The sequence below is a fragment of the Fulmarus glacialis genome, unplaced genomic scaffold (assembly GCF_000690835.1).
Source record: "Fulmarus glacialis isolate BGI_N327 unplaced genomic scaffold, ASM69083v1 scaffold14529, whole genome shotgun sequence".
NCBI classification, from domain to species: domain Eukaryota; kingdom Metazoa; phylum Chordata; class Aves; order Procellariiformes; family Procellariidae; genus Fulmarus; species Fulmarus glacialis.
This window is the reverse complement of record NW_009235305.1, coordinates 1-52,383: the sequence shown is the minus strand read 5'-3', so window position 1 is coordinate 52,383 and position 52,383 is coordinate 1. Positions and strand designations below refer to the sequence as shown.

General features: G+C 42.0%; 1 protein-coding gene across 1 annotated transcript; it reads right to left on the bottom strand.

The window, feature by feature from the left end:
* Nucleotides 1-500: 500 nt before the first annotated feature.
* Nucleotides 501-51,867, bottom strand: MAP2 (microtubule-associated protein 2; the record flags this gene model as incomplete). The annotated part of the gene is made up of 11 exons (XM_009585980.1): nt 501-4,664; nt 5,355-5,467; nt 5,987-6,068; nt 20,422-20,765; nt 22,976-23,129; nt 28,759-28,820; nt 33,028-33,162; nt 33,559-33,765; nt 34,013-37,813; nt 49,272-49,349; nt 51,754-51,867. Coding segments are annotated over 11 exons (5,306 nt in total), but the record flags the coding sequence as incomplete, so codon positions are not given.
* Nucleotides 51,868-52,383: the final 516 nt, after the last annotated feature.

Sequence of the window (52,383 nt, the reverse complement as noted above, 5' to 3'; positions counted from 1 at the left end):
GAGGAAGCGGTGGAGCCGTGATCCAAAACTATGACGAGCCCCCGCCAGCGGCCCAGCTTGTGACAAAGGGATGGCTCCGGCCATTGGTGACACCTTCGCACACCTCTGTGCTGAAGGCAGCCGAAGGAAACACCGTGACAAGCGAGGGCAAGCTGGCTCGTTCGTGGGCCTCCTCTGCCTGGAGGCTCAATTGCGCAGTGCAGGGTGATGCTAAACCTCACCTCCAGGCTGGGACCCCAGGATGAAGGGCAGAATAACGTATTCACACAAAGCAGGGAAATGTTATCCCACAGAAGAGGACGCTAGCTGTAAAAACTGATTCTTTTGGCAAGAAGTAACAGGGACTAGCTGAGAAATACGACTTGATCTGCCCTGACTTCTCCTGGCAAGACTGACTATGCAATAGTCAGGTGTACGACACTTTTTTTCTCTATGCAGGGCAGCGATGTACAGTGGTTGAATGCAGCTCTATCACAAACAGTGGAAACCGACACAAGCAATTAGATGACAAGCGATTTTATTTTGCAAAACAATCACTATACAGCAACAAATACAATTGCAAATCGGATTGAAAAACATGAACTACCTACCACCAGCCATTCAAGAAATGCCTCTTTTATGGTAACAGGCTCTAGAATTATCAGAAAAAACACAGGTTTGTAACAGCAGATTGTATTCCTTGACATCCCAGCATACAGCATGTTTATTTATTGGCTTTTTCTCTTTGCTAAAGTTGAAGTGGCTTTTATATGCCTGACTTTTCCAAGTGTGAAACTAATTTACCTTCCTGCAGCGGGAATTGCTGGAGTTGCAGAGGGAGTTGCTTTAGCAATCTGACTAGTGAGTGAGCTCAGCATGCACCTGGGCTAGAAATCTACCTGCATCGATTTTCACAGCAGATGTGATCTACTCTTCAAGGCGTTTGCCTTCGAAGGGACATTTGTACTTGGGTTTTAAACAGTATTTGGTCCAGCATGGAAAAGACTTCTGCTCACATGTGGTAGTCCACACAGGCTGCCTTTCGACTCCCTTTGGGTCGTGTATATAGGCAAACTTAGATTTGTAAGCAGTCACGATGAGGTTACTACTGTACCTTAGCAGAGCACTGAATGGATAATACCATTTACTGCTGTACAGTGAAAATATACATAGCCCTTGTGGCCACACAATTTCCCTCATCGGTATTAGTTTCTCCTTTACTGTTGCTGGACAGATGTTTGCTCAACTTTGATTTCTTTCTGCTTGTGGTTACATAGAAACAGAACTCTGCAGATGGGGCAGAAGCACTTTTTCTTTTGTCTCTACAACCTGATGGATTATTAATTTGGGGCTCTCCCCTAGCTATCCAAACAAGGTTTCACCATTCCTTTTGTCTGGATTATCTCTGCTTTGTTACAGAGTTGGGTCTCAGGCACCCAACGTACCTGCTGGCTCAACATGCCTGTGGAAAAGAAACAGAACGGATGCAGTTTCCAGGAAACTGGCTCTATCTTCTTTAGTGGGCATTACATATTTACAAAACCGTTGTTTTTGAAACCAACACTCTTCTTGAGAAGTTAAGATTAGTATGAGCTTTTTCAGTGAACATCTAGAGTCATGTAACATAACTTTTTTTTTTTCTTTTTTTTATTTAACAGCACAAAACTCTTGATTTCTTTTCATCTAACTCCACAGCGTTCTAGGATTCTTTCTATGGAAGGATGATTACGATTACAAAGGTCTTTGCTTGAATCAAGACAAGAAAGCTCATTTTAATGCATGAAATAAATGACTCGGTGTGTTACACCACTCTAACTTTGGACTCATAGGTGGATTAACTAAGCTTCATTTTCTAGAGTATGTCAATTTTAAAAGCAGAATAAAAAAACTTGAGTCTCAGGCTAAGTCTGTTCTCCCTAGCTGGTGTTCAGCTACAGAGAAGCTGAGGTTCAGTAGTACCATAGACTCTCTCCCACATTGGCAAAAGGCATAAAAAAAAAAACCAACACTGCAAGGCTAATTTATACTAATTGACGGTATGATCAGAGCAACTTGATATAAACACCGTTTTGTTGGTTTTTCTTTCCGTCTGTCGTTTTTCTGGAAAAACGGGAAGAGGCTTTTAATGCACCTCCCTTGACACTGTTTCCGTGTGAATTCTTAGGATTACTCTAAGCAAAAGTACAACAAATACAAGGCAGAAATCAGAATCCTCCAGATACACTTAGCTTGGTTCTAAACTCACTGTCCTATGTATAAAACAACCGACTTACAAACAGTATTAGGTACTTTATAGTGTGAAAAAGCTTTTTGCAGGGCTGAAGTGTCATGTGTGGGGCTGTTAGGAGTTCATCTTCAGTAAAATTTTTAGAGATGTAACCATTTTCTTTTGTGTTTGTACTGCTGTGACAGCTTCGCCAAAATCCCCCTTTGGTCCACTGAATATTTACTGTCTAGTAACTGTGCATTTACTACCTGAATTTAATGATGGGGAATCCTGTGCTCTTACTAGAATCCTTCTCCACAGACATAAAAATCTTCTCTATGAGTCTTTTCAGATCAAACCCCAACACACGCACGCACACATACAAATTAAGAAGGAAAAAGAACAGATCAAAAGCTTCCAACACACAATGTTAACCTAATACATGTATCAAGTATAGCTCAACTGACAGTGCAAAGTTTAGTTAAGAGACTTCAAAAGGAAAAGATCAAAGAATCTGCAAGAATGTAAACTGGTCATTTCATAATGTCTACTGTACATATAGTATTAGCAGATTATTATCCGCTGATGAGTAATACTACCATATTACCTTCAGTGTTCTCTTAGTGTCCATAAGATAGTGCCGGAGTTCTCACAGGTAACTCCGTTAAGATTGGTTGTTTATGTATCTCTGCCCTTTATCTTTTATGCACACTTTTTCTTATACTTTTTATAGTCAATATAATCCCGCTTTGCTCAGATTTTAAGATGCCCTATTTATTGATGAATTGCTATAGCAACCCAGTCTAGGGAGCTCATTTTATTTATTCACGTACTATAACTTACAGGCATCTCTGTTACATTTAGCACTGTTATCTAAGTGCCTGAGTGTATATGCAAGACATCACTGAAGGAGTGGAAACAACATCTTAATACTTTTTTCTGTGTTTCAACTTTAGCAAAAGAAAAAAATAAATAAATCTAACGTTCACTGTTACTACAGGAGTTTAAAAAAAAAAAAAAAAGAAAAGAAAAAAAGCCAGAACCGAACTATTGCGGATTTTTAAAAAATCCAGAATCCAAACTCAGCCATCTTTGGAGACCCTTTTACAAACATCTGGACCCCACAAAAATCATACCTTTGTGAAGAAAGAGAGGGAAGGGAAGAGGGAAGGAATCCTTTTTCTAGCATCACAGAAGAGACTTGCATCTGGCACTAAAACAGGGTCACGGCTTTTAGTTGTTACAGAAAGCAACTTCATGCTAAAATTTTCATCGTTTTTAAATGTATTGTTATGAATAGGGAAAAAAAACCCTGCTAACATCTACTTTTACATACCTAAAATTGCAACACCAAAGGGTGCAAGAGACACAGATACTGTGAATAAAGAAGTAGAATATTCAAGTATATGAGGAGGGCGTATCACAAATGGCCACAGAGAAATATATATATCTATAATACTGTATCAAACAGATGGAAAGGATGTGAAACCGGTGGTGCGTACACAAATCTAGCCGCTTAACCAACTTTCTAATCAGACAAGTCCATTGGGGTGGAAGTGCTTGCTTTCAACAGCTTTTTTACGTCACTTCCCCAAGCATGGTTCCAATGTTTTCAACTACTATTTTTAGTTATTAGTTAAATAATTTATTGGCTTTTCAGCTATACACTGACATAATTAACCAGGTTCAAAAAAATGTTAATAACTTAATGCAACTTTTGTTCTACTCATTTATACAAAATAACACTTTTTTTTTTAATTAAACTTGAATTTCTGTATACGCCCTTTCTCCTGGTAAGCAGACTTTTAATTTAACCTGTAATAACTTACAATGGGCAACTTTTCTTTTTTTATTTCCCCATCTATCAACAGAACAGTGAAATGAGCAACTTGGGGTATTAACAAGGCTCTTCAGAAAGAGGTGGCTGGCCTTCAGGCACATGAAAGGTAAAAATGCATTTTATCATAGTACAGTACTCCATGCAAGACAGAGCAAGAGCAACAATAATTGTCCAATGTAACATACTGCAGTTGTATACCCATATAAAGCCAGTGTCTTCCTGTTGTAAATGGAAATCAGGCCAATTTCTGCATCTATTTATTTTTTTTTTTCTGCTTTTTTAACTGTATGGTAACTACAAGTCTTGGGACGTGACTTAGTTTTAGACATGGTAAAGAATGAATGTAACACCTGCTCTGAGCCCATTCCTGCCAAGAGCTCATGCCTAAATATTATTACTTCATACAACGCGAAATGAGCAAATTCATAAGCCCTGCTTAGCAAGGGCTGCTGTGACATCTTCAGCGAGGGTAGCAAGCTGGGGCGATTCAAGCAGGTTGATGCTTCCAGAGGATGAGACGTTGCTGAGTCTGCGTGGCGAAGCCACGCTGGACCTGCCTGGTGACTGCGTGATGATCTCAGCCCCGTGATCGACACGGGCTTTAGCGTGCTCTCTGAAGTTTAGCTTCTGGCTGTCAATCTGCTCCAGGAAAGCAAAGAATTTAACACATTATATATTCACCAAATTATCTCATTATAGATCATCATTTGGGTCTCATTTTGTTTACTTTTAAGAACTCTTACAAGGATTGAAGCTTCTGCACTCCTTAGAATAATAGAAACTGAAGATTTTTTCACTTTGTTTAATATACATTGGCTTACTATGCTACATTCTCTTACTATTTCTGTCTCTGATGGATGCCTTCATGAGCAGTACCATTGTTCCTAGTATGAATTTAATAGACATTTTATGGGCATTGCGATTTGTTTCTGAAATCTGTTTTTTCAAATGTTTGTGGAGTGATCTTACTTTCAAGATGTCTTCCTCCTGTTTCACAAAGCAGTCCTGATCCTCTGGGATACCCGTACTACAAACTTATTAGCTCATACCCATGCTGTACAATGGCCCCAAACAAGGTTTTTCTTCAGGGGGAAAGCCAGTGCACAAACCACGGGATGTTTCACTTTAAGATTCACTCTCAGCTTAGATGTGGATGTGAGATTGGTCATTCCAAATTCCAAAGGGAGCAAATGGCATGTGAGTGCGCTCAAAGGAGAACAAACAGATGTTTCCTACTCAATTCAGAGCCATCACTGAATGCACAGCTCTGATAACTTCACTGGGCCAGGGGCACAATGGTAGCCTTTTCTCTGACAGCTGTCCCCTTACCTTGACATTACCACCGCCAGGTACGTGGTGGGCATTTTCCAGTGAACCAACTTTAGCCTGAGCTTTTTCTTTGAAATCCAGTTTCACGCTCTCAATTTTCACACGCCCACCTCCTACACAGAAAAAGGAAATACAGATTAAGAGACTGGAATCGCTCAGGAGAAAGTCTGACCTGATGCACACGGGTGCACTCACGTTACTTCCCTTTTAGTTGAGATCTAATGGTTTTAGAGAACCACAGAATATCACGCTGCATGTTCAGTAAAATACAAAATCTTCAACGCATATTCAAACTGTAAGTATATGCTGCAGCCTTACTCATTTTCATGGGATTTAAGCATATGCTCAAGTATTTTGCTGACTTTAGTTTGCATTTCAGTATCTTATCAACTGACATTATGCCACAGCAGCATCCTTCTGCACTTTTTTTATCAACTCTCTAAACTAGGTGGTCCCATACCTTTATGTCTTTATGTATTTAGTTAAGTAGAGTTATGAATATTATTTTTATAACCAAAGTGTATTTACTTTCTCTTGGACTATAAAATAGAATGGTATCGTCCATGATTTCTCCTTCACGTAACAGGATTAGGACTTTGCTTTGTCCCACATCCCAGAAATTCCTACAATACCTGGCTTGTGGTGGATATTCTTGAGCGAGCCACACTTGGAAGTCACATGACTCAAGTCAATCTTCTTGGTTACGATTTGTACCTGTCAAAAGCACATATACACACACAATTACAGGAATGAAAAGAATAAAATAAATAAAAAGCCAAGCCTTGCAGAGGAAGAGCCCAAGCCTCTACAAACCACTGGAAAAGGAGAGACTGTTAGTAGAAAACAGACCATGCCACAACGGAGGAAACACCTGGATTAATGCAGCAAGCTTCCTTCCCACCTAGGGAAATGACAGAGCTGGGTTAAGCTTTACTATTAGCAAAACGAAGAGGAGGGCAAAGCAGATCAGCTTGTGGGTTCTTTCTAAAATGTTTCTGAGCCTCCTCTCAGGGTGGATGCTCCAAAGCCCTGCATGCAGCAGGACCCATCCCGTTTGCTGCTGCTCTTGAATGTGCATCCTGGCAACTAGGAATATTTCAGTGACTGCTTTTTTCCTCTACCATCTGTTTCTTTTTTTTTTGCATCTAAATATGGTATCCATTTCAGCTCAATACACTATGGAGAGTCTGATGAATCTACAAACATGACTCCTGCAGCTGTACCTGAGCTGGCTGGTGTTCAGCCAGCCGGCTCGGTGGTGCTCACCGGGTAGCAGTGGCACCGCTCTGCTCAGCCAGGCAGCAGCACAGGCACCCTCCCTCCTCCTGCTGCTGGCCGCGTTGCCATGACTGTGCTGAGCCCAGCTCGGGAACAGCCACAGAGCAACACTCCTGCCTTGCTGTGCTCCCAACTAGCTCCCAGATGCAGCCCACAATCACAGTGACTGTGTTTGCAGGTCTTAAGAAGTTGCAGCTCCACCAGGCCAGACAGGAGCTCCAGGATGGCTGCAATGCCACTGGTTTGCTCGCATCACCAGCAATGACTTAAGCCAGCACTGGTGGCTGTACTGAATCTGTTTGGATCAGACGTGCCCACATCGTCAGCTCTTTCATCTGATCATTTCCATTAGAGCCGCCTTAAGCTATTCCAGCGTGCCTGCTAGAACTAACGGGTGTCTGGTCAAGTCCTGAGCAACCTCAGTTTGTTATACTGGAATAATGCTGTGGCATTAGCATTAGCACTCAGCACGCTGGCTGATCACACCCTCTCTCTGAGCTTTCTTTGTCCTTATGTTTTATTTCTCTTCTTCTTCCTCTCAGGTTAGCTGAGGAAGGACTGATGCACTGGAAGATGCTCAACTGTGAGGCTGGAGTCTCACTGTGAGCTGGAGTCTCTTCCTGGAAGTGACTTTCTTGGGCCACTCCCATGAAAAGCACCGAACCATTTTGGCTCACACTGGACTTTTACTGTCAGCACCCTTGGGCGTTTAGAGATAACCCCTCTTTTCTCATTTCCTTTTCCCGTCCAAGTTCTGGAAACGTGCTGTGCTCTGTGGAAAAAGATCAGGAGGCCACCACTGCATACACAGGGCTCACACGACTACCAGACCAGACTCACATGTGAAACAGCAGCGAGAAGGAAAGTAGTGCTCAGAGGAAGGGAGACAGAGGGGTCTGGCTGTGCAAGGTGGGTCAGCACAGTGGAGATGCCTGGTCACAGGGTATCTGTACTACTTACATTTCCTCCCCCTGCAGAATGTTTGATGTTATCTCTGGAACCACACCGGGACTGAATATCGCTAAAATCGATCTTCTTGTTTAAAATCCTAACCTAAAAGGAATCGGAGGTAACTTACTATATACCATACACACACTCCACCGGGGTGCAGGACAAGGGAGCCAGGGTAATTTTTCCTCCTGGCGTGACTCCTTCTTCTGACACTTGTATTGAAATCTGAGAAAGTAAACCACGCCAATCTCTATGCTCAGTATGTTAACACAGCATATGTAAATGTACTATACTGCTCTTTTTTCTACCTCACGAAGTGGTGGTGAAATACAAAGGGGAAAGTTTTTATGCTGGGAGATAGAGAGGTGGCTTTTCCCTGAAAAGCTCGAAGAACTCCTTGCTTGCCTGGACTGGACATAGTCTTGGACAGCCTGTCCTAGGCTCTCTTGAGTGATGGACAGTGTTTCTGCTGAACTGTCCACAAGGAAAAGATGGAAACCCTCCTTCCCACAGTTCAGCACTCCAGCCTTTAACGCAGAAATCCCAGATCCAGCCAGCTCAGGCATGGGTTGAAATCCTGAGGTATTTTGCCCCTCCTTCTGCCATACAGCCATAACAGCAGCTACATTCATACAGCAGACCTCAGAGTGTCCTGTGAAAGGGGACTGACAAAATCAATTAAACTGAAGTCAGAGCTCTCTACTGCTCTCTTTACTGTCATTTACTAAAGGGCAATGCAGAAAACAACAGTATCTGGAAACCTATGGCTGCAATCACTGCTTCTTGACTTCTGGTGCTGGCCATAAAGTTAGTCACAACAACTTTCTGGTGCTAGCAGCACTATGCTTCTCCCCTGTGCTCCTTGTTTCTGGCAGAACAAGTACCCAACTTTCCCTTGATGGTGCCAGCCTCCCTTACAGATTCCGGGAGCCCACATTTTTCTGTGTTACCTTTGCCACAGATGCACAGCAGGCGTATGACAGTGCCTGGAGGTAAACTCTGCTGTCCCGTCCTTGACCCCCATCTTGACCCCCATGTCAAAGCAGTTCCTCCACCTGGCAGAACTCAGGTGCCACTAATGATTGTCCTCCCAGGGAATGATGTGCTGCTGGATGGCAGTTACCAGTAGGCAGGGACAACTGTGTGCAGGGCACACACCTGAGTGACACCGCTTCCAGACTTCTTTCTGAGCAAGGGCAGGGGATTGTGCTCATTAGTATTAGGCTTTCCAGGTGTGTGAGAAGGCATTTCTGGCCAAGGCTGCACCTGCCTTCTTTGCACCAGGACCTTTATTTACTCAAAGACTGCTACCCATGCAGCATATTCTTTCTCTGGGTTAAATATGAAGTCTTTATTCAAATGTTATGTTGGATTTTATTTATCTCTACATTATTAATATAAAATATGAATTTACAGAAAGCCACAGAATTTTGGGCACTATCTATTCGTTTTGCTAAATGGCACTTGTACAGCCTTTACTGGCATATTACTTAGCACAGTCCTGTTGGCTGCTGTTGTAGGTAAACCTACAGTGACTAACTGATACTGAGACAAGAGAGAGGGACAGATATACTGGGGTACCTTACTGCAGCTTCTTACCACTCCAGGAACACCAAGCAGCTGCAAACCAGCTGAAGTGGTCTGTGGGAGGAAGAACCACCCTGTGCAGTTTCTGCTTCCTGGCTTCAGGTCTTCAGACTGCTCCAGGCTCCCTGATAAATCTGAGACAAATCACTCCCTCTGTGCCTCACCTCTCCAAACTAGGAAAAGACTATTTGCCCCCTTACAGGGATATTAGATTTTGCAGCTCTTGGCTCCTGCAGTGGTGATAATGTCACATTTTAGATAACAAGTCAAATCCTCTGGCACTGAGCACCTGGACTGCACTCTTGACTTAAGCCCAGTAAACTCCAAGAAGAAATTTTCAGAGGGCCACACTTTGCAGCTGATATGAAGAATTTCTTCACAGCAAGCTGTTTCATGCATCCCCTTTATTACATATAACGTAACCACTACATCAGTCAAACCAGTAGGATGTTAAGTGTTTTCTTGCTTAATAGGTAAAGATCTGTGGTGATGCTCAGCAATAAGGCTGATGACAGCACCAGAAAACACCACAACCGGTAGGTCACCTTCAGAAGGGCATCTCTGATAGGCAAACTGACTTCTGTCTTCTTCTCTCCTATCGGCTTAATCTGTCCAAGTAAACCAATGTACACTGAAACATGAAAGAAAATGCCTTTAGAGTTTTATGCTTGTGCTTTCTCTCAATATACGATTTGTTTAAAAATGTACCCCAGTACTATACAAGACAGGTGTCAGATCAGTTACAGAAAGACACGTCAGATGTGCAGTCAGATCTGGCTCCCAGAGAGCTTCAGGCCAGACACAACTGGGCAAAACAGAAAGCCTTCCTAGCACTTTCTGAGCACATCTCTCTCAGCAATGGATCAGCAGCACCTCTTAGCAATGGCCACAGGGATGCATTTGTTCTGCAAATGCTAACTTAGGGGTCATGACAAGACCTCAGCGCTGTGGACTGAGGGCCTGTAGCTTAAAAATGGAGCCAAAGCAAGGTGGTAAGTTGAGAGGGTGCCTTTGGTCAAGTGCCTAAAGGTTGATTTGCACCCGGAAGTCTGACAGCTTATGAGTCTCATGGCCCATGGACCTGGCTAGCAGATATGTAAAGGACCAATCACCTCACGTATTCTCTCTGTCTCACTGGGTGAAATGGGCCCCTGTGTAGAGATTTGTGTCCTATGCTGAGGGCTGAAGTGAGCTGAGTGATGTGAATGTGTTCTGCTGGTCATCTGGCACAGGGAGGAACTGCACTGATCCACGTTTTCCCTGATGATCTGTTTCTCCCTTTCCTGGAATATATCAATACCCCTGCACATATTTAAATCATGACTGCCCTCTATAACTAAGTGTTTCACAAACTAATGGAGCCTTGTTTCCTATAGATTAAGGCTTTGAACTGCTTAATCCCTCCATCCTACATTCTTCAGCAAGCCCTATCACCTCTTGCCAGCAATATCTCCCAAGCTTTCTCCCAGGTCTGCTAGACTGGGCAAATAGAAGCCAATACATAACGGGCCAGCTGTTTGTTGTCTCTGATTGTGGAGAAGGGGCTGAGTTATCACTGCCTTTCCCCCAATGACAGTGTTTTGCCGAGTCTCTGTTTCATATCCAGTCAACAACTACCACCCAACTTGGAGGGACGGCCTGTGTTTCTAACCACTGCTCCCTTGCCAGCACTGGTTGAAATGGGCCAACAAGTTACAAATGAGTTAAGGAAGGCTGAGACTGCCAGCCAGACAGCATGACTGCACGACCTTTGTTTCCTTTGGGAAATCAAACTGTAAACATCAGAGGGAGAGTACCAAAGAGGGACAAGAACCATTTAGTCTAAAGAGAAGCTTTGGCTTGCAAACAAAGAACGTAAACTGACTGTGAATTATTTGAAGCTGGAATCTAGATGGAAATTTGTAACGATCAGAGCAGGAAGGCTCTGGAACTGCCTCCTAAGGGAACAGAGCTACAAGAAGAAAACGGTAAACTTTTACGATGGCACTTGATGAAAGGAATTAGATGATGCAGCTGCTTGTGATGGAGACAGCATGAACACCATGACTCACCAGGAAGGTCTCTGTGTTCCTGAATGTGTATGTACATCTTGTGTGGGGGTGGAGGTGTGGCAGGGATGTACATATATGCACTTCAGTTGTGCTGCACATTAAATGAAAGATCAATACTGCTCATGCTCTTATTCAGGAAAGGGAACTTTTTAGCCTGTGGCAGAAACAGGACTGCTTTCTGTTCACATTCACTAAACATCCCAACAAGATAATGTCCTGACAGGCTCCCTCATAACCCGTGCGCTGACCTGCCAGTCTGAAATGTGTACATTCTCTTCTGATTGGATGCTGGTTTGCCCAGGTATGCTGGACAGGGCCTGGAAATCAGTATTTTGATCAGGATCCACCTGAGGTTCCTCAGCATTTGTCATATTCACGTGAAGTTAAACCACAGTGGAAAAGTTAAGCCTTACAGACAATGCTGGGTTTATTCCACAAAACGACATTGCCCAAGGATAAAATGGCTTCTGTCTGAAGCCCTGGAAGTCTTACAGGCCTTTCCCCCACTCTGTCCTCTGATGACTCCTCAGCAGTAGTCCAGAAGTGAAGTCCAGGGCAGACTGTGTGCCGACGTACACACAGTACAGCCTCACTGACTCACACTACTTTTTTTTGAATAGGACACAATACCTTCTGTGCTGTTTGAATGCTGTCTGTCAAAGCATCAAGAAATGCAGGGCATTTACAGGTAGCCTGCTAGGAAACCAAGTGTTGAAGGTATTTTTCTCAGAGTTCATTTAGATGAGGCATATATTCATCTGCACTCAGCAGCGTAAACGCTAACTCCTTTCCTACATATAGTGGCCCGACTGGCAATCTAAACACGAAGGGGCTGTGGTCCGAGGGCAACACCTACACTAGATCAGAAGGGATGTTTTGGCTTACACTGGCTAACATGAGGAGATGTGGCAGGCTGGCAATACCTGTGAATCTCCCAGTTAGATATATGCCTCCCTATGGCTGTTCACAGAAAGTGAATTTGGATTTCAAAGTCTCCATGCACAACAGTCTCCAGTCCAGGGACCTGGAGCAGTCTCTCCTCTCTCAGTACTGCACCATTGTGTTCAAGATGAGCAAAAATTTGTAGAAACACTGAGTGGAAGGCAAAGAAATGCAAAAGAGAATTTTGTTCAGTTGTGCCCAACTGCTAAAGAAAACATCAGAGATTGAAAAGTGCTTATGAAAGAGAAAAAATTATGTTCCATTGCTGCCCAGAATCATTCAGTTCAGCTGCTTTCCACAACAAGAGGGAAAGCCCCTAACTTATCAGCATCTGGGCAGAGAATCCATAAACGGCTTCCTTCCTGTGGCTTACTACCCTGGTACACACCAAAACAAAGATACTCAAAGAACAAAAATTGTGATGCTGATAGAATTACAGGCTCTGAATATATTTTCCAAGAAGCTGATGATTTATGTTCTCCCTGCTTTGCAGTTATGTCTTCTGAGAAGCTCTACCATAAACACTGTGCCTAAAGCATTTAAAAATACTCTAGCTTGGCTCCACTTGCCATTTGAACATGCTGTGGGGCTGTGATATTGGGAAAAGCTCCCAGACTCCTAACAACTTATCAAAGAGGGCAGGTTCTTTGTACTTACCACACCATCACAGTGACTTGACACAGCTACATCCCAGGAACTAGACATTATTTCAGTGTTTGGTCTCCTGGTTAACACAGGGATTGAGTGAGACAAGAATTGGTCTTGCATAGGAAGCAAGGTTAAGGTTAAAACCTGATTAGAGTCAAGAGGCAGTTCTAAGTGCTTCCAAATCTATATGCTGCCAAGGACAGATGATACTACAGTTTTCATGCTCCTCGCAGAGGCTACAGGTAAAGGAAAGGGAGGCGGAAGGGTATTTATTTGCCCTAGCAAAGCCCTTGAAGAGAAAGACTGTGCCTCAGACTTTCCAAATCTACAAACAGAGATTGTGATCATGTTCAGCCTTTGCACTCCTGAAATTACTGGATGCACACACTAGTGAAGCTGCCAGCCTACAAGCTAGTGAGATTCAAAATAAAAGGCTGTGCTGGACATAGCATAGGCAAAATAATGTACCATCCTCGTCTTGCTCTTAGCAAAGGGTGAACAAGATAGGTTCATTTCTGACTTTTAAAAATGTACCCAGAGGCGGACAATAAGCATGTAATATTTCAGCCTGAACAGTTAAACTGTGAAACAATTAATTACAAACAACTGAAAAAAGGTACTTTCAATGGGAAGTGTCAGTAAAATAGAATAGATGTCTTGCAATCAGCCATGTCTTTAATGCTTGCACAGGACAACGATGGCTGATTTACAAGCTTCTTTCTACCTATTTGCAAATCACTGTATTCATCTAATTAATAAGGTGGCCACGCTGAACTAGGCATGTCCCTATCAATAAAGGGAGAAAGGCCTACAGAGAAACACTGAGAGGTTTTGCATAATTGTGCTGGGAGATACAAAGTGAAATGACCACTTTCCATGCCAAAGAGTTTACAGTCAAGAGACAACAGCTGAATTTAACAGACAGCTCAAGGAAGTGCAAGATCCACGTCAGACAAATTGTAACACGTGTTCTGTAATCATACTCCTCACTAAATCTGGGGAGCTGATCAAAAGAATAGTAAAAGAAATTGAACGAGATTCACGCACACCAAGAAAAAAGATCCTAGAAGCTCAATTAATTCAGCTAAAACACAGGACCCTTGTTTTAGTACTCCCTTAAACAAAAAAACAACCAAACAGATTTTGCTAAACTACAGAGTTTGATACTTAAATTTTAGAGGCAACAGTCCCTAGTCATGGAAAGAGTACTAATAGCTTCAAATATCAAGTATGGGGCATCAAGTATCACAGTTTTCAAATCAGTTTCCTTATCTTTAAGAAGGGATGAGTTTTGAGTTACTATGTCTGGATTTTCTTTACTCCAGCATAATGGAGAAAATCAGGTTGTTCAGTTCAAGTTCAAAAAAATATCTTGTGTTTATCTCTTCATACAAGCTGGCTTTCCCAAAGCTCAGCAGGTATGTCCCTTAGGATCTCTTTTTATTGTTCAAATCCAAATTTCCAAGATAAAAACTAAGGTTTTTATCCTTTCCTTTCCTGCCCTTTCCCATCTAGCAAAATAAACTCTTTTTCTCACCTTTCCGTGCAAGACAGAATACTATTTATTATATGACTAAACAGCTCTGATCCAGATGATGTATTGCCTGAACATTTTTCCCAGAAGAACAACTTTCCCCATTTTATTGCCAAAATCTAGACTAGTTAGAACTCAGCTGAAAATGCCTCCTCTGCTGAACTTGCTCCTGGGATGACTCAGACTTTCACAGGAATTTATGTCCTGGTAATTTCAATCTACTCTAGAAAAAAATACAGCTTCTCCTCTTGCTATTAACAAGAGACCAACAACGTATGGTACATCACAGATGGGATTTGTCTCCTCTAACATTAGCCAGTTAAGAGTTGGAACTGGTCGCTTAAGCTGCCACTGTAGTCGGTGGAAAGACACTGAATCCTCCAGAAAGTGATACTTTCAACTCTAGACAGATCGAACACACCTCATCCGACTGGCAGAAATCAGTGCACTGCTGCTAACTGCCTTCAAAAGCAGGAGAAGCATCGACTTCTGGCTACTGGAGTTGGTGGAAGTTTTGTTACTGGCTAGAGCCCCATCAGACAGCTTACGACCCTCCCGGTTGTTGTTCACAGTTTGTCCTCAATGAGCACGACGCACATTTTACAGATGGCTGAGGCACAGCAGTGATGTTACTCTGCCCCAGCCACATAGAAAGTGAATGTCAGATCTGGATAGAAAGTCCCAATTCCCCGCTCATCTCTACCAACCAAACACCTTTCCTCAGAGAAACTTTCTGAAACTTGCTAGAGCCTGGCAACGATTGCTTCATTTTTCTAAAATATGAGTCAGGAAGAAGGATCTTGCTTTTTATCCAGAATAATTCAGGGCTTAACTGTACAGACTGTACTCAGGCAAGCCTTCCATTAAATGAGTGCAGTCTGAACACAGGAGCTGCAAGATGTTATTTCTGTACAATCTGCAATGATCAGCCAAAATTCTAAATTTCAAAAATTAAAAAATTATGGGTTTGAGCTGTGACAGAGGTTTGAAGTTGTGCCTGAAACTCCTAATTTCTCTTTGCATTTATAGATCTGCAATTAACAAGGGATGAATTAGTTTCTAATTTTCAGTCCAGAACAAATCCCTTCAAATGTCTTATAAATCCACAAAACCAGGAATGTATAAAGGAAACAAAAGCAGACTGACAGAGATGAATTTATCTTAGTTATGAATTGTTGACTTGGTAAATGCACAAACTTACTCCAATGAATGCAGCTAACAGTGTGGAAACAATTGCCTTCCAGTCTCTCATTAGCTAAGTACTGTAACAACAGCCATGTTACAACATCAATCCACCCTCAACAGCTGCCTCCTGTGGCTCTGGTTTGGGAAAGCATCAAAGCTTGAACCTTATAGCTCACTTATGTTCATCGCTGTCCTGAGCAGGGACATTCTCAAAGTGTTGGCTCACTTATGTCACAGAACAGAATGGATTGGAGAAAAAGTGCATGATGTGCCGGAAGGAGATGGGAGACAGAATGGGACCCAGTTACAACTCAGACTGCACTTTTTGTTAAGCCTATATTCTCCACTACCTTGTAGGACACTCTTCATCAACCAGTGCAACAATAGCATGTAATCTAAATCTTCAGATTAATTTTTGGGCCATCATCAGTGTTTGTAACATGGTGCAAAGACATGTGAAACAGGAGAAAGAGGAGTTATAAGATGTCGTCTCAAGGGGAACTTGCTGAATACCCTTTTGACCTGCAGTTCTCCCAGGAGGTGCTCAGCTCTTGGTGGGCCACCAGACCTGTGTGTCTCTGCACTGACTTTGCATCCTGGCAGGCTGTAGCTGAAGCAGGGAGCACTCCAGGAGCCTGCTGTTCTCTGCAGACTGGGTCGTAAATTGTGATGATGGGGCAGTGTGGGGGTGTGCTGTGGGGGAATCTCTCCTTCCATCCAAACTGATTTTGAAGCTAACAAAAAATTGTGCAAACACAACAACAGATATCCATCCAAGCCTCCTCCTCTGCCCAGCTCTGAGATGTCTTATCCTTCCCTCTGGCAGTCTCTTTTATCATTCAGTGCAGATGCCTATTCTCCTTGCCAGCATTTTTGTGGTTTCTGGACAGATTCTACCGAACAGTTGTGTCATCGATTTATTTAGACTTTCTGATCCTTGACTAAATGCACTTTGTTTTCTACAGTTTAGGGAAGATGGTGAAGTTCTCTCTTAATCTTCCTAAAAACCTTCAAGGAACACTTCATTCTTCAACGTGGCTTAGCTATTTCATTTTTCTATGTGTCATCTTACTTCTGACAAGGTGCCTGGCTGTCACTATAGTTAGTGATATTTTAAACCTTATGCATGCCATTCTAGTCGATATAGCTCCATTCACTTTGATGAAGCTATGCTGATTCACATCCACTGAAGTTCTTGCTCATGGCTGAGTTTTGATGTACACATTTTAAGATTAAATTAAAAGATATCTAGGTTGGCTTTATCCTTGGTTGCTGGCCTATAATGCTTTATAAATACTCTGCCTGGTCAATAATGAAAAGATTCAATTGGTGCACTTTTGTACTCTGATATGGTACAAACCACATCCATAGACAGAATTTCAAGAAGAAAAAAAAATCCGAACAGAAAAGAAAAACCGCATTCTTGGCATCTGAAACAGATTTCCAACCCCTTCCCGCAGTTCCCCCATGCTTCCCTTGGGCTGTCTGAGAAATAACAGATGCAAATGGGTTACTTTTGAAAGCACAGCATTTCCTCCACAGCTGATGCGGTGCGAAAATCCATCTGAAGCCCAGCAGACATACCCACGAGCAAGTTGCCTCTGAGCTTTGCCAAGAATGATACATTTCACCATACTCTACTATAAAGAGAAAACCAGACAACCACCTACTGGCTGCATCATAGAGCGGAGAAACCCTCATTTCTCCAGACTGCAGAATACCAATTAAATAAATCTCAAGCCATCTATTCCTAGTAGGAGCTTAATGCAGTGCAAAGTTAGCTTGCTTCTTCCCCTAGAAGCATGCTCTTTTTTTTTTTCTTCCCCTGTCAGGTGGAGCGATTTCTCTTCTTTTTTTTGTTTCTGTGGCTGGCAAGTCAGAGCCGAGGTAAAATCAGTCTGCTGTCTGATGAGTTTTTGATTAAATTCAAGGCTGAAGCACTGCATTTCTTGATTTATTTAGCATTCAGACATCCCCTGCTTCTTCATTTCTACACCTCAGCCTCTGGCAGTTTCAGAATGCGGCTGCTTTCTTTAGGACAGCTGTAAGCTAAGAAAAGACCTTGTGCTAGGTTCAGATATGCATCTGGTAAAAGGATGGTCTGTCTCCAAATGACACTTTTGGGCTGCATATCTGTATTCCTTTAGTGATTTGCATGTCATGTTTATGTACTTAACTTGCCCAGAAACATGCTGGCTTTTTGTCTGCTTGTTTTTTGCCTGCTTGTTTTTCCTGTGGTTATTGCTATCAGCACTTCCAGTTCAGGTTATAAAACTTCAGCAGCTTTCTGTTTGTTTCATGTATCATCACTAAAAGCAGATCGCAGATAACAGCTCATTTCGGCCAGTGCAATATCTGCCACCAGACATTAAAGAAGTGAGCAGACACGAGGAAATGAAATTAGCTTTCATGTGTTCCTCTTACAGACCCTATAAAATTCTACTGCCGAAATTGGAAAAAAATTAATCCTAAAACCTCTTGTCCAGACTGAGCAATTATGGCATAAAGGAGACATCAAGGAAAAACTCAGCAAGTCTCTCTTTGCCCAACACACAAGTGGCCACATACCACTGGGAATTAAAAAATGCTTTAGCTTCAGTGACATTATGTCCACCCTGCAGATTTCCCCTGTGATCCCTGAAAGAGTGAAATGCCAACTGCTGTGCCACTCTTCACTATCCGGCAAAGACTCTCTGCAACTCTGTAGAACTGCTAAGGAAATGTAGCTGTCCAAGCATGGTGTTTACAAAGAAATACAATTTGCTGTGGCCCCCTGGTCTTGTACGGTTGTTACAGTCCGCAGAGAGTAACAGGGAGGAGGAGGATAGGCTAACATGGTGCTGGTTTCAAGCCCCATGTCCAGCAGCTGGGCTTGTTACGAGGAATGCTAATCCAGATGTACAGTCTGAACTTGTGTTCCAAGTCTCCTGGAGCCCCTGCGCACCCTGACCATCTGCTATGCAATATGTCAAATGGGACTTGAACTCCCATACAAAATAATTACACAGACACTTGTCAAAATAAAGGCAGAAGAACCTTTGCTGAGGCATTGTCTTCTTGGCTTTATCTGAGTAACTGGCTACTGTCCAAATCCTGGAAAGCACTGAATGTGTTAATTTACCATGAAAACAGGGTCAACGCCTAAGAGATACCTTACTGTTTAACATATGAGCCTGTGTTTTTTTTTTTCCTCTGGAAGACCTGCAGTAGGCATAGGATTGCAATGTTAAGTTTTGATCCAATTTATTATTTTTTTCTGAGACAGCATTAGGCAAACCTCACTGTTCTGTATGTTCCACTCTGTACTCCAAAACTCAGATATGTATAGAAGTATCTGCTCTGGAACCACTGTGCAACTCAGCTTTCTGGAATGTCTTGTTTTCAGGACAGCTGAATGGGGGAGCATGTTACTCACCCTGATGTCCTGTCCCTGGAGGTGGTCGAGAAGTGAACCTTTCATAAAGCACTCGCACTACCACTGCTGTAACTCAGCAATCTCAGGGAAGTAAAAGGGAGCTGGGGGCACTGGGTGTTTTCGTCGTGGGGTTGTGTCCAGAATCAATATGAAACACAGGTACTTTTTACAAAAAATAAATCAACACAATTGTTCACACCCACAAGATTGAGTTGCCCATATTTTTAGCATAAATGTTGGTAAGCTATATTCTTTTTCCTCATTCAGCCTCTTTGTTTCTAAATAAAATAGGTTTTCTTTCAGGTTATAAATGGTTTTTTAACTCTTTAAAAATCAATAAAATGGGCCGCTTCATCCTATAAGCTAGATCAACAGTTCTTCCAAATAGAAAGACAAACAAATTGCTTGGACATAATTTTATGCCATCTGTGTTACCATTTCTGCATTGCCCAAAAATGAGAGAAGTCTATTCCAGCCCTGGCCATAGCTCTGCTTGGTAGGGCATCAAGCAGAGATTCTTCAGAGGAAGGTATAAACACCGTATCTCAGTAAGATTTATGGTACTTCCTATCTGATCTTTCCTCAGTCTCCAAAAGCTTCTGCTTAGCTTAAAAGCCTACATGTTTACTGTCCTTTCCAAAATTTGGTAGGTTCTGTCTGTAGTAACAGGGGATTTTGCTACCCTACACACATGTTCAGTCTTTAGCCAAAAGCAATCCTCATGACAATGCGCTTCATTGCATAACTCTGCAAGGTATGAAACGATCTCTTTTTTTTCAGCTTTTAATTGCGTCAACATGTCCCTGAATTCTTGTTCTTTCAGACAGTGAGAACAGAAAATCCTGATCTGCCTTCTTACACATTCACCTTTTCTTATTTTATATACATTCTCCAGTTTATACAGTTTAAGCCCTGTTCCTGCTTATTCAAACCCTGCAGCAAGAAAAACAGTTAAGTCCAATATCTGTCTCCTCCCATCATCTTTAACGTGGGGTGGATTTACTAGGCTGGAGGCTGCAACCCTCATTAACATCACCCAACACAATGCACATGTCACGTAAAATGACACAGAAAAAGGTCATGGTGCTGTGCAATCCTGTAACATCTATCTAGGTTGAATTTGAACTTGCCTGAATTAAAACAAATCTCTCTCATTTGCTGGTATTGATGAAGACTAAGTAAGCAGCAACTGCTGAGACTCAGGCTGAAACATAGGTATGACATGGAGTGCAAACTCTTGTTTCAAATTTTTCAACTGATCTCAGTGAGGCACTGTTAGTTTTCAGGTGACAAAATACTTTTCTGAAGATTGTCCTGGCCCCTGCCATTTAACATCACTTAAACAACCAATGTATATGGACAACAGAAGCAACATTTGCAAGGCAACTCAAAATGGCTCCCATCCCATACCTATCCCAAAGGTGGACACATAAGACTAAATCACATATGCATGAACATGAAGAGTGGAATCCTTACCTGCCCGCCTTTGGGCTGGTATTTGATGTTATCTGTTGATCCAATCTTGGACCTGACATTCTTGAGGTCAGGTAGAGGCTGATTAATAACTCTTAGCTGCTTTGGAGTGGCTGGAGATTTAGGAGGAGTACGAATTATGGCAACTTTTTTCTCAGTAGGTACCAATATGGCAGATTTGGGGGTCCCAGGAGTGTGTGGGGTTCTGGAGTAGCTGGGCGTCCCTGGAGTGCCTGGGGTACGGGAGGCGTAGCTTGGTGGTGTCCCTGGAGTGATGGCAGTGGAACCAGGAGTAGTGGGGGTAGAAGTTCCACTTTTTCCTGTTCTGCTACGAATTGGCTCTGATCCTACATGCAAGAAAAAAAAACAGCATTAGACCCACAGAAATACAGCTCTTCTTCCCTCTCTACCTCCCAAGACTGCACCCCTGTGTGCCAAGTGAGATACAGCTCTAAGATGGCTGTGCTAGTGCTGGAACAGCTGGATGTCTGTCTCTGTGTCTTATTTTGCTAATCAACCTGCCAGGAGTTACCTTGTCACGTGTGGCTGAGCTGGTAAATTGCCCACATGGTGACTGAGCTCTCCGCTCTAACACAGGTGTGCTTCCCACAACACCTATGCTTCCTGCAAAGCTCGCTAAACAAGGCACAATATCACATCGATTTCCGTCTTGGGACTAGAAGATTCCAAGACCCTTGGAATCTAACCTTTGGGACTTGATCTGACAGCCTGACTAGCCAGTAAGAATGTTGTCACCAATTTCAATGGATTTGGGCATTAAACTAGAAAGTGGGGAAAATTCTGACTGCAGTCCTGAAACTAAAGACTCTGAGTGCCTGCCGGCTGCTGATCACATACCACTGCTGGTAATCTGGGTGAGCATTCAGCTGATGAACAAGTCATAGCTCTGTTGTGTGGATGGGCAGATGTCCCTCATGTTCAATTGCCATTTTTCATTAGTGCAGTGAAAGAAAGCAATTACAGAAGCAACCTTGATTAAAAGTCACATTCTAGTTACATCTGCACACAAGTTAAAAATAAATAAATACTGTAACATTTTGTAGCGGCTCCATTCAGTGTTTATGGCATTGCCAGTCCTTTTCACTGAGCACAAGAATCAGTTCAGTAGTGGCATTGTGCTTTCTGCAGCCAGCTCTGATGGTAACTCTCAAACACAAATGAATAGAAGCCGAGATACCTCCACATGCTGCTTAAAGCAAAGCTTTGCTGAGAATGCTTAGGGACAGAAAGACCAAACCAACCCCGAAAAGCCTGAGAATCCCAATGCCAAAAGGGTGCATAAATGTTTTCACCTTTAAAATGTTCAGGAATTAAAAATCCAATGGGCCTCTCTAGAGCATCCAGTGGGACTAATCAAAATTTTATTTAACTATTTGTTAATCATTCTGTTTATTTAATGGTGGTGGACCAAATGCAATGCATTGCTGCCCCTGGAGTCCAGGAGAAACTCTTTGCTCTACATGACTCATTCGATAGACTGAACATACTCTACTCTCACCTCCAGTTTCCCTGAATGGTTTCTTTCTTTGCAAACCAACCCTAAACCAGAACCTTCTCACTATACCAACTGAGACAGAAAGGGAATGATTTCCCCCCCCCCCAGCTCCCTGCAGCTTTGGTATATTTATTTTTCATTCCTCAGCCCTTCACCACGTTGACAAATGCTCAACGGCCTCTCACTCCTAGTCAGCAGAATGGGCTGCTGTGCCAGCTGGGGGTCACTCTGCTTACAAAGGGTCTCTGTTTTACCCTTGGAGCATCACCCAAGAATGTAAAAGGATTTTCTTTGTAAAATTTAACCATCTACTTCCCTTAAGCTGTCTTAAAAGGGATTGAAATTGGTTTCTAAAGAGAGAAACCAGAGGAATTCCTATTGGAAAGCAGGGAGCCACAGGTTCTGAGGCCTTGGCTGAATGCAAATCTATCTAAAAGTTCTGGGGGTATTTGGTAAAATTATCTTTGTCCTGTAATTTCTTTTGGCTTGTTTGATAACATCGGTCCTCATAAAAGGACCTTGCTGGTTTACTATCCTAACTTCCCCCAATGAGTCACTCCACTAGCTAACATCTCAATTCTCAGCAGAGTTTTTACCCTAGGATTAGAGCACAGGGAGATCATTACTGTGAAACAGCAAGTTAATGGCTATAATACTAATATTATATATATAACACTTTTCCAAGATCCATCAGAATATTTTATATTGCCTACTTCAGGTTTGTCTCATTTTACTTGCTGCTGTTTGTAAATGCTCTGTATTAAATATCTTACCTAGCTCTGAGCTCCCTGCAAGGGCATTTTCTAGTATTAGCGATTAGTCTGAACAGCAGTCTTAGCTCTGGGCATTGCAGACTACAGAAAGGGTGCATCCTGACCCTGGTTTCAAGCCCTTGGTATCTGACCAAAACCAGTCTGTGGAGCTCTGATTTCCAACAGCATACCCCAGACCTACATCTCGATGCTATGGCAATGTGACAAATCTAACAAGGGTGGGAGACATTCACAGCAGTAGGAGAGGGTTAATATGCAAAACACATACGGGTGGTCCGTCGTACTGAAGAGGAAAGGGAAGCTGTGAGGGAGAGAGAGTTCTCCTCTCTGTCTCGGTCTCCTGATACACCTCTTCGAGGAGGAAGGATAGAGGAAGGTCTTGGTAGAGAGGAACGCTTTTCGGGACTCTTGCTTACTCCATCCTAATAGTAGCAAAACAAAAAAGGAAGGTTTAGTTTTCAAAACTCACACTCTGGGCTGTGAGTTCTCTCAACCTATATACAGAGGGGGAAACCTCATCCTGTGGGCCCAGTTTACTACTCACACAGGAAGCTGTGGGATCCAGCCACCTCCCATGCTCTGCTTAGCTCCCTGGTGCTTCTTTACTGCATTAGAACACCCAATAGTCACCTTTTGAGCTGCTTAAGACAGATACAGATACCCCTGGATTTAAATATGGATGGATTCCACATTTGGTTCTTAATAAGGAACAAGGTTTTTTTAGTGGAAGTTGAAAGTAAAAAAATTCTCTGGAGCTCAGCTGTGACATTCTTATGTAAATTTACCTGCAAAGTAACTGCAGTACCGGTGCCCAGAATACACCCCACACTACATTGTTAGGTGATGTGTGATTTTTGCATTTTCAAACACTAACTTGTAATTTTTTTATGGAGAAAAATTTTTAGCTACAGCTTATTTTTTGAGTGCAGGACTATTAATCCTGGTGTCTTATTTCCTTCCATACTTGTCTTTTTACTTTTTGAAATCAGCAGATACCTTCTTTATACCAGGGTTAGAGCAATGGACATATATGTTAGAATATTTTTGAACTTATGGGATGGGCAGCCAAAGACAGTCTTGCATAAGCAGATAGTCCTCCCAAAGACAAATATGATGATGGTCCCAACCAGTAAAAGACACATCAAGCATAGCGTTACACAGAAAATGGAAGTTAATAGTGAAAACAGTTTTTAAATGGGGATAGTCATCAACTTGGCATCAAGTAGATTTGAAACAAAAGTGAAATGTAAACATGGTGAAGCTAGGATCGACTGCCAAACATTTCTTTAAATTTATATTGCAACTTCTTCAGCATGGTCCCATGCATAGACCAAATTAGGTTCCTAGAGCATTTGGCTTCCGCCCTTATTGCTGGTGATTAGAACTGCACCCTCCTACACTGGGGATTGAATTTGTTTTCAGAGAATATTAACTGGTTGAAAATTACATTTTTTTAAACTTGGAAGGTAAATTAGTACTGCTGTTCTTTGCCACTTACCCGCATGCAAATGGGTGCAACTTCTTAGCAGTCAATGAAGCAGCATCCATATCATCAGTAGAAGGAAGATATATCCTTCTAGTTACAAATTATTTCACTCATGTTTCCTCTGGAGAATCTCCTTTGTTTCTATCCATTTTGTAACACAAATCTTGTAGCCTGATAATCAGTTTTCCTGCCACTGGATGTAAGTAATCCCACGTAAGCTTCACAGAGAATTACTCAAATTCAGTGGGGAGAGAATGTGATCCATGGAATTCACCTACACACCTCCAAGCTAACTCTCTCTACCAACTCTGCTACCTTACCTTAGCATCTGATTTTGAGTAGGGCAAGCAGTCTCTTGGGCCTGCTGAGGAGGGCCGTACAGAATAACTGTCTGTATCGAGAAAAGTGGCCCTTTTAGTAGTTAATGAGCAAGCTGAGCTGGGTCTTGGAGGAAGCAATGACTTTGCTCTAGACTTTGAGGCAGGAATCTTTGACAAAGAGGCAGTCTAGTCATGAGAAAACAAACAAAAGAAAACACAACATGAAGCTGGACAAAAGGAAAAAACATGCAACATGGACCAAAAAAAAAATGCCAAGCTATGAATTAATACTTTTCCTGTGTCTGGTAATGGTGTCTATGCAGTTCTGACATGCATGAAAGTTTTAGTTCTGTGTTGTTTGACTGAAACCATCTGGGTCTGGACAGAGTTACTGATTCTAGGAAGTGCCTTTTTCTGCAGATGCTATTTTTGTCTTGTGTTAATAGGACAAAACTGATGTCAGGTGCGGCATTTAACTGGTACAACTGCTGGTGGGCTGCATTAGAAGCAAGTGCAAAGCTACAGGAGCACCAAGAGATCCTAGTCCTTTAAAACTAAGTTGTGCATTTGAAATATATCCCTCCAGGCTACAGTCAAGAATAAAACAGTGGGAATCGTAAAAGCAAAGTTACACCAGCATTCCCACAATGGCAGAATGACATGACAGTATTGCTTCTTGTGCCACTGTGTACACACAAAATCCCTAATGCACCCCAAACATTGTATTCTGTGCATTTGGTGTCACTCTGTAGAGTGACAATGTGGAGTCCTGGGATGAGGAAACCCGTATATGGTTGAAAGGCTAACATGATAAGTCATTGTGGTCAGATACTCGTCTGATTCTGAATAATGATAATACCTCGTCGAAAGAACAATTAAACATCAATAGGACAGACTGAAAATTCTTTGTTGACACTTAGGAGCACCTAACTGCTTTGCAAAAGGCATTTCCTTCAGACAAAAGGGCTACTTGCTTAAGCAACACTTTTTTTCTCCCATGGGTATAACTGATACTACAAAGAACAACTGCAAGGCTGTTATCTTGGCAATGTAGTCCTGATCCTCTCTGTATTCATACAAGCATGAAGTTACACATAGGACCAATCCCAATGGGCCTGTAATTATGGGATGTGGTACAGAACTTTAGCCATGAAAAATCTGGCATTTGATCTAAGTCAGTCACCTAGACTCTCTTGATGTTCAGAAAAGGTGTCCGAGTTACTCCTTAAGTTGTCTTTGTTAGAAAATGAATCATAGAATCATAGAAAATGAGGAAAGAATGGGTTGCCAACTTTCTACTGACAGGCTTCTGGCTTAGGCTACATACCCAGCCTACAGAAAACTGAGGCTGGTGTGCTGAATGTCATCCATGACATCATCAACATGATGAAGAGTTGAAGAGTTGCAGAACTGTGTAACAAACAATTCCAGTCCTACAACACAGCTGAGAAGACTAGATGATTGGGTATCATCATCCATATCAAGTAGCTCTACTGAGCAAGACAAGAAATTAGTTCAAAGGATGGAAGTGCTTTGCTAGCAAGAATATATTCCTAGAAAGAGTTTTGCACATATTTACATCTCTTTCTTTTAATACTTATTTCACTATCTGAGAATACACAGAATAAAATCAGTGAATAATTATTTTAAACAGAAACTGAACAATATGTGCTTCTGTCACATCAAAGTCTTCTCCAGACTTTGACTGATTTGTCAGAGTTCAATTCATGGGTCCCATCCACCTGTGAAACTTTGGGCCATATTTACAAATCCACTAAGGCGTTTATTGATGCTGAAACTCTGTGGAAGCAGGGTATCTATGCTGGGTGGCTCCATGAAGCAGACATTCTGCAAACGCCTTTCACCCAGTTTTCTGAACTTGAGATATAACTAAGCTTGCACAGTTTGAGGCCCAAATGTTCATTCAGTGGTTTTTGCCTTTTTCAACTTTTTCAACTTTTCAACAAACATTTCAAGTTGAAATGTTTCCCCTAACGAGACTGGAAAACTCTTACGGATTAAGATTCTAGGCACAATATAGAGATCTTGTCCTTTTCACTCATATTGCATACAGTGTCCTCCGTGAATATGTACATCTAACAGGGATGCTATAGACGGACAAGACTGAGATCTTTCGGTGGAACAGCTGGGGAAAAGGCATGACCTTTGGCTAATGAAGTGCTCTGAGATTATCACAGTCTAGATCCCCTCAGTGTTTTTTAGGGAGCAAGGCACTTTTTAGCATCAGTCATAACAGCAGAATCTGGCCCAACCAGATTTCAGTAACATGCTCAAGGCTGGTATAGCAAGCAGAGAAACCAAATGCCTCCATCCCTGCCTGTGCTTTACCCAGAAAACTATTCTTATTCTCTGTTAGCAATACATTACCTTTGACCTCTGTTATAATCCATGTTGCTGGAAGTACCAGCTGTCCACAGGACAAAGAGCTATGTAACCCTGACTAAGACTCAGGGATTGCTGAACTTGGGATGCAGAAACCTCACTTTATTTCAGAGGTGTTCCTAACACATGACCAATGTTCTCAGCATCTCGCTACCGCAGGTACACAGCTCCTTCCAGCAGATGGAACTGCTTAGCCTTTCCTGAACTTGCTCTGCAAAGCAGTATGAAATCTGTAGTTTGAAGATGGATAACAAAACTGACCGGGTTGGATGATCTAACATTACCAGTAGAGAGGAAAAGGCTGCACCTGAAGGACACAAAAGCTGAAAATGAGGAAGAAACACAACAAAAAGGGAGAGGTCTTTATAAAAGCAGAGGTGAAGCCAAGGCACAGAAGAGAAAACGTCCAAGAGATGCGCGAGTGTGGCAATCAGAGAAGTGAGGCAACAGGGTGAGAAAGTAAGCAGGGGACAGACTTCTCATCTTTGCCATAATGTAAAGGACAGGAATAAGAAAGGTGTATAGAAAGCAGATAATTTCAGAGAATTATTTTGCAGTGCTTGTACTCAGAGCACTCCACGAACACAGATGAGACTGAAAATGGGCTAGTATTGACTTCTTTTGCGTAAGTGTTGATCAGCCCCCAAGAAAAGACAGTAATAAACCATACTGTTGATTCAGACCAGAAACCTGACCAGATATTTCTTCCTGTACTTGTAAAGAACCTCTATCAGTTTCCCAGTTACGAGCTGAAATGGGTCAGACCTGAAAAACCACACGAAATCCCAGAATCCATGGCTGAATTCAGGTCTAAATTTCACAGCTCTTCCAAAGCCTCCAATCAGTTATGCTGCTATCATCATTAACAATTTCTTATGATTCATAAATAACGTGCAGCACTTTATGAGACAGGGTTTTTTTGTTCCCCAAAGAATTGATGATCTGGTTAGACAGATGAAACAAATCAGCCATGGAATATATTAGGAAATTTAGAGGAATCCTAAAGAACTTCTGTCAGCCCCTAATGAGGGCTAACAATGACAAAGTACTGTCATGCTGCAGATGTGAATTAACATGTGTCAGTGTCATGTAAAAAACAGTTGCACAGGGGATAGTGAAAGGATGTTGGTTTCCTGGGGATTTTGGAGTGGTGGGACAGGAAAAGCGTAGGGGTCGGCATGGGAGCAGGGCGGAGAGACACTGCAGCATTTGCTGAAGGAAACTCAGGAGAGGAGAGCCAGACACAGGGAGCAGAACAGGCTGCAGACAGCTGAAGGCAGGGCACGTAACTGTCAGGTTAAAACACAGACAGAAATCAGCAGTCCAGGAAATGGCCATTCAGAAAGCACTTAATCGCATATAAAACGCTACTGGCCAATAATTTCTACACAGGCATGACCTCTGCAGAATGCACGGCTATGTAATGCTGCATCAGAAGACATCCAGTGAGTCCCGGGGGAGGGTTTCTGCCTGCACAGCAATCAAGCAAGGTGGCAGTACGAGTCAGGCGCTGCAGAAAGGGCCAAGGTACGCAGTTTATCCCAAAGGATGACCTGGCTCGAAATGCTGAACAACATCCAACTCCTGCAGTTTGGAGTCTTGTGTGCCCCCTATGGATCTGCAAACTGTCATCATCTACTACCTGGGACTGTAATTCAGAGGTTATTCAGGAAAGGTGGTTTTAATTACTCTTTTAAATGAATAATGAATATGGCAAACAAATTCTATATGGAACACAAATTTTAAATGGAACACACAATTACGTACTGAATTAACACAAAAAGATCTGAAATAAGGACAAAAGGAGATTATAAAGATGAACAATAAGATGATTTTACTCACTGAGAGTTTTTCCTTTGCTTGTTTAAATACACCAGGAGCCTGGTTTGTTTCACCACCTGCTGCTGAGAGACCCAAAGAAAGACTTGATAGTTAAAAACAAAAATAATAAGCTTTTCCACTTAGTACACTTATTAGAACAATTAAATGCCTTTTAACTACCGTGCAAAGTAATTACTTTGTGAATTACTCTCAGTGGACTATATGCAGAAATGTACCTGCCTTAAAAATGTCCTATATTCATCATACTTGATGTAAAATGGTATTCTACACAGTTCAAACAAATTGAAATTTTGTATTCATGTTTCTAGAAGTCTAGAAACTACAGTAAAAAGTTCAAGAAATAGTTGACAACTGTAAGAGGCTCTAGTTCTGAAGGTCAATCCTCAGACACTTTAGCATCCCAATTTTCAGGACTGTCTGCTAAATATCAGGCTCCTTTATGTAATCCACAAATGAAAATTTTAAGAGAGGCCCCTGAAATCACCACTTTCCAAAATATTAGGCATGTTCCTAATGGAAAGAGAGAGATTCACTGTTGAATTTTCATCCTAGTTGCGTCAAGAAGGTCAGTGTGCCATGGGTCAACTAAGCCCTCAGACTTTAGCAATTCAAATTGTATCTGGGACATCAAGTGTGTTAATTCAGCATTTCATTTATCTGATACAACATGGTCTGAGGTAAGATTTTTCTCTCTGACTTAGATTCCATCCTTACAAAAAGTTTTGGAATGGGGCAGCTTTTTGGAAAGCAGGTTATTAGTTTCACCCCAACACTGTTGTTCAGGAAGCGATTTGCCACACAAAAACTAGATGTGAAATCTTTTGGCTTCTGTGCCAGGATGCCCTTAGTAAATGCAGAAGCAGGACGGTGGTCACAGATGACAACCTTTTGCTGTAAACCCACCTGTCAAACCAACGCTAACACATCGTACAGGACAGAACCAACGAATTTTCTCCTTTCCCTGTGCAGTTCCCAGGCGTGCTGAGGAGATCCCTGGTTTTCTGCCACACTTCCCACTCTAGTTCTGCCCTCTTAATCTAATTTCATTGCTGTTGTTTTTAAATTGAAGGAGTAGGAGAGAAAACTTGTGAGGAGGAAGAGAATATATAACTGTGTACTTCAGTTCTTCTGAGTTTGTAACAGGGATAAGTACAGCACAGCCCTCCCGCATCACATTTTACCACATCTGTTACTGCTGGTTTTGGTCTGTTTTGCATCTCTTCTAAATAATCACAAATAGCTTCTTTCCTCCTTCCCTTGGTATTGAACCCTAACCAGCCACCACTATGACGTGGAAAGAATAGCTGTGCTGCTTGTGCTGACTCACCCGAAAGCACCCCAACTTCTCCATCTGAACAAAAGATCTCTACAGGCTCTGCTGCCAGTTTAAATATACGACAAACATGTTTTACCTCAGGGGGTGACCCCAGAATTGAAAACAAGGAACAGAAGCATATCACATAGTGACTCCTGCTCATAGCCAGGTAATTGTCCTGGCCTTGCCACCGTAAATACTCCTCTGATGGCACAACGGCTGTGGCGTCTCACAGCCACCAACAAAACATGAGTCGGACTGAGGTTTCACTCACGAACTACACCAGTCAAGGCAAAGACTTCACAACTCTTTCCTCAGAATTGGCCACGCAGTTTCTTTTTCGAATGGCACGGATGAGACTCTTAAAAAGCAGTCCCGCCCTTGTGGATGTGGCACTGTAAGTTACCAGTGTTTGCCAGTGCTTACCTCACAATGACATGGGAATTTTTTTCTGGTATTGAGGGGAAAATAGTGGAAAGATGTCATTTCTCAGGCCACTACGCAGAAAATATGAGCAAATATTAACTTTTTGTTGTAGACACTTATGACTAGGCATGTTTCATTTTAAAGTCACAGTAAGTGCAACACGAAGGTTTTAACTCACTGCAATATACTCAAAGTTTTATAGACTTCACTGCCGAGGGACTTTTGATGGGGGTCCATTGGCCACGTATCACTAAAGCTGACAAGACATTCCAAATAGGACACACTGACAGTCGAAACTGGCTTCAAGAAACGGTGCTATATTTTACGTAAAAGGAAAAAGGTGAGAGAGACAATGTCCCTCTAAATTCCAGATTCTGGAAAGAGTTGGATGACTGGTTCAGGCTCAGGGATATGTAGGTTAACATATGGCCGCCTACATTCTTAGAGTGCAGTGCTACGTGATATCCTTTCACATGGCCTCCCCTCAAGTCCCATCAGTAATTATAAAAAGGAGAGGTAGAAGAAAATAAGGGACACTAAATTTTCCAGCAACACTGAGTGTGGTGAAACATTCCAAGAGCTAGTTTTGTTCGCTTTGTGGTGTGGTTCAAGCTACTCTGCTTTAGAGCCCACACCTCAAAGCTCAACCCACATTGCTGCAGATTTTATGATCAATCTGGGTCCATTATTTTGGTTGCTCTCCATCTCAGAATTTAAATGTAGTGGGAGGTCATTTTTGTATTACATTTTTCACTTGGACTAATATATCTGCTTTGCTAGCTGTTAGAGTGAGAGAGACAAAGCTCTGCCAGTTGCCAGGCGGCACACATTTAAGGCACTGGGCAGATTTCCTTATGGGAGTCTATCGGTATGACTCGGGCCTCTCCGGGATGTCACCGGGCCAGAAGAGTTCAGAGGAGTTAGTGCTGGAGTATCTGAGGGCAAGACAGCACTGACCATGTGGCTGTAGAAGTGTAGACGAAGTTGCAAACACAACAAAACCGACATTGTTTTCCCCCATTTACACCACTTGTTGAACCCCCTTGGGTCTTTTGAAAGAATATGTGAATTATGGGTCATAACTTCTGAGTTGATCAAGCTGTGCTTCAGCAAACAGCAAGAGGTAGCAAGAAGAGTTCTTTTAACCCTTTTTCAAAATTCCTCACTCTTGGGTAGTTCTGGTCCAGAGTGCAAGTCAGGACAGCCTAGACACTGGGAACTGAGGAGGAGCCATCACTGCAACACAGAGGGGCCTGGACCAGCCTTTCCTTCCCTGGCTCCATTTCTCCTGAGGGGGAAGCAGACGCGCCAGATTCCCTCACAGGAGCAAGGCAATGGGACCGAGTGTTTAGTTCTTTTGTCCTAATGGAATACAACCACGAGACAACACACACTTCATCAGCTGAGGCACGATATTAAAGCTACCCTCGCGTAACTATCCTTTTACTGTATTTTCACTAGTCAGACCTCCATACTGAGACTGGTCTAAATTTAGAACAGGAGTGACTCATCGGTGCAAAACTGGATGGGAGCAACTTCTTAGGAACACTTTTGCACTGTTTAACTATAGGATGGGTAACAAATCCTGTTCTTAAATTTCTAAGCCATGAGAAGAGGCCTATGTAGTTCTGCATTCCTGTGCATGATTCTTCTCTTAATAGCCCTAGTTTCACTCATGAACAACCGCACTGCAGCATGCGGCTATGTTACATGACAGAAAACCTGGCCTCTTTTAGCAAATTTTTTCACCAGAAAAGTCAAGATGTTCGTCTTTCCACCCTGAACTCACAGTAACAACAAGTAATACGATGAAAATGCTGAAAGTGTTATTTTTAGTCCTCTAAATAATGATACACCTATCAAGATGTAACAGGAATCATTTGTTTCGTTCTTTCATCTTCCTCTACCAAATATTAAGATTTTTGCTTGGAATGCATTCGTAGTGTGAGCCCAGATTTCTTCTCTCTCAGCTTCATGCTGCATGTGGCTGGATTCCCCCTGTGGATTTTGACTGTACAGCATAAACATCAGTGACAGATTGGGAAGTGTCAATGCAGATAACATCAATCAACAAAACATAAGTCTGAAACACTTCTTATTATGCATGAGAGTAAAAAAGCAAAATAATGGAAATGCATAACATGGTTTAAGCTGTCAACATTTTCCCACCAGAAAAAAACAAAAAAGCGTAATTAAAAAAAAAAAGAAGAACAAAACGATGAGTAGAGATTCCTACAACACCACACTATAAGCACGATGTCGAATTACAACCACAGCACTTGGAGGTCCAAGCAATGACAAGCATACATGATCATGGCCTCCATTAAATAAAAAACCAAATACCAGGAATGAAAGAAGAAAAGAAAAATGATACAAAACACTAAAAAAGCAATACTATTTGTGAAGACTGATATTCTTAGAGGAAAAAATAAAAAAATAGAGAAGCTGCTATAGCCATGAGATTTACAAAAAAAACAAAATGTCTATGTTTGCCAGCCACATTGCATAACTGAACAGAACGCAGTCACCTGTCTGCTTCCGTTTAACACAGGAGAGATGAGTTGGTCTAGTATATTTGATAGCAGGTTTTAAAATGATTTTCCTGGAGGGAGAGTGGGCCTGAACTTCAGTTTTTTTAGCAAGTTCAGCTTTCTTATACACTGCTATGGACAAGAAAACACAAAAACACAGAATCAGGAAAAAACCAGCAAACAGTTTCATACGACAATATATCAAGTGGCAGGCCCACTGCTCCACAACTCCAGCCCGATGCGTTGCTTCTACCGGGGTGAACAAATCCTAAGTCAGAAGGGGGGGAGCACTGATGCATTAACCTCAGATGTGTTACCCAGTGATCAGTGGGGATGCCTACAATGAAACGGGACCGGTGGAGCAGTGAGCCTTGCACATGGCTTTTCATATAGTTGTACAACATCTCATTAAAAAGCACTACTGTTAATACTGTTAAGTGCACGTCATCTACAACAGAGTAACCGGATAGTACTGTACAACAGGTAAAAAAAAAAAGTATATATTGTAATAGGGAGTCTTAAATGAACCTTTTTTCCTTCTCACTTCATCTCTGGAGAGTGTGCTAGGTTCCTTTTTAGCTATTTTCCTTTCGGGAGTAGAAATCCTGCCTCTCCCAGTTTTAAAAGGTTTCTCTTTTTTATGCTTATCGAGAGATGATCTTCGCAATTCTCTCTCTGCCTTCTCCTCTTTAGGAACAGTCTCTAACTGTTCAGTCATGATGCTCCTATCATCATCTGTAGGATCAGAGCAAATTACAACAACAAACAAAAGATTAGTAACAAATGTTAACAATACTGCGGTGGAGCAGGGAAAAAATAGTTGAAGACAGAGCAGACGGATTAATAAAAAAAGGCAGACTATTTTACCATTTTTATGACACATGCTGAGATTACTATTATAACTATAATAATTTTGCTTTTTGATCATTATGATTTGGAAGCAAAAATATTTAACAGACAAAACAGAAAGGATAATGCACACCTTGAGTATCTGCCCAGAGACTGTCTGTGTCCATGATGGAGTCATCGATTGTTGTTTCATCTTTGTAATCATCACACGTCTCCGTCTTGTAGTCGGTGAGCAGGATTTCTTCTCTCTGGGGTGAAGCAGGAGCTTCTGGGGAGCCCTCCTTGGGCTCAACTTGCATGTCAGCCACTTCCTCAACCTCCAGCTCCTCTTCAGCCTGGGAGTCCCCTGTTTCGATTTTTTTCACGCTGTGAGAAGCGGATTCACCCTCATCAACTGTTGTCTGCACCACTGTGATAAAGTCATCCTCTACTGTCACCACTGATTCAATAATGCCTTTCAGTTCAGGCAGTGCTTCTGGGCCACCCTCGGCTAGCATTTCTTCAGCAGCAGGTTTCCCAAAGTCTATTTCTGGGGGCATTTCTGATATAAGATGCTGTTTATCCTCTTCTTTTTCTTCTTGCCCTACTTCTGCCTCTTCTTCCTCATGTTCTTCCGCTTTTGTAGCCCCAGCTGTCACTTCACACGGCAGCAGCTTTTGGATTTCCACACATTTCACAGCTGTATCAGGAATCTTTTCAGTTTCTTCTGCAGGCTGTGGTATGCTCTCCATCTGAATCTCAGCGGGCTCTTCCTGGAGAGGCTCAGCTTTTGGAAGGAGGAGCTCCACAGAAGGCTCCTTTGCTGGTAACTGTGCAGGCGCCTCTTCCCCACACACGGGAGGTTTTGGAGGTTCTGCTTTGATATCCTCTGGTTTCAAGGATTCTCCATTCAAACCTTCTTGGGCTTGATCATGCTCTCCACTAGATTCATAAGATTCCTCTTTATCAACTGCCTCTTGATGTACCAGATCAGGCTTAGTTACTTTTTCCTTAATTTCTGTTTCAGACAGTTTGGTGCTGTCCTTCACATAACTAGGCTCAGTCTTGGAAAGTACATCTGCATCCTTTGCTTCTCTGGACAAGATGGTCTGATCTTTCTGTTGAGTGTCCTTGAGTTCAGGCTCTGCTCTTTTAACAGAGACTTTGTCCTTCCCTGAAGGGAGAAAAACAACGTCACTGATCTTGGTATCTAACTGACTCTGATATTCTTGGTCAGCTCTCCTTGCAGCCACTTCCAAATCGTGCTTTATAGCATTGTAATCTGGTTTTATTGGTGCTTCTATCTCAGCTATTTCAGGAACAACGCTAAGAGTCTTCTCCTCCTTCTCCATCAACAAAGAAACAGCATCCTTCTCTATTGCTATCTCTGAAGCTGATATTCTGTCGTACATGGTGTCATCAGTTACACGAACTTTGTCAGCCACACTTTCTTCTTTCATTTCTAAGATTGCCTCAGGTCTTGTCTTCTCTGGCTCTGCACCTTTAATGGGATAGACCTCTTTAGAATCAACTTGATCTTCACTTTTTTCTAGCACAGTATCCAGCTTCTCCTTTTTCTCCTGCTCAAAGTCCCTTACCAGAACAGACTCACTAGTGGCATGCTGACCTAAGTCTTTTTCACTGAGGAATTCTTCTTTCGATTTTTCAGCTGCTGCCAGCTTCACTTCTATTAAAGACAGGTCGGGAGCCACGCCACGTCTCAGTTTTTCATCTGTGCCTTCGTAAAAGGGACAGGTTTCACTTGTTAAATTCTCACTGTCCTGAACTGGAGAAGGGAGTGGGACTGTGTACTTATTGAAAACACAGTAGCCCAAGTCTTCTAGCTGACTTTCAGCTTTTAGAGTTACGTGGTTTTCATCTGTCACAGGTGGCAGGGTTATGCTGCTGTCTTCCACAACAGTGTCAGAAGGAACTGACTTCTTTTGTGCCATCTCAGCATCTGCACTCACAGAGGCTAATCTAGATCTTGTCCCTGCTAAGTCTAACATTTCAGGCAGGTCAGGAGCCAGGACAGCCCCATTTTTGTAATATTCTTTGGCCAGGAAAGGTGATTCGACCAAAGTCTCAGGCTGGACTTTTTCTTCTGCTATTGCTTTTTCTTCTTCTATGTGCTCATCTTCCTCTCTACTATCAATGGGGAAGCAGGGGGCCTTCTCCAATGCTGGTGTGGTTGCTGGCAAGTAGTCGTCACCTTCATCCATACTTCCACTAGTGTTAGTTAGAATATCCGAAGCGAGGGGAGAAAGATCATGGGCACGACCAAAGCTAAATCCTAGAGCTATTGAATCCAGGCAGGACATGGGCAAGTTAATAGACATACTTCGCTGTTCAATTGCAGATCTCCCCCCAAGTCCCAAGCTCCTGCTCAGAGTTAGGTCATCTTTATTTTTACTGTGGAGTTCTCTCTTATCCCCATAGACGTTGGGGTCAATAGTGAACATTCTTTCTGTCGGGGAACTCGGTTCTTCAGATTTGACTGGTGTAAAGCTCTGAGCCAGGGTACTGTACCCTATTTCATGAGCAGGCCCACTCTGCTGCTGATCCAATTCTGTCTGTAATTCTTCCTCCTCTTCCTCTTTGTCTTCAGGTATTAGACGATCTGTCTGATAAGGCTCATACACACTCTCTTTAGTGTCACTTAGCTCATAGTAATCACTGCGTTGTTTCAAAGCGTCTGCTTTGAAGGCTTCCTCTTTCAGAGCAGAGGTTTCAAAATACTTCGACATTCCCGATCGATCCTCCTCTTCTTTCATTTGATGAGGAGCGGAAACACTTGTCTTATCCTCCTTGGTATCTTTTTTAACATCTTTCTCTTGAGAAGGCTCTAGGGTAGCAGTCTGGTCAGCGGTTAAACTTGGTGCCTCAGGGGCTTTCTCTGTTTTTCTGGATAATTGAGTGGTATCAGGGTGCTCTACTGTTTTCTCAAGGGTCAGTTCATGGCTTAACTTGGCTGGGGCTACCTGTGTGCTTGGCTGGACCTCCTTTTTCATGTCTACTGTTGCTGGGAGCCCACTTTGGTCCATTTCTTTTTCTGCTTTGAGAATATCAGGTGACTTTTTAGCTTCATCATCCTTTTGAAAGTCTGCTTTGTCTAGGGAAAGTGTCTTAACTTCAGGTTTTGTGGTAAATTTGCCATCATCTAATATTCGAGCCTCCCCTTTATCATAGAAGTCATACCTTTCTTCCTCATCACTCTCATCCTTGGTCATGTCCTTTTCCTCCCCCCATGCAGGGATTTTCTGGGTGCTTGGCGTTTTCAGGCCATCTACAGTTACTGCTGAGACTTCTTGCAGAGCTAGTGTCCTGTCTCTGTGGAACTGTTCATCTTTAGTGAGATCTTTGGCAAACAGTTGGTCAGTGGGTTCCTGTTTTGTTTTGGAACTGTCTTTGAGTGGAAGCTCGTGGGGGACAGTGGGAGATGGGCCTGAAGGAAGTCCACTTTTGGCTGCTTCTGCCTTGGGTTCTGATAGCAACAGAGAACTTTCACCATGGCTGATGGCAAGATCTTGGACATCTTTAAGGTCGTCTTTAAATTTCATAGACATAACTTGGTTGGATGATGAGGGCACATCTGCAGTCCTTTCTTCTGTTTTGCTCCCTTTAGGCAGTTCAGAGGACAAGTCCTTTTGTTCTTGAGAAGCAGGAGGCTTGGCAGCAGGCTCTGCAAAACCGGCTTCCCCTTTCTTTTGTGAATCAGTTTTCAAGATCTGTTCTGATAGAGGTGAAGGCATTTTTTCTTTGTCTTTGCTCTGTGAATCCTTTTTATCTATAGCCTCTGTTCTTGCTGGCTGTGGAACTAAGGCATCATGTTTAGGTTGCTCACCAGTCTTACTGTCTTTCCCAGATTCATGTTGCTTTGTGTCTAATGGTTCTGCTGTGAAAGGGCGTGTGCCCTCCTGGACACGGAATTCCATCTTCGTGGCTGCAAGTAAATCTGAAGTAGTTTGTTTGGGTTTTATAACAAAATTATTTAAAGCACTTACAGGCAGGCAGTCATGTGGCTTACAACAACATCTTGGAATGAATGATGGAAAGGAGAGGGAGAAAGATGCAAACATGCAGCAAGGCCATCCACCTAGAAATCTGCTTTATAGTGTTAAACCCTAGTTTCCTTCCAATGTATGAGGTTTTATAGTGAAAATGAGAGTTGTACACATTTAAATATGTTACCACTGAAATGAGATGATTTCATGTGAATTCTTTATCTTCATGGTTTGTATGCAACAGTAAAACCACAAGGAACCCTCACTTCATTGGTATGCTTTCCTGGACTCTGTAACTTGTGTTAGTTTTGAGTTAGTAAAGTCTGCAAGATTAAGGCCAATCGGTGGTATCTTTGTGTGTTGCTGACATTTAAAACATACATAGTTATAGTTTCTAGATCTATTTTACATTTTTCTTCTACATGCAGCCTAAGCTAAAGAAATAATGCGCGTAAAAGGTTTTGCAAGTGTCAAAAGAGGCTGGTTTTTTAACTGTACCAACTTTTGACATTTACTCTTTGGCAAATGACAAAAATCCCACTGCTGTTATGAAACTGGTATGTGTAAATCAGCCACAGAGCTATTAATAGTCCCAGATCTTGAAGGTCTGGTCTTCAAAATGGCCAGCCATCTTCAGCTGTAAGTGAAGTCAAAGAATACTTGGCATGTTTCAATGACTGTAGATGAGGCCCTAATTAAGTTAATTTGAAACTAAAAATGCTACTCTTACTGTCTGTCACTATATTTTTAGGGAGTAATACCTAGTTAAGTTTTTTTTATACACGGTCTGTTAATCACTAATAGCTTGTTCTTTTTTAATATCCTATGGAAAATAATGATTCCTATCATATGGAAATCTTCCTATCATGGAAAATATGAAGAGAGATACTGCAGAATGTGGCAGAACTTTCTGCAGCAATCTGTAAAAAAAGTTTTATGAGTTTTTTTCTAAAGCTTGTTACAACAAGCATTGAGCCAACTCTGAATCTCCTCATCTCTGATTTAAAGTCCATGGAGCCATCTTTTTGCTCTGATGAATCTGAATTTTTTAGAACAATTAGTATCAAAATATTGGTTATTCTTTAAATATTCATGTTAACATTTAGTCAAAAAAGCAACTGCCATTCTGAACTCCACAGGTAGAAAAACAAGAGGTCTACAACTACAGTAATTTTGCTCCTTTATGTTTTTACATTTGGTGACTTACTTGCAAAGTCTATGAAGCATAGAAACATGGCCTTTGAGCTGATGTCATCCTCGTTTCACAGAAATTAAATAGCTAGATACTCACTTTCTTTATGTATCCTACTGTGCCTCTTACTGTGGTGCAAATGAACAATACCAATGGCATCAAAACATATTCTGATTGCCAAAGGAATTTAATACTCTTTAGCTGGGCCAGCCAGAACCCCAGCCTCCCAAATGCAGCATTTCTTAGCCAGGTAGTGAATGGGTACATCACTACTCCATACAACGTGTCTTTACACCTTGTTGCACTGGCTGAAGAGAAATACTATTAAAAGGAAAATCCTGAAGAGTAGTTATCATGTACTGAAAGACAATTGATTGCAGTAAATGTTTGGTTTAGTAAGCAGATCAGAACTTCACCCTATGCACCCAATCCTAAACTTCACTATGAAGGCAAACATCCCAGTGGAAGTGATGGAGGTTTTGCCTGACTAAGGCACTCCAGCAGGGTTAAACATTTGTAATAAGGTAAGACACACAAAAAATCAGAGTTCTGGCAATGATCGAGAAGAGGGGCGGACTGCAATGAATGGCAAGGATATGACATAAGAAGCGATAGCTTTAGGGAAGCTAAACCAGAATGCACTGAAGCACACACACACATACAAAGAAGAAAAAAAAAAACAACAAAAAACCTGCACACTGCAAATGAAAACATTTCTACAGTTTAAGCCTCTTTATGCCATAGCCAAAGTCAATAAATCTACTTTTTGAAAGAAAAGCAGATGAATCTCTGCACCAAAAAGAAAAAAATATACATAGATTAGCAATGTGACTGGCAAACACATCTGAGATGAGGGAAAAAGGCTTACGCAGAGGAATCAGCTTAGCTGCAAAGCGTATTTTATCATGGCAAAGTAAAAAATCAGGAATCAGCCGCAGTGGTGGGAAACCATGTTGTCATACAGCACCTATGCAATCATATTGTCTGCTACACACTCTTCAAGCATAATAACAAGAGCAGTCATACTAATAAATGGGAAGAACAGGAAATGAAGCAGCCTTGGAAAGCACTGGAGAAAGCTGGAGAAGGATTCACCGGCAACAAACACATGCAAACCTAAGGAGGACACACCTTCCTCAGCCGAGGAAGGGGATGTGTCTCTCAGGGGCGTTTCCGCCACAACAGTTACGCTCTCCCTGCTGGATGCCACGCTTGGCACTTTGTCTTCACGACACACTTTCGCCTCCAAACCCGAATCCGACTGACCCTCACAGAGGCCCTTTGCCTGTTCCGAAGGCTCAATGGGCCCGTGCTCTTTCCCCAGTTGCTTCCCAGGAAGAGCAGCAGGTTTCGCTTCCACAGCCATCGGACTCTCTACTGGTTCTTCTTCTTGGGGATGGAAAAAGGAGGCGACATCAACACCAACAGTAAACACCAAGCACACAGCTCAACAGAACATAACACTTTCAGCTCTGAACACTTTAGATTTAACTGTGTCAAAGGACTGCTTGTATCCAGCCCATTTTAGTCATTGTGGAACTGAATTTTCCTTAGGGAAAAAAGCAAACCAAAACAAAAAACCTGCCTCCCCCAGAAAAGCATGTTTATGCTGTGAGAGCTGAAAGTGTTTTACAGGTATACCTCTCCCAAAGATGACTGTGGGTCAAATATTCATTGCAAATGGAGATGGTACTGAATGATGGATGGTCCTGATAACACCAATGCATCAATGAGCTCAAAGTACACTGATATTTTTCCGATAAATGTGCTGTTTAATCCAGTACAAGACATTCAGTTGAGGTGGAGGAAGGTATGAGGCATTAATTTCTTTCCACTGACCTTGGCAATACTGACTTCTAAATGCCAGCAAGTCAATCTATCACATGGATCCTGGATTTGGTAAAATATTGAGCCACTTCCATAGTCTTAAGAAGCCTTGTGCATAGCTGATAACTAATGGCTTCGCTAGAATTCAGCCAAGATTCCTACACTGAGCGGGTTTATAAACAGTTTCTCCTTTAGGCTGCCTGACATCTGAACTCTGTATGTGAAAATCACAGACTTAACACACGGACTCTTCATTTTGTTTTCTGTTTCCCCACTAGCCCCCAGGCTCCTCATCACCGATTAAGTCAAAGAAACCAATGAGTGCAATATAACTATTCGTTCATCTGAATTTCTAAAATACTCTGCTCAGCCTATGGGCTGTTAGGATCAGTATAGTAGTATCAAGAGCAGTCTTCACTCATTCCGTGGCAGAAGAATGACTAGCAAAGTTTCCATTCTGGACTGTACTCCTGCCATTGCTACTCAGACAGAATATTACTGCGCTCTATTAGTATCCCTTCTGATAAGAAGTTAAGGATTAAGTGTGAAACCTTTGATTCAGCAACATACTTAAGCAGCTGACCAGCAGCCATGCTGCAGTCAACCTGATGACCCCCCTGGGTTTAAACTGTGTCTCACGTTTAAGGACTTTGCTGAATCAGACTTAGAACAAAGTGGTTTTGAACCTGGAAGTGGCTGTATCCAGCCTCTCGGTATTAAAGTAAAACCTCTTCACAAGGGCTTGATTTTTCTCCTGAGATTGGCCCGGTTAAAACCAGACAATCAACCATCCACTTCAGTTACGGCCTTTAAAAAGTGATTTAAGGAACACAAACACTATTTGAGGCTGAGAAAATATCACTATATAAAGTACAAGACATTATTAATAACACATAAAAATGTAATTAAGGTTAGATACTATATCTTAAACGAACAGAAGCCAGAAGATTCAGAATCAGAACTGGAGTGATGCCTGAGTGTTACAGGGATATTTACACATGGGCAGATTGTAAAAGCAGTCTGGCAGAACAGCAGGTGTCCAGCTACAAGAGGCTCTGACTTGAATAACTTGCTTTACTTTTCTTTTTCCGATTTTATGTAGTTTTGTATGTGCATCCCGCTCAATTGAAGAATTTTAAGGAAAGCCTCTCATTTTACTCTCAGCAATTTCAGGTATACACCTCCATTTCCTGAGACACGTCACACAATGCCACATGGAAAAGAAGTCAGCATTCCTGTTAGTCACTGAAATGGATTCTCCCTTGATTCCTCAAAAGCCATTTCACTTTTATGTGACCCCCACTGATAAAATAATACTCACTGATGTGCTCAGGCCATAGAAAAAGGGGGTACAGGAACACAGTAACAGTAAACTTTTTTTTCTCCTTGTTTGCAGTCAGCTGATGCAATATTAACTGGGTGTATCCACAAAACAACCGGACATCAAATATGACCCAATACTGCCTGAAAGTCACCTGCCTATCCTGGGGTAAAACTGATTTCCTTTGCTTACCGGATGATTAAAGACCTTCCACTGCTATCTTTGGTATAGACATGGGTTTTTTCCCCATTGTGTTAACAATTGACTGACCTCCAGTAACAATCCTTTGGTCTATTTTGCAGACTGTTCTTGGCAGTGATTCTCTGACACAAAGAAGAAATTAGCTTACACTTCTTTTAACTAGCTGCTCCTTTTGCTTCTGCTATAAGCCAGGCCAGTAGACCAAGAGCCCCCATTTAAGCAGGGACCATGGTTTCACTGACCCCAAAGTTGCATTCATTGCTCACGCTGCAGCTTCACTTTGAGATGGAGAGACTCTGGAGGGGCGTCACTTCCATGCGGGGAGAAAACACAACTGGGTTTCCCGCCCCGGAAAGCAGAAATCCCAGGCACACATATAATGGAATGGATGGCAGGTGGGTACAGGGGAAGAGGAACAAAATGGGACCATGCTTAGTTCACCTTCATCATGGCCCAACAAGACCTCTGTGCTCTTCACTGTGGCACTGGGACGTGTACTAGAGCCAGTCCACTCCGAGCTGAACAAAGGGTGTTCATAGTACTCTTCGTCCGAATTGTAGGGCTCATCATCGGGCACAGACACTGAAATGGAGGGGGCCAGGTGTTTACGCCACTCCCTGCTGGCAGCAGCCCCACAGCCTGGACAGTGCTGTAGCGGTCCCACCTTATCCTCCGCCCCTTCATCTACAAATAGACACACACAGACAAAAACTGCAGGACAGACAGACAAAGAAAAGACAAGACAGGATGGACGCATGCACCAGCAACGCCAGCCACTATGTCATACTGCAGAGCAGATGACATCAGCCAGGCTACAGGTTAACGCAGGATGGAGGAATGAGGCAGCTGTGCATTTTAACACATGGGCCATGTATGTGGCCTTTCCTACAGCGTTTATGAACATCGGAAACCAACCGTCGGAACAAGTGCATTTCAAAACTATACACTCGTTATTTAGAGGAATACATACTGTACACAAACCACATCTCACAACTTGCACTGATACTCAGATGTATTATACACCTGACTGACTATTAAAAACCTCTGAAGTATCCTGACACAGTTGTATCCTTCGTAGTCATCAGGTAAAGTACTTGAAAGTGTAAATTTTAAAAAGTCCTTTAATTAAAAAGCAAACCAGCTTACACTTTGGTCAGTGGTTATTTTATTTCTCATCTGTATCTATTTCAAAATTCCCCACTTTCTTCCTTTCCCTATAAATAAGTAACTTGCTAGCTACCTTTTTTCCTGACAAAGGCCACATAAAGCTGCTCACAGCAATCTCTGTTAGCCCTATATTTTACACTGTTGTGTCCTGTTTCTGTGGGTGAACTAGCTCCCACCTCAGTGTTTGCCAATGCTTTGGAATGACAGCTTTATTCACCCGTCACTGTAGCATCGCAGATAATCACATAATCATCTCAGGACCACACCAGCTACCGACAGCTACAGGGAGGGGGAGCTTGGGTTTGGTTTTGCAAGACAAAGAAAAATAATACAGCCCAATAAAAATGATTGGCCTATCATCTGATCCATACAAACCTAACAGGTAGACTTGAGAGCTCGTGTATTCAAGGTGCCCTCTCACCATGAATAAAGCTACGAAAAACTAAACATCTAGTACTAGAGAAAACATGTTTAAGCCCATTCTCTGTGTATGGCAACTGGCAGTTTGATGAACCCTACGCTCATGGAGTGCCTTCAGCAGCTGCAGCTATCCCATTGGATTTCCTATTAGCTTCAAGAACAAGTCCATGGCCGGTGTCCCTGATCTTTCTCTAGGCAATTACAACTTAAGGAGTTTCCTCAGAGCTTCCAAAACTTTCCTCTCAGATCCAAAACACTGAGTCAGAAAGCAAGGCTTTAACACAGGCAGCGTAACAGATATTAACCAGGTCTCTGTGTGTGACCCGAAAACAAGAAAGCTCATGAATGCTGCTGTAACTACCATTACCCAAGTCTGGGAAAGCAATTTTTATCCATCCATATCATCTGGTGACATATTGTGACCAAAGCAATTCCGCCTATAAGAGCTCTAAGCTTCTTCCTGGCAAATAACAAAAAAGTTTTAAGTTTCTTTCTATAGCACATCATGACAAGACAACACCTATGTCTTTAAAAAAAGCACCCTCTGCTTTCTGCAGCAACATGGCAGCACGTGTCCTGTAATGTAATGACGTGTATTTCTTCCACCTGGGAAAAGAATACTGTAGTATCAACCCATTCAGGCTCAATCACCCACAAAAAGGAAGACAAATTATTCACCGATGGCAATATTAGTAGCTCCAATATGTTTCATTGTGCTGCAAAAGGAAGATTATCCATGTTCAAGATTCCGTGACAGCCCTGAGGCTGGCCAGGACTGAAGGTATGCTATGTGCACCTATGCACATACACAAATAACACCCATGGAACTTAAGAGAGTTCAAGAGAACCGTTCTCAGAATTTCTTCCAGGGCACAAAGAGTGCCTGAACCACTGATAGTTGCTTCGCTCGTGTAGTGGAATCCAAACCCCAGATTCAGGGGTTTATGCATGCTTAAAAGAGGTGGGTGTGGAAAGACAAGCCGGCAACCTGCCTCTGCCGAGCAGGAAGCTCTGCAGAGCACTGCAGTAGGAAATGCCAAACACAGGGCTGAACCTGAGCTTCCCACCTTTCCCTAGTACTTAAGAGCCAGCAGCAAGGTTGCAGGGAAGCACCTTGATCCACTTGCAATGCAGAACCTGTGGATTTCTTTTCCATAGAAGCTTCTACAAAATTCAGTGACAGATTTGAGGGGGCTCACGGTTTGCAACAGGCTAGTTACAGGGGGTGAGGACACGTCTCAGGATGCGAGAGACCAGGAATCAACTCCCTCCTAAGCCTGGAATTCAAAACTACAGCTCCTGCTTCTTTGCAGGGTGCCCTCACACTAGTCTATGCATTACTGTGGACAAGAGTGGAAAGGGTTGACGCAGCCGCCATCTCTTCTACTGGAACTGGGACATTGTGGAGAGAAGAACGGAAGATTGATACGGTCAGAAGAAGAACACGGAGAAGGAGGATGTGCAAAGAGGGAGGTTCTCCTTCCAGCTGTGGGTCGTATTTATCCAGGTGCCCTTCAGAAGTGAAATGCATCAACAAGAGTGAAGATGAAACCCCAGGACTTCTCCATACTGATGCAAAGAAGGCTGAAAATTCCTTCTTTATAGGCTCTGAATGGATTGTAGGCAAGAAAATACAGGCCCTGCCTCTGCTCCTTAAAACTACAGAAACTGACAATAGTAAAAATGCTTAATACATATTATTGTGATAGTGCAAAATCATTAGGAGTGCAAAGTCTAGTATCGTTTGGGGCTGTTATGTCTGTAGCTATTACAGATTTACATTATTTATTTATCAGTTTTAATAACGATATTTTCAGAATTACTGCAGATAATTTCATTAACAGGATAATGATGTCTTTAAAGGAGGATATGCTTTTATTTCGGCAACAAGAAAAATCCTTTCTTTGTTATTTTAGTCCCTTCTAATAGTTCTTTTCCATTTCAAAGCATGGGAAAAATCCCCAATGTATTCTAAAGTCCAAGATTAAAATCACTTCTCACAAAGGCTAATTCTGCTTTAGCTTCCAGGTATCTTTTGAAAATGCTTTTCAAAAAGTAATTTTCATTGTAATAGATCCATTTTTATAGGACATTTGGTTCCTTTCAGTTTGCAAAACATTCTTATTCTAAAGCTTAACCTGAAATGCCTATTTCAAAATGGAAGACAGCCCATCAAAGGCATCCTTCTATCTTGTAACATTTAGAAATACTTTTACATGAAGATGTTGACCATTGTCAAAAGGCACCGAGCACAAAAGAAATGCCAAGTTGGCAAGAGAATATCGCATCAGCCCTGCATGACCAGATACAACTGATAATAGGATTAAACGGTGCTAGGGAAAATTTCGTTTCCTGAGCAAAATTATGTTACTATAGTTGAAATAAATTAAATCATTTCAGTAAGGCAAATTAGTTATCTTACCTTCTGCAGCAGTAAAAAGGGGCAGGCTCATTTGAACGTTTTTCTGCAACCAAATGGAAGAAAGAAACCTACATCCACTGACTCCTTTCTCTCATGAAATACACTTGACCCGCAAACCTCTCTGTCTTTTCTACCTTTTTTTTTTTTTTTCATTTGTGTTTGCTGCATGGCTGGCCACATCCACCTTTGTCATGTCTACAACAGTGATTTCCTTCCTTACTATGACTGAAGGAAGTCTCTTTTGGATTCAGAGCAATGCAACACACAGACAAGTGCATTAGTAAAATGTTCTAAGAGAAGGGGAAAAAAAGGAGGTCTGAGGTAGATACGCACACCAAGTGCTCACCTCTTTTGCTCAACAACTGTAGAATTGGGTTAAAATCATAAATTTTATTGTACTGAGCAGACAGACAGACAATGTGAAGGTGCATGAGGATGGATAGCCAGATGGTATAGGGAACCGAAGGTTTAAACAAGTACAATAAAATTGGGTCAAACCCTACTGAGGCAAACTCTTCTGAATGGGAGCTTTGCCTGAATAGAAATGACAGGTCTGGCTCATTCAAGTCAGCAAAAGCTCAACTTACCCAGACAGAAAATAAGGACCACATCTTCTAACACAGAGCCAAACACTCTGTGTTGTACCATTAACTACATTGAATTGACAACGCTGATTATTTTGGGAAAAAGCAACATAATATACTTCTGGTGACACTTTTTTCAAGAAGTTCCTTCTGTTCATCAATGAATTCTACTGTGAGTTCCAGTTTCAGAGCTGGACATAAACAAGAAGCTTCCACCAGAATGCATTAATGACTCAGCACATCATTTCTGCCCATACTTCCCTTACAAATCTACACTTTCAGGATTTACACAGGCCATCTGCTCTGAAAAATGAAGAGCTGAATCAAAATCTTGTCATGGAAAAGTCTCTTTTGACTAACGTTAAAGGAAATGATTTGAATGTTTTTAAAAACCGTGGCATTGTGTAAACCATCAAAACGTCTCCCAAACACTGACCTTTCAGTCCTTGCAACCACCCCTGCAGGGTAGGTAAGTAAGTGCTATTATATTGACTCAATTCTACATGCAAGGAAGGAGAAAAACAACATTAAGTGACTTGCTGAGTCATATGCACAGCTGGGAACAGCACAGTCCGGTAGTTCATAATAACCTGGAGTTGTATAGGGTTTTGCCACCTTCTTGTGCTAATACAACCAGCAAAATGGTTTCCATTTACTTAGGGGGCAATCTACAACCTCCTGTCAATTAATCAATACCAGTACTTTATAAAATCCTAAAATACATGTAAATAATACTGCTGATACAAACAGTATGCAAAGCTAATCCTCAACTAAGGATGTATGATGTAAGAACCTTGACATTGGCCTGAAGCAGAAGAACAAGCCCTTTACTGTCATATGAAAAATCAAAAAGCATACGCTGAACTAGTCAAGCGAACTATATATTAAAAAATAGTGGTAAAACCCTGGTAACAATTCTAAAAGCTTTTGCTAATGCCCTACTAACTTCCTTTTCAGTTAGTAGTTTTGATTGCCATTACCTCTGGATGATGAGTCTAGAAACTCTTGTACTTTTTTTTTTAAACAAACAATGTGCAGATGTTTTTTTAAAAAAAACAACAATCAATTAATCAAATTTTTTTATATTGGTTACTAACCGCATCCAGTAGGTATTTCCAGTACAGTGGACTGACAAATGTTGTTGTTAACACAGCCTGTAATTGCATTATCTCAAAAATGACCGCAGGATGGAAGATGCCTAATTGCAGTGTCCTGATAAACTGAGGGTCAGACTATGTGAGTACATGAAATACAAACCGTCCACTTGCAAAATTAATAGAGGCTCTGTGTTAAAATACCAACAAAGTTTGTTCAGCAGATGATAAGAAATTATTTTCATGCACTTATTTAACAAAAAGAAAGAAAAAAATGCTAAAAGAAAATCCAAGAAGGAAACAAATGGACACATAAAAATGCTATTGACATGGCAGAGTTCAACTGACAGTCCCCTGGAGATTCTGAACCCAAATCCTTCCCTCATATCCACATGGTATGGCTCCGTTTTAACACACGGCTGTCTCCCTATACTGAGGGCCTTGATGCAGCAGTCGTCTTCTGTTGAACGAAGCACTGACACACACGCTTACCATTGTGACAACTTCACTGGCCTTTTAGGCCTCTGCTTAAAACTAAGCCAACGCTAAGTTCTTTGCTGGAGGGGATTTTAGCAGGAGGAAAATGTAGTGATCATGGGCTACTGAAATTGAACATTCATTGTGCCGAACAGAGTAGAAATTTGCTTTGTGAGACTAGAATTTGACTCCTGCACCCTGTGTACAGAACCCCCAATACACGTAGGCATTGAAGCATGAATTACAGGTTGAAGACCAAAGAAATGATCCAACTCTGAATCTCCTTGCTTTCATGCATTTAAGATTCCAAAAACAAAGCTAATGGTAATTAAAAAAAGCAGCCAAACAAATCTGAAGAAAATAAAGATGACCCAATACTGAATCATAGTTTTGGTGACCACGCTGGGACAGCAGACATCTTGGTTCATATTGCATATAACAGACAAAAAGGTGAGCATCACCATCTTTTTTTTCTTTAATATGGATGTACTTAACATATCCTGCCAGTTACCTCTGTGCATATGGGTCTACCTCATCCATGCACTGCAGCTGGTTTGCAGATGGGGAGTTATTGCTGGGGAATGCCTTATCTTTTCACGTGAAGCTGCAGAAAGTATCTCCATTTTCTGATTCCCCCATCCTTTAGATTCATGTCTCATCCCTCTGCTGACAGCTGCGCACAGCAACGTCCAGGAGACCCTTACCTTCCTCCAGAGCTCCAGTCTGCTCAGAAGCTGGCGACGGAGGCGGGGAAGGAGGCAGGTTGGCTGACTCTTCGACTGCTAGAAATCGAACAGTGAAAACGAGATACAGCAATTAATTCCTGGGAGACTAATGCTTGATACAAGCTGCAGTCAGCCCGTTCTGCCCAGCTGAGAGAATTATTTGATGAGGACTTGTGCCTAGTGGGTTTTCAGATAGATCCTTTCAGAATACATGGATTTTTAAAGTTATAATAGTTTGGGGTTTTTTTTCCAGATGGTATGAATTGCTTTCAAAATTCTGGTCATAGAGTACAATACAAAAATCAAGTACAAAATTATCTTCTAAAACAGCATTGCCACTTAGAAAACCTTCAGTCACCCAAGGCAACAACAATAAAGCATCTGAGCGTGAGAGATTTTATAAATTCACGCTGACTATCAGAAACTGGCATCCAGTCTCTTCATTTTACCTTGAGTACATGAACAAAAAACATTCTGCACGCTTTTTTTTTTCTTCTGCTGAGTCCAAGGTTAATCACAGAATACATGCAAATATTGCTTGTCTAAACACAAAAGCATAGGGAACTTATGTCAGCCGTGACATAACAGTGATTCAGCTGAGCAAGGCGCAGTGAAATCTTAGATGCACTTAGATCATGTTTTTACATTCATTCCCAGTCACGAGACTAGATGCTGAAACCAGATGATGTTTTTTCAATTATTTCAATTCAACTATGACGAAATCCTAAACAAACTGCTTCTTAAATGAACTCAGCACAACCTCTGCATCTGATTTCATACCAATCACTTTGAGAATTTTTTTCTTTAAAAACAGATCCATCACTGGGGCTTAAGAATGTTTTTTTTTAAAAAAAAAAAAAAAAGAAGTAACAAATCTGGTTTAACAGATCTGTCTTATAAACAGCACCTCTCAACAGGCGGATCTCAGTTTCTGATTCAGGCCTTCTTCCCAAGCATAGAAAGGCCAGTTTCAAAGCCCCAGCAGAATTTGCCAGGCCTCCTCCTATTGATTTCCATGTGGTTTGGAAGACACCCTTATGTGACTTGTCCTTAAGATGTGCTGTCCAGGGACAGAGTATTTATATCTTCATCACAATGCCATTCTACCCGCACATAAATACTTAACAGTCACTGACCACAGGAACTGTAACACCGACAGTTGCTAACTGAAGACATACTTCTCAAAGTATTTTTTAAATGTCTTATCTAACTAGATGGAACTGAATATCCACTTTGCCTCACCCAGGCCCCAGTGAAGCAATCTGTGCTTAAATATGTATGAAGCGTTTTGCAGAACTGGGGTCTTCCATGTAAAATTGAGTCTCTGTAAAGAAGGGAATTACTAAGCAACACATCTCCCTGCTGCAGTTCAAAGTTAGTTCAATGAAGCAAAAGATCTTGGGAACCAAATTTCCAATATATTCTAAATTTCCAAATATTCTAAATTACTCATTGACTTTAATTCATTCCTAAGCAGGGTCCAGCCACTGTAACAAACAAAGCAGAGCGCCTGTGGGGAAAATACCACAAGGCATTATTTTGATTTGATCACAAAGTACGTGCATTCAGCAGAACTTATCCTGGGGCAGACGTGCAAGACTTGCCCTACCTCAGGATGCAGTATGGCCTTTGTCCGGCCTTTGGTGTACATGTTTTGAGCTACTGCGGAAGTTTCCTGGCAGGGAGGAAGCACTGTAGGTACGAATGGCTGTATACTTACTTTTTTTTTTAATATATATATACACACACACATACTTGTATTTCAGCGAGACATTTCACAAAGGAGCCAGCAGGAAGATGGGGGCACAGCATGGACCAGTGGCAGTGGTACCACTCCCAGTCTGGACCGCTGGCATTTGCTTCTACCACATGTAACTCCCTCTCCCACAATCTCCCCTCACCCTGCCCGGCTCCTAACCCCTCTCCCACCCTCAGCCGGTGTGCCCCATTCCTCTCTGCTTCCTGCTTAGGTGCTGCTCCTCCATCGTCTTGAGTAGCTCCACCCAACCACCAAAGCCTCACTTTCTTTTTATATGCCTCTCCTCTAATCTTTGCCTCTTCAGATATTAATCTTTCTCTCTCACGCCGTACATGGCTGAACACAAAGAGGCTCCGAGCGCTGCTGGGTCCCACCAACCACGACGACAAAGCCACTACCACCAATTACATTCACAGCTGCGCCGCTCAGGAGTCAGAGATCAGGTGGAGAACTGCTGTGAGAGCAAACAGTGAACGAGACAGGCACAGGGCCGTGAAGAACCGGGGCAACACGGATTCCGCTACTGTTACCTGGTTACTGCTGTTAAGTGCTGCTGTTCCTGCAGCACTTCTCCTGTGGTGCTGCAGTTTACCCGTGACCATAACCTATGCGAATACACAGCTGTAACTGCTTTTTGTAATACACATACATGTAACATTTGCAGACACGAGGATACTTTGAACATTCTTTGTCTCGTTTTACCTAAAGGTAGTGGTCCAGGCTGATCTTTGTGCTGGGCTTCTTTTTCCTGTTCGCCTTTCAGGACTGCTACAGCTTCAGCTGTTACTACTTGTACTATCCTCGCAGACACTTCTTCTGTGGCAGCAGCAAAGTTAGAAAAAACAAAGAAAGGTATGCTAATGAGAACGATGTTTTAAAATTATAAAGATTAGCTTAAACAATAAAAAATGGAGGCTGAATTAATCCATTTTTAAAAGGTAATCTTCTTTCCTGAAATATAAGCAAATCATTGAAAACAAAATAGAAGGACTAGATATTCCAAAGATCTCAGTGGAAAATGCTGAGTACTTATAAAAACCAGGACCCCAGCCTTTACAGTAAGATGCACAAAGCATCATTATTAAATGCTCTTTCTGTTAGGGACAATGTGCAGCAACTTCAAGTTTTTAAGATGATCATTCATTAAATGCCTAGAAATTTTTTTGCAGCTACTGTTTTGCAAACAGGGGTAGAATGGCCAGCTGAGTAATGGCATTTCTTGACATTTAATATATGGAGTTAGCTGCATTCTTACATGCGCTTTGGATGATATTTCCTCCTCATCAGCACACAGTTAGTATGCATTAAAGGCACTTCCCAGACAGACATCTG